The sequence below is a fragment of the Triticum aestivum genome, chromosome 4A (assembly GCF_018294505.1).
Source record: "Triticum aestivum cultivar Chinese Spring chromosome 4A, IWGSC CS RefSeq v2.1, whole genome shotgun sequence".
In the NCBI taxonomy this organism is placed as follows: Eukaryota; Viridiplantae; Streptophyta; class Magnoliopsida; order Poales; family Poaceae; genus Triticum; species Triticum aestivum.
In genome coordinates, this window is record NC_057803.1 from 649655857 (window position 1) to 649727945 (window position 72089).

The following is a 72089-nucleotide window of genomic DNA, read 5'->3' on the forward strand; positions in this document are numbered from 1 at the left end:
CGGATTTTCTCGTCGATGTAGGATTCAGCAGGAGTAGTTGATAGTCAACCACGATTGATCTTACCGGCTGCTTTTCCCGTGTACGTGTGTAATGTCTCTGTACATATCTAGATCGACAACCACGGTATATCATACCGTCGTGCCTTTTTGGCTGATTTAACTATTCACTTTATGAATAACATCGATTTGATTGCGCAAATTCCATCGGTGTTGTAATGTTGTATAGGATCTACACGTACGTTTCATGTGATCGATTGATGTCGTTTTTCCTGATGATGTTGATTTCCAGCACATTGAGACGAAATACTACGCTCGGCTCTGTTTTTGTTTCTGCATCCGGATCAAGGTTTGGCCACCGCCACCGGAAGCAACCTCATTAGGAAGTAGGACTACCTGTCATAACATACCTTTCATTGTACAGTCGGTCTCGTCTATAACTAGCCCTGTCAATTTTTTCGGATGATTCTTTGGACCGCTCTTCATCTGGTCACCTAGTCATGAAGACTAGTACATCAACCAAAGAGGCGTGCACGTACGTATGCACACATGCATAATTTTTTGAGCTTGTGCATGATATTACTAGCATAGCCCTACACACTTATGAACACTCTTTGATCCATGTATGTATGCACGAAGACGCGAAAAATATTTATACACATGCCCGGTCCTGAGATTTTGAGGGCCCGGGGCGAAACTAGGACATGGGCGCCAGCATTCCTAGACACAACCAAAAAATCACCCCATTAGGAGAGGTGTCATCTCAACGACTCGCCTCTTGGCGCGGCCGAAGGGGCCATGATGCACAAGAAATCAAGCGTTGATTAAATACAAGTCAACATGGGTGATTGCAGAGGAGATCAAGCCAAATTGCATTTACCATCAAGCGAGCGAAATTGCGCTAACACGCTCTAGCGGATGTTGGACTGTTTGATGTACAAAAATGATAGCGTGCAAAAAATTGTATCACAAAAAGAAAAAAAATTGGCCGGATGACAACTAAACTCAACCTATACAAAAATACCAAAACCAAAGTAAGATGTTAGAACCCTAAACATTGGTTACGAAACAATTAGCTGTAACTCATAACATGGAATCATCTCTTTTTTTACGGGGTAAAGGGATTGTATTGATTAAATAATAGTCACATTACAATCCCGTAGGATGAGGTCTAATATTTCATCAGGCCCTGATCCTAACCAAACTACTGTTCGTTTCTCTAGACGACCAAAACGAGCAAGCAGATCGCTCGCTTGGTTCATTTCCCGGGAGATTTTGTTGACTACAAAACGTCTCCCTTGGTTCATGAGATGCTTCACGTGCTCAACTAGATGGCCTAGCTGTGAGCTATCTCAAGATGGATTATTAATCATCTTAGCGACCTTCATGGAATCTGTTTCAACAAGCACATCCTGCTGACTCCACTCCAGTGCAAGGGACATGCCTTCCATACAGGCACTTAGTTCCGCCTCAAGTGCTGATCCGCAACGACTAAGGAGACGGCAGGAAGAGAAAACAATTCGTCCATAGTCGTCACGGAGAATCATACCTGCCCCTGCCACCCCTGTACTCTCATTGTATGACCCATCAATATTCAGCTTCAGCATGCCAGCAGGTGGTCTCTCCCAACTATTGGTTGTAGCATGTGTTATATGTGAAACTACAGCCGGGGCTGGTCCATTCTGTACACCTTTTCCTCTGATAATTTGCTCAGTAGACTAGTTCTTGACCTGCGATAAACTTGCCAGGTAACTGCATAAGAACCGCCGGGATCCTTCCACAGATGGAAAAGGTGCTGGAATTTTTGTCTATTTGCGCCTAGCCCAATAGCAGTTTCAGAAATTCCTAATAAATCCTAGAGGCCCACGCAGCCCATTCGTGCAAGGCAAAAGGTGGAACTAAAGTTTAGTCCCACATTGCTAGTTTAGAGGGGGTTGGACCTCTTTATAAGGGAGGCTCCTTCCCCACTTGTATGAGCATGAGAACAAGAGGGACATCCACGCACGCTCCTCCTCCACCGCCCGCCTCGTCACGCCACGCCACGCCACGCCGCGGGTTGCGGGAATGAGCCAAGCCGATGTCTAAATTTTTGCCACGCACTACGGGTATACGAAAGGTCACTCGGGAGCTGAAAAGTTTTTGCTGTAGTGGACATTGAATACGAACGCTGCACCCTTCGGCTGCTGTCTGTTCGTTTCAGCTCCCGGCGCTGCCCTCTCGCCTCCTTCTCTTGCGCCTATAAAAGGGAGGTCGCTCCTCTCAGCGAGACACACCAGAACTTCTTCTTCCTCTCGCCACCGATTCCTGAGCACTGCGCTGCTGCTACGATCTTCCCCATCCCGGCTTGCGGCGTGCACCGCAGGTCGGGACAGTAGGCCTCCGAAACCGCACCTTTTGAGTCATGTACGGGAGAAGGGTGATAAGGTTTTTGGGGAGCGCTCTGCGCGACTACTGACTTCTACGTCACGGACGCCCCGGACTCCGACGACTACTTCCCCGACGTCGACAACCTCCTCGACGACATGGAGGACACCGACCCCAAGTCCAGTGCCTCTGCTCCTGCTGCTGTCATGTACGTGTTTCTCCCTTTTCTATTGGAGGTTCTGCTACAGTTTCTTGTTCTATTGTTTGCCCTAGACATGTTAGGCTCTACTTCAGATATGCATCTTGTTCTACTGTTTGCTCTAGAGATGATCGGTTCTAGCTCATATATGCAGATATTATTTATCTTCTCTTTGTCAAATCGCATGGCTTGTTTTATCACTGCTATACTAGTCATGCTTTATCTAGTATTTCTGTTAATAAAATCATTCGATAAATTGCTCATATTTCCAACAATCCAAAAACCTTATTATAGGCAATTTACCCCAAGTGGTTTTGCTACTTCCATGAGACCTCCTATGTTTGAGGGTATCCACTATAACAGGTGGCGCGTGAGAGCAGTCTTATGGTTTCAAACCATGAGTTGCTATGACGCCACTCTTGGCAAACCTGAAGGAGAGCAAGATGCCCAACAGGCACAAGCTTTTCAAAAAATGGATACTCTATTTAAGGCTGCTCTCTTGAGTGTTCTTGGTGAGAACATAGTTGATGCTTATGCATCGATTGACAATGGAAAAGATACATGGGACGCACTCGAGGCCAAGTTTGGGGTCTCGGATGCCGGCACTGAGCTGTACATCATGGAGCAATTATATGATTACAGGATGACTGAAGAGCGCTCTATGGTTGAGCAGGCTCATGAGATACAATCATTTGCTAGAGAACTTGAGCACTTCAATTGCATGCTGCCGGACAAGTTTGTTGCCGGGGGTATCATCACTAAGCTTCCTCCTTCATGGAGGAACTTTGCTACCTTACTGAAGCATAAGAGACAGGAGTTTTCTGTTCCGGATCTCATTGGTACTCTTGATGTGGAAGAAGAGGTGAGAGCAAAGGACACACGTGCTCGAGGTATTGAGGGAGGATCTAGTGCCAATCTGGTACAGAAGAAAAACTTCCAGTACCACAAGTTCAAGAACAAGGGCAAGCTTGATGGTAAAGCAAAGTTTGATGGGAAGAACAAGGCTGTGCAGCACACGAACTTCAAGAAGAAGAATGACAAGAAGAAAGGTGTTTGTCATGTGTGTGGAGATCCTGATCATTGGGCTCCTAGTTGCCCCAATCGCTATGACAAGCGTCATCCTGGGAAAGGCGGCAATACCGCTAATGTTGTCATTGGAGACACTGACATGAAGGATGATAGGTATGGTATATTTCCCACTATTCTTTCAGTATGTCATTCTCCTGATTGGTTGATTGACACGGGTGCTAATGTGCATGTATGCGGTGATATTTCCATGTTTTCGTCTTATCAGACCGCAGGGACTTCAACCGTGCTGATGGGCAACGGTTCAAGTGCTTCTGTTCGTGGTGTTGGCACGGTCGATCTGAAGTTTACTTTGGGGAAGATCGTGCGGCTGAAGAACGTGCATTATGTCCCCTCCGTCAATAAAAATCTTGTTAGCGGATCTCTTCTGTGTAGAAATGGCTATAAGCTTGTCTTTGAGTCGAATAAATTTGTAATATTCAAGTATGGAACCTTTATTGGTAAAGGCTATGAGTCAAGAGGCCTGTTTCGTTTATCCTTATCAGACGTTTGCAATAAAGTTGTTAATCATATTTGCAACAATAGTGAATCAAATGTGTGGCATTCACGTCTTTGTCATGTTAACTTTGGTTGCATGTTGCGACTAGCGAAGTTGAACTTAATCCCTAGTTTCACCACTGTCAAGGGATCTAAGTGTCAAATGTGTGTGCAAGCTAAGCAACCTCGTAAGTCTCACGTGACTGCGGAAAAGAGAAATCTTGCACCACTAGAACTTATACATTCAGATCTATGTGAAATGAATGGTGTTTTGACAAAAGGTGGAAAGAAATATTTCATGACGTTGATTGACGACTCCACTAGATACTGCCATGTGTATCTTTTGAAATCTAAGGATGAGGCTTTGAACTTTTTCAAGATCTATAAAGCTGAAGTGGAAAATCAACTTGATCGAAAAATCAAGAGGCTTAGGTCCGACCGTGGTGGAGAGTATTTTTCAAATGAATTTGATGCTTTTTGTGCGGAACATGGTATAATCCATGAGAGGACGTCTCCCTACTCACCTCAGTCAAATGGGGTGGCCGAAAGAAAGAACTGTACTCTAACTGATTTGGTTAACGCCATGTTAGACACATCGGGTCTCTCCAAGGCATGGTGGGGGAGGCAATATTGACAGCATGTCATGTCCTAAATCGAGTCCCCACAAAGAACAAAGAGATAACTCCATTCGAGGAATGGGAGAAGAAAAGGTTAAAACTCTCTTATCTGTGAACATGGAGTTGTTTGGCGAAAGTCAATGTTCCAATCCCAAAGAAGCGGAAGCTTGGACCAAAGACTGTGGATTGTGTTTTCCTGGGATATGCTTTTCATAGCATTGGCTATAGATTCTTGGTTGTAAAATCTGAGGTACCTGACATGCATGTCGGTACGATCATGGAGTCGAATGATGCGACTTTCTTTGAAGATATCTTTCCCATAAAGGATATGGCTACCTCATCTAATCAGGAGATGCCTAGTTCATCGAATCAGGAACCAATTACAATTATCGAACCTGCCATTTCGATGGAACACTTTGAAAGTCCTATGGAGGAGAACAATGAGGTTCCTACTAGGAGCAAGAGACAGAGGACAGCAAAGTCCTTTGGTGATGATTTTCTTGTGTATCTCATAGATGATACTCCCAGTTCTATTTCGGAGGCATGTGCATCGGAAGATGCTGACTACTGGAAGGAAGCGGTTCGTAGAGAGATGAATTCCATCTTGGCGAATGAAACTTGGGAGATAACTGATCGTCCTTATGGGTGCAAACCTATAGGATGCAAATGGGTATTCAAGAAGAAGCTTAGGCCTAATGGTACTATTGAAAAGTACAAGGCTCGGCTCGTGGCTAAGGGTTATACCCAAAAGGAAGGTGAAGACTTCTTTGATACTTACTCACCTGTGGCTCGACTGACCACTATTCGAGTTCTACTTTCTCTAGCTGCCTCACATGGTCTTCTCGTTCATCAAATGGATGTTAAGACTGCTTTCCTAAATGGAGAGTTGGATGAGGAAATTTATATGGAACAACTAGATGGGTTTGTAATAGATGGTCAGGAAGAAAAAGTGTGCAAGTTGCTGAAGTCTTTGTATGGACTCAAGCAAGCACCCAAACAGTGGCATGAGAAGTTCGAAAGAACTTTAACAGCTGCAGGCTTTGTTGTGAACGAAGCTGACAAATGTGTGTACTATCGCCATGGTGGGGGCGAGGGAGTTATGCTTTGCTTGTATGTTGATGACATACTAATTTTTGGAACAAATCTCAATGTTATTAAGGAGGTCAAGGATTTTCTATCTCGCTGTTTTGAGATGAAGGATTTAGGAGTGGCTGATGTCATTCTGAACATCAAGTTGTTGAGATATGATGATGGTGGGATTACATTGCTTCAATCTCACTATGTGGAAAAGATCTTGAGTCGCTTTGGCTATAGTGACTGCAAGCCCTCTCCAATACCATATGATGCTAGGGTGCTGCTTCGAAAGAATCAAAGAACTGCTAGAGATCAATTGAATATTCTCAGATTATTGGCTCGCTTATGTACTTAGCCAGTGCTACAAGACCTGACATCTCTTTTGCTGTTAGCAAACTGAGTCGGTTTGTCTCAAAACCAGGAGATGTGCATTGGAAAGCTCTAGAGAGAGTTTTGCATGATTTGAAAGGCACTGCGAATTATGGAATTCACTACACCGGGCACCCAAAGGTGCTTGAAGGGTATAGTGACTCAAACTGGATCTCAGATGCTGATGAGATAAAGGCCACACGGATATGTATTCACTCATGGAGGTGACGCTGTTTCTTGGAAGTCTTGCAAGCAGACTATCTTAACGAGGTCAACAATGGAAGCAGAACTCACAGCATTAGATACAGCTACGGTCGAAGTAGATTGGCTTCACCGTCTCTTGAATGACTTGCCGGTAGTTGAGAAACCTATACCGGGTATCCTTATGAACTGTGACAATCAAACTGTGATCACTAAAGTGAGCAGCTCAAAGGATAACATGAAGTCATCAAGACATGTTTAGAGAAGGTTAAAGTCTGTCAGGAAAATGAAAAACTCCGGAGTTATTGCATTGGATTATATCCAAACGTCTAAAAATCTGGCAGATCCTTTTACTAAGGGTCTATCGCGTAATGTGATAGATAATGCATCGAGGGAGATGGGTATGAGACCCAAAATATGAGTTGTTCACAGTGGTAACCTATTCTTTATGATCGGAGATCCCGTGAATTAGATGTGGAAGACAAACTGTTGGTCAACTGGGAGGAGAGTATCCTTACTGTTAGAATACCACTCCATGAAGATGCAATACTCTCCTAATCTGCATGGCAGGTTGATGTATATCTTAATGTGTTCTTAGTGGCTCTTTGAAGCAGAGATGTTGTCCTGCAGAACATCTTTTGAAGAATGCACCTATATGAGTCTGATTGTTAAACGTCGCAATCTATGAGAGTAGGGTTCTCTCTACTAAACTCATGAAAGGTCTCGGAGTATGACGCATAAGCTCCACCCGCGGGGGAAGACCCATGGTAGCCACGTATCGGTCAAGGCTTTATGTGAAGCTAGATTCGCATAAAACTTGCAGTTCAAGGCCCAGTCCACTGTTCAAGTTGCTTACTAGTGTAGCATAGGGTTCTAGGTGGAAGTTCAACTTAACAGTCTCCACTGCAGTACCGGTATATAAAACAGTGTTTTGGAACCAAAGGCAAATTTTGTGTGCCTCTGGGATCTGGTGGGGGATTGCTGGAATTTTTGTCTATTTGGGCCTAGCCCAATAGCAGTTTCAGAAATTCCTAATAAATCCTAGAGGCCCACGCAGCCCATTCATGCAAGGCAAGAGGTGGAACTAAAGTTTAGTCCCACATTGCTAGTTTGGAGGGGGTTGGACCTCTTTATAAGGGAGGCTCCTTCCCCACTTGTATGAGCATGAGAACAAGAGGGACATCCACGCGCGCTCCTCCTCCGCCGCCTGCCTCGCCACGCCACGCCACGCCTCGTCACGACGCGCCGTGGGTTGCGGGAATGAGCCGAGCCGATGTCTAAAAGGGAGGTCGCTCCTCTCAGCGAGACGCACCAGAACTTCTTCTTCCTCTCACCACCGGTTCCTGAGCACTTACTGACTTCTACGTCACGGACGCCCCGGACTCCGACAACTACTTCCCCGACGTTGACAACCTCCTCGACGACATGGAGGACACCGACCCCAAGTCCAGTGCCTCTGCTCCTGCTGCTGTCACGTACGTGTTTCTCCCTTTTCTATTGGAGGTTCTGCTACAGTTTCTTGTTCTAGTGTTTGCCCTAGACATGTTAGGCTCTACTTCAGATATGCATCTTGTTCTACTGTCTGCTCTAGAGATGATCGGTTCTAGCTCATATATGCAGATATTATTTACCTTCTCTTTGTCAAATCGCTTGGCTTGTTTTATCACTGCTATACTAGTCATGCTTTATCTAGTATTTCTGTTAATAAAATCATTCGATAAATTGCTCATATTTCCAACAAAAGGCTTGTCATGAGTAAGCTCATTATGTCCATGCCATACTCTCCAGAGAATCATCAGGATACGAGCACAGACTTGGTCAGTGCGTGGGAATAAGAGCTCCGGGATCCATTCAGTTTGTAGACACTCCATAATCGCATGTGAGGGAAGGTCCCAAACGTCATGCATGGCGTTCCATAAAGCCCGAGCCGGCGGGCAGCGATAAAGAGCGTGCTTTACATCCTCTTGTTCCTGCCCACATATCATGCACACTCCGGTGACTGGGATATGATGATTTTTCTTGTTTTCCTCTATTGCTACTGAATTAGTAATTGCACGCCATGCAAAAGTACGGACTTTGGGAGGAACTGGCAAACTCCACAGCTTCTTCCAAATCTCACGATCACCATTCGGCCTAGTACTTGTGGCCGGCACATTACGAGCATGCTTTGTCAAGCTGAGACCAAGCTTATAAGCACTATTAACAGAGAAGATACCCTTTTTTCCGGCTGCCAAGCAAGAAAGTCCGTTTCACGTCATGGTGAGGTACGGATGGATAAAATGGCCCTAGCATCGATCGGTAGAAAATTAGCCCGCACAGCAGCTACATCCCATGTACCTCGTTCGTCAAGCAAGCTGGAAACTTTGATGAGTCTGGACCGGCCTCGAGCGCTAAACGGCTTGAGCAAAGACGAGCGTGGTATCCAATTGTCATGCCAAATGCAGACCGATTCACCATTACCAATGCGCCATATCATGCCTTCCTTGAGAATTTCCAGCCCATAAGATATAGCAGACCAAGTTGACGAGGGTTGCCCTGTAAACACGGTGTCTAGTAAATTGCCTTGTGGGTAGTATCGGGTCTTCAGTACGCGTGCACATAGACTATCCGGTGTTTGCAACAACCGCCAAGCTTGACGAGCCAGTAGTGCCTGATGAAAAATCCACATATCTCGGAATCCCATTCCACCTTGCCCTTTTGATCTGATCATCTTATCCCAACTGAGCCAATGTGTTTTGCGCTTCCCATTTTCCGCTCCCCACCAAAAGTCTCGGATCAGCTTGGATAGGTCATCACAAACAGAGAATGGAAGTTTAAAAACTCCCATAACATATGTCGGTACGTAGTGTTTGCACGATCGACTTGATAAGGATTTCTCTCCCACTTCGTGCTTGATTATTGTCACCCCAAAGCAAAATACATTGTGTGAGTTTGGCCTGAAGACTCTGGAATTTACCATGACTCATGCGACCTTCCGAAGTTGGTAGACCCAAGTATTTTGCTTCAAACACTTGTTGCTCCACATGAAGGATTCTGCGTGTTGCTTCTTGATCTGATAGCGGACAAAGCTTGCTAAATTGGATTGAGCACTTTGCTGGATTAATGAGTTGACCAGTACTTGCAGCATAAGTATCAATGACATGTTTAACTCTCAAAGCTTGCTCCGCATTTGCCTTAACATGGAATCATCTTTTCCATACTAAAAGACTTAGTACCTGATAGTTATCGGAAAACAAAGAATTAGTACCTGATCCAAAGCGACGGAAACAACAGAACCAACCCATCCATGCTTCGTTTTCACCACGTCGCAGACCAGGCTGGAAGACCGCCGTTAGCCGCGCATGTGACTCCTACCTCTCTGCCATCGCGCTTTTAGGGTTGAACTAAATGCGCCGCCGCTGCAAGCGATGAACGCATGTGTGGATCAATCGATCGCTATGCCAATTCCTGCTAAAAAAAATCGCTCCCTAACATAGCCAGCCCACCACCACTTAGTATCACACAGACGCTAGAGAAATGAAGGCCCAAGGCCCAGCTAAAGCCTAAAGGTAATAACATGTCGTCGAGAGTGGCTTTTTAGGACCCCGGTGTCTAGACTCCCTCTTATCACCACCGTCGGTGCACAACAGAAGATCCGGGATTTGTGCTACGGACTGCGTTGCTGTTTTATTCAGCAGGTCTGCTTTGAAAAGTAACAGCGGGAGCTAGGCCTCATAGTGCACTGTACATTGTTGGAAGATTCCACCGCATCTGTCAGGCTGCCCGGTCTTGTCTCCACCGCACCAGTCTCTCCTCTTGCTTGCTGTTACTGTGCCACACGTTCCCCCATGAATCTTGAGCGAGGAAGCGCCAAGAGCTAGTTGCTCTTTGAGGCCTTGTACAATGCGATGCTTATAAAAATAAACCGGATTTTTTTGAAGTATCAATGCTTGTTTCTATAAGAGAGATGCCTAACTAGGCGTCTACCCTGTACAAATAAGCACCGGTACTTAGAAAAAACCTAGTTTATTTCTATAAGCACCTCTCCTAAGCACCTTGCATTGTACAAGGCCTAATGGAGAGAAGTCAGTATATTTAGGCCCTCCTTGATTCGTGGAAAAAATTCAAAACGCGGGAATAGGGAAAATAAAGGATTGGAGTGGCATGCCCACTTGAATCTCATATGATTAGCATAGAATGTTTGATGCCACAGGAAAATAAAGGAAGCGAAAAAAGAGATTGGAGTGGATGCTAGATTTCCAATGAAATGTAGTGCAGACGATTCCGTAGGAAAAGATTCCTATAGGATTCAATCCTACAACTCAAACGACCAATGTAGGAAATGATTTGTACAAGTTATTTTTTAGATTTGTGCGTGAGAGACGAATCGTGTGGCTCATGAACTAGCTAGTATGGCTAGGGTTGAACCTCTAGGTATGTGGACAGAGAACCCCCCCCCCCCCCCTCTTCCATTCGTAGTTTGATTGTGGACGGTGCATCTATATTTGAGTTGAAAATAAAGAAAGCCACTATGTTAAAAAATATTTTTAATCATCTTCTCTATATTTTTATTACCATGCATATTTTTTACTTAGCTTCATATACGAAATCGCGTTGAACACCACCCTAAGGTGAGGGCCTCTATTTTCACCAATCTATGATGCATAGAAAATTCTTCACCAAATTTTAAGTGGGGGGGGGGGGGGCATTGGCCCCCTCCCCTCGAGACTGCATAAAGCTTCTCCACAGATCCCGTGCTTCTCTGCCGCTTCTCTGGCTACATGTGAGGAAGGTGATGCCATCTGCCGCCCTATACAATCTGATTAACACCGGCAACACTGCCAGCAGCTCCAACTGAGCAGCTTGGGCAAGTTACTGCTTCAGCTGGCTGCTGCACTTGAGCGTCCAGTACACTGATAGTGTCCCTTAGATATTGCTCCACCTGACCTCTTAGATTCTTAATGTCGTCGTCTTTCTCACGATTTTTCTTCTTGCGCTTCAGAGCAAGTCAATGGGCAGATTATGTGTAAAATGAAAAGTATAGGCAGATCTGTTGGGTTTCGTAGTAATTTCAAAAAATTTCCTACGCGCACACAGGATCATGTGATGCATAGCAACGAGAGAAGAGTGTTGTCTACGTACCCAACGCAGACCGACTGCGGAAGCGATGACACGACGTAGAGGAAGTAGTCGTACGTCTTCACGATCCAACCGATCAAGCACCGAAACTACGGCACCTCCGAGTTCGAGCACACGTTCAGCTCGATGACGATCCCCGGACTCCGATCCAGCAAAGTGTCGGGGAAGAGTTTCGTCAGCACGACGGCGTGGTGACGATCTTGATGAACTACAGCAGCAGGGCTTCGCCTAAACTCCGCTACAGTATTATCGAGGAATATGGTGGCAGGGGGCACCGCACACGGCTAAGGAATCGATCACGAGGATCAACTTGTGTCAACTTGTGTGTTTAGAGGTGCCCCTGCCTCCGTATATAAAGGAGCCAAGGGGGGAGGGTGCGCCGGCCAAGAGGGAGAGGCGCAGGAGGAGTCCTACTCCTACCGGGAGTAGGACTCCCCCCCCCCCCAATCCTATTCCAACTAGGATTCCCAAGGGGGAAAGAGGGAGAGGGGTGGCCGGCCACCTCTCCTAGTCCTAATAGGACTAGGGGAAGGGGGGAGGCGCGCAGCCCCCTTGGGCTGCCCCTTTCTCCTTTCCACTAAGGCCCATGATGGCCCATATGGCTCCCGGGGGGTTCCGGTAACCTCCCGGTAACCCGGTAAAATCCCGATTTCACCCGGAACACTTCCGATGTCCAAACATAGACTTCCAATATATCAATCTTTATGTCTCGACCATTTCGAGACTCCTCGTCATGTCCGTGATCATATCCGGGACTCCGAACAACCTTCGGTACATCAAAATGCATAAACTCATAATATAACTGTCATCGTAACCTTAAGCGTGCGGACCCTACGGGTTCGAGAACAATGTAGACATGACCGAGACACGTCTCTGGTCAATAACCAATAGCGGGACCTGGATGCCCATATTGGCTCCTACATATTCTACGAAGATCTTTATCGGTCAGACCGCATAACAACATACGTTGTTCCCTTTGTCATCGGTATGTTACTTGCCCGAGATTCGATCGTCGGTATCCAATACCTAGTTCAATCTCGTTACCGGCAAGTCTCTTTACTCGTTCCGTAATACATCATCTCACAACTAACATATTAGTTGCAGTGCTTGCAAGGCTTATGTGATGTGCATTACCGAGAGGGCCCAGAGATACCTCTCCGACAATCGGAGTGACAAATCCTAATCTCGAAATACGCCAACCCAACATCTACCTTTGGAGACACCTGTAATGCTCCTTTATAATCACCCAGTTACGTTGTGACGTTTGGTAGCACCCAAAGTGTTCCTCCGGTAAACGGGAGTTGCATAATCTCATAGTCATAGGAACATGTATAAGTCATGAAGAAAGCAATAGCAACATACTAAACGATCAGGTGCTAAGCTAATGGAATGGGTCATGTCAATCAGATCATTCTACTAATGATGTGACCTCGTTAATCAAATAACAACTCATTGTTCATGGTTAGGAAACATAACCATCTTTGATTAACGAGCTAGTCAAGTAGAGGCATACTAGTGACACTTGTTTGTCTATGTATTCACACATGTATTATGTTTCCGGTAAATACAATTCTAGCATGAATAATAAACATTTATCATGATTATAAGGAAATAAATAATAACTTTATTATTGCCTCTAGGGCATATTTCCTTCAGTCTCCCACTTGCACTAGAGTCAATAATCTAGATTACACTGTAATGATTCTAACACCCATGGAGCCTTGGTGCTGATCATGTTTTGCTCGTGGAAGAGGCTTAGTCAACGGGTCTGCAACATTCAGATCCGTATGTATCTTGCAAATCTCTATGTCTCCCACCTGGACTAGATCCCGGATGGAGTTGAAGCGTCTCTTGATGTGTTTGGTCCTTTTGTGAAATCTGGATTCCTTTGCTAAGGCAATTGCACCAGTATTGTCACAAAAGATTTTCATTGGACCCGATGCACTAGGTATGACACCTAGATCGGATATGAACTCCTTCATCCAGACTCCTTCATTTGCTGCTTCCGAAGCAGCTATGTATTCCGCTTCACATGTAGATCCCGCTACAACGCTTTGTTTAGAACTGCACCAACTGACAGCTCCACCGTTTAATGTAAACACGTATCCGGTTTGCGATTTAGAATCGTCCGGATCAGTGTCAAAGCTTGCATCAACGTAACCTTTTACGGTGAGCTCTTTGTCACCTCCATATACGAGAAACATATCCTTAGTCCTTTTCAGGTATTTCAGGATGTTCTTGACCGCTGTCCAGTGATCCACTCCTGGATTACTTTGGTACCTCCCTGCTAAACTTATAGCAAGGCACACATCAGGTCTGGTACACAGCATTGCATACATGATAGAGCCTATGGCAGATGCATAGGGAACATCTTTCATATTCTCTCTATCTTCTGCAGTGGTCGGGCATTGAGTCTTACTCAATTTCACACCTTGTAACACAGGCAAGAACCCTTTCTTCGCTTGATCCATTTTGAATTTCTTCAAAATTTTGTCAAGGTATGTGCTTTGTGAAAGTCCAATTAAGCGTCTTGATCTATCTCTATAGATCTTAATGCCTAATATGTAAGCAGCTTCACCGAGGTCTTTCATTGAAAAACTTTTATTCAAGTATCCCTTTATGCTATCCAGAAATTCTATATCATTTCCAATCAGTAATATGTCATCCACATATAATATCAGAAATGCTACAGAGCTCCCACTCACTTTCTTGTAAATACAGGCTTCTCCGAAAGTCTGTATAAAACCAAATGCTTTGATCACACTATCAAAACGTTTATTCCAACTCCGAGAGGCTTGCACCAGTCCATAAATGGATCGCTGGAGCTTGCACACTTTGTTAGCTCCCTTTGGATCGACAAAACCTTCTGGTTGCATCATATACAACTCTTCTTCCAGAAATCCATTCAGGAATGCAGTTTTGACATCCATCTGCCAAATTTCATAATCATAAAATGCGGCAATCGCTAACATGATTCGGACGGACTTAAGCATCGCTACGGGTGAGAAGGTCTCATCGTAGTCAATCCCTTGAACTTGTCGAAAACCTTTTGCGACAAGTCGAGCTTTGTAGACAGTAACATTACCATCAGCGTCAGTCTTCTTCTTAAAGATCCATTTATTCTCAATTGCTTGCCGATCATTGGGCAAGTCAACCAAAGTCCATACTTTGTTCTCATACATGGATCCCATCTCAGATTTCATGGCTTCAAGCCACTTTGCGGAATCTGGGCTCACCATCGCTTCTTCATAGTTCGTAGGTTCATCATGATCTAGTAGCATGACTTCCAGAACAGAATTTCCGTACCACTCTGGCGCGGATCTTACTCTGGTTGATCTACGTGGTTCAGTAGTATCTTGATCTGAAGTTTCATGATCATTATCATTGGCTTCCTCACTAACCGGTGTAGGTGTCACTGAAACAGTTTTCTGTGATGAACTACTCTCCAGTAAGGGAGCAGGTACAGTTACCTCGTCAAGTTCTACTTTCCTCCCACTCACTTCTTTCGAGAGAAACTCCTTCTCTAGAAATGATCCATTCTTAGCAACGAATGTTTTGCCTTCGGATCTGTGATAGAAGGTGTACCCAACAGTTTCCTTTGGGTATCCTATGAATACACATTTCTCCGATTTGGGTTCGAGCTTATCAGGTTGAAGCTTTTTCACATAAGCATCGCAGCCCCAAACTTTAAGAAACGACAACTTTGGTTTCTTGCCAAACCATAGTTCATAAGGCGTCGTCTCAACGGATTTTGATGGTGCCCTATTTAACGTGAATGCGGCCGTCTCTAAAGCATAACCCCAAAATGATAGCGGTAAATCTGTAAGAGACATCATAGATCGCACCATATCTAGTAAAGTACGATTACGACGTTCGGACACACCATTGCGCTGTGGTGTTCCGGGTGGCGTGAGTTGTGAAACTATTCCACAGTTTTTCAAATGTACACCAAACTCGTAACTCAAATATTCTCCTCCACGATCAGATCGTAGAAACTTTATTTTCTTGTTACGATGATTTTCAACTTCACTCTGAAATTCTTTGAACTTTTCAAATGTTTCAGACTTATGCTTCATTAAGTAGATATATCCATATCTGCTCAAATCATCTGTGAAGGTGAGAAAATAACGATATCCGCCACGAGCCTCAATATTCATCGGACCACATACATCGGTATGTATGATTTCCAACAAATCTGTTGCTCTCTCCATAGTACCGGAGAACGGTGTTTTAGTCATCTTGCCCATGAGGCACGGTTCGCAAGTACCAAGTGATTCATAATCAAGTGGTTCCAAAAGTCCATTAGTATGGAGTTTCTTCATGCGTTTTACACCGATATGACCTAAACGACAGTGCCACAAATAAGTTGCACTTTCATTATCAACTCTGCATCTTTTGGTTTCAACATTATGAATATGTGTATTACTACTATCGAGATTTAGTAAGAATAGACCACTCTTCAAGGGTGCATGACCATAAAAGATATTACTCATATAAATAGAACAACCATTATTCTCTGATTTAAATGAATAACCGTCTCGCATTAAACAAGATCCAGATATAATGTTCATGCTCAACGCTGGCACCAAATAACAATTATTTAGGTCTAATATTAATCCCGAAGGTAGATGTAGAGGTAGCGTGCCGACCGCGATCACATCGACTTTGGAACCGTTTCCCACGCGCATCGTCACCTCGTCCTTAGCCAATCTTCGCTTAATCCGTAGCCCCTGTTTCGAGTTGCAAATATTAGCAACAGAACCAGTATCAAATACCCAGGTGCTACTGCGAGCATTGGTAAGGTACACATCAATAACATGTATATCACATATACCTTTGTTCACCTTGCCATCCTTCTTATCCGCCAAATACTTGGGGCAGTTCCGCTTCCAGTGACCAGTCTGCTTGCAGTAGAAGCACTCAGTTTCAGGCTTAGGTCTAGACTTGGGTTTCTTCTCTTGAGCAGCAACTGGCTTGCTGTTCTTCTTGAAGTTCCCTTTCTTCTTTCCTTTGCCCTTTTTCTTGAAACTAGTGGTTTTGTTAACCATCAACACTTGATGCTCCTTTTTGATTTCTACCTCCGCAGCTTTCAGCATTGCGAAGAGCTCGGGAATAGTCTTGTTCATCCCTTGCATATTATAGTTCATCACGAAGCTCTTGTAGCTTGGTGGCAGTGATTGGAGAATTCTGTCAATGACGCAATCATCCGGAAGATTAACTCCCAATTGAATCAAGTGATTATTATACCCAGACATTTTGAGTATATGCTCACTGACAGAACTGTTCTCCTCCATCTTGCAGCTATAGAACTTATTGGAGACTTCATATCTCTCAATCCGGGCATTTGCTTGAAATATTAACTTCAACTCCTGGAACATCTCATATGCTCCATGACGTTCAAAACGTCGTTGAAGTCCCGATTCTAAGCCGTAAAGCATGGCACACTGAACTATCGAGTAGTCATCAGCTTTGCTCTGCCAGACGTTCATAACATCTGGTGTTGCTCCAGCAGCAGGCCTGGCACCCAGCGGTGCTTCCAGGACGTAATTCTTCTGTGCAGCAATGAGGATAATCCTCAAGTTACGGACCCAGTCCGTGTAATTGCTACCATCATCTTTCAACTTTGCTTTCTCAAGGAACGCATTAAAATTCAACGGAACAACAGCACGAGCCATCTATCTACAATCAACATAAACAAGCAAGATACTTTAGGGACTAAGTTCATGATAAATTTTAAGTTCAATTAATCATATTACTAAAGAACTCCCACTTAGATAGACATCCCTCTAATCCTCTAAGTGATCACGTGATCCAAATCAACTAAACCATGTCCGATCATCACGTGAGATGGAGTAGTTTCATCGGTGAACATCATTATGTTGATCATATCTACTATATGATTCACGCTCGACCTTTCGGTCTCCGTGTTCCGAGGCCATATCTGCATATGCTAGGCTCGTCAAGTTTAACCTGAGTATTCTGCGTGCGCAACTGTTTTGCACCCGTTGTATTTGAACGTAGAGCCTATCACACCCGATCATCACGTGGTGTCTCAGCACGAAGAACTTTCGCAACGGTGCATACTCAGGGAGAACACTTCTTGATAATTTAGTGAGAGATCATCTTATAATGCTACCGTCAATCAAAGCAAGATAAGATGCATAAAAAGATAAACATCACATGCAATCAATATAAGTGATATGATATGGTCATCATCATCTTGTGCTTGTGATCTCCATCTCCGAAGCACCGTCATGATCACCATCGTCACCGGCGCGACACCTTGATCTCCATCGTAGCATCGTTGTCGTCTCGCCAATCTTATGCTTCCACGACTATCACTACCGTTTAGTAATAAAGTAAAGCATTACATCGCGATTGCATTGCATACAATAAAGCGACAACCATATGGCTCCTGCCAGTTGCCGATAACTTGGTTACAAAACATGATCATCTCATACAATAAAATTCAGCATCATGCCTTGACCATATCACATCACAACATGCCCTGCAAAAACAAGTTAGACGTCTTCTACTTTGTTGTTGCATGTTTTACGTGGCTGCTACGGGCTTAAGTAAGAACCAATCTCACCTACGCATCAAAACCACAACGATAGTTTGTCAAATAGACTCCGTTTTAACCTTCGCAAGGACCGGGCGTAGCCATACTTGGTTCAACTAAAGTTGGAGAGGCAGTCGCCCGCAAGCCATCTCTGTGCAAAGCACGTCGAGGGAACCGGTCTCGCGTAAGCGTACGCGTAAGGTTGGTCCGGGTCGTCTCGTCCAACAATACCGCCGAACCAAAGTATGACATGCTGGTAGGCAGTATGACTTGTATCGTCCACAACTTACTTGTGTTCTACTCGTGCATATAACATCAACATCAATAACCTAGGCTCGGATGCCACTGTTGGGTTTCGTAGTAATTTCAAAAAATTTCCTACGCGCACACAGGATCATGTGATGCATAGCAACGAGAGGAGAGTGTTGTCTACGTACCCAACGCAGACCGACTGCGGAAGCGATGACACGACGTAGAGGAAGTAGTCGTACGTCTTCACGATCCAACCGATCAAGCACCGAAACTACGGCACCTCCGAGTTCGAGCACACGTTCAGCTCGATGACGATCCCCGGACTCCGATCCAGCAAAGTGTCGGGGAAGAGTTTCGTCAGCACGACGGCGTGGTGACGATCTTGATGAACTACAGCAGCAGGGCTTCGCCTAAACTCCGCTACAGTATTATCGAGGAATATGGTGGCAGGGGGCACCGCACACGGCTAAGGAATCGATCACGTGGATCAACTTGTGTCAACTTGTGTGTTTAGAGGTGCCCCTGCCTCCGTATATAAAGGAGCCAAGGGGGGAGGGTGCGCCGGCCAAGAGGGAGAGGCGCAGGAGGAGTCCTACTCCTACCGGGAGTAGGACTCCCCCCCCAATCCTATTCCAACTAGGATTCCCAAGGGGGAAAGAGGGAGAGGGGTGGCCGGCCACCTCTCCTAGTCCTAATAGGACTAGGGGAAGGGGGGAGGCGCGCAGCCCCCTTGGGCTGCCCCTTTCTCCTTTCCACTAAGGCCCATGATGGCCCATATGGCTCCCGGGGGGTTCCGGTAACCTCCCGGTAACCCGGTAAAATCCCGATTTCACCCGGAACACTTCCGATGTCCAAACATAGACTTCCAATATATCAATCTTTATGTCTCGACCATTTCGAGACTCCTCGTCATGTCCGTGATCACATCCGGGACTCCGAACAACCTTCGGTACATCAAAATGCATAAACTCATAATATAACTGTCATCGTAACCTTAAGCGTGCGGACCCTACGGGTTCGAGAACAATGTAGACATGACCGAGACACGTCTCTGGTCAATAACCAATAGCGGGACCTGGATGCCCATATTGGCTCCTACATATTCTACGAAGATCTTTATCGGTCAGACCGCATAACAACATACGTTGTTCCCTTTGTCATCGGTATGTTACTTGCCCGAGATTCGATCGTCGGTATCCAATACCTAGTTCAATCTCGTTACCGGCAAGTCTCTTTACTCGTTCCGTAATACATCATCTCACAACTAACATATTAGTTGCAGTGCTTGCAAGGCTTATGTGATGTGCATTACCGAGAGGGCCCAGAGATACCTCTCCGACAATCGGAGTGACAAATCCTAATCTCGAAATACGCCAACCCAACATCTACCTTTGGAGACACCTGTAATGCTCCTTTATAATCACCCAGTTACGTTGTGACGTTTGGTAGCACCCAAAGTGTTCCTCCGGCAAACGGGAGTTGCATAATCTCATAGTCATAGGAACATGTATAAGTCATGAAGAAAGCAATAGCAACATACTAAACGATCAGGTGCTAAGCTAATGGAATGGGTCACGTCAATCAGATCATTCTACTAATGATGTGACCTCGTTAATCAAATAACAACTCATTGTTCATGGTTAGGAAACATAACCATCTTTGATTAACGAGCTAGTCAAGTAGAGGCATACTAGTGACACTATGTTTGTCTATGTATTCACACATGTATTATGTTTCCGGTAAATACAATTCTAGCATGAATAATAAACATTTATCATGATTATAAGGAAATAAATAATAACTTTATTATTGCCTCTAGGGCATATTTCCTTCAAGATCAAGTAAGCATTAGTCAATGGGCATCAAATTGAAAGCATGGAGTAGTAAAGCTGAGCCCAATTGTGAAGTCGCGGATTGGCTATTACAGATAGGTAAAGAAAGCACACGCACGCGTGCGTGCACGCACACACACACACACACACACACACACACACGAATGAAGCAATTGTCAAATAACATATACTAATTTGGAAAAATGATTTAGATGAAGGGAATACAAAGTAAGAATTAGGTAATAATATCAAAATCTCAATACATCACCCTTTCATAATTTTTTCCTGACATATTTAAATTAAGTTGGTAGAAACTGCATGTCAAAATGAAATGAATACAATAAAGCTTGGCACAATTTGTGATAAAGAACTAAATTAACCGTAAAAGTCATTTCTCCTCCTCCTCCTCCTCCTCTTCTCTTCTCTCCTCCTCCTTCTCTTCTTTCTCTTATTGTTCTCCAGTCACACATGTGCCCGTTTCTCCTTCTCTTATCCTTCCCATGTTTCGGGCTTCTTTGGATCACAGGATTAGAAAACAAAGGAATTCAAAAAACACAGGAATTTGACGGGATTGTAGGTGCAAAACAGAGGATTACAAAATAGAGGAAAACTACAAGAATGGACATTTGGATGGAACACAGGAAAAACACAGGAAAAGTGCCTCGATCCTACGCGAATCAGTGTAAAAAAGAGGTTATAGTGGATGTTGAAATTCCTATAGGATTGAGGTGTAGGAATGCATCCATAGGAATTTTGGAGGTGTGGTTCCTTTGATCCAAAGGGCTTCTTTAGGAAAAAATCCAATGGATTGGAATCCTCCAATATTCCTATGAAAATCCTTCAATCCAAAGAGGCCCTTCTTTTGCAGGTCACCGGGGAGCAGACACCGCCAGGGTGTGCCACGCCATGGGGAGGGGCCACCACCGTTGAGAGCAGCCCCCACACAAGTGTCACCAAGCAGGAGAGGACGAGTCCATGGGCACACAATGCAACGGACAGGTGCCGGCCATGCCTTGTTGAGGCCTCCGCTGTTAGGAGAGGACGCCGTCGTGGGCAAAGTGACAGGGAAGCATGTCACTGGCGCTAGGAGAGGCATCCATGTGGGCAACGTGACGGAGAAGCCGCCGGTAGAGTTGCGCTACGCAAAGCCGCCACCAAAGGTGCCACCTATTTTTTTCTTTTCTTAAATTGTTAGCAATGGTGAGCGTGAAAATGTGATCCCCACTAGTATAACGATTATCAGTGGCAGGCCTACACGCACATCACTGGTAGCTGATTCTGCATTGTTGGATGCACCTTCACTAGTAGCAATCACGATTGTTTTGAACGGACAAAATGTTAGCAATAAAACTCTAGTGGAGTTCCTCCGAATCGCTACCAGGAACATTTATATTTTATTATAATATCTATAGTTTATTATAAAATTTTGAATTTTGAATTTGACATACGAATCGCCAATCTTAAACGGTTGTTTTCTCTCAAACATAGGTCAAGAAGGCCTAATTGTTTTTCCCAGTTCACTAACACAAATATTTACGATTATTTGCATTTTGGAAACTTTGAAAAATATGAATCATCAATCTTAAAAGTTGTTTTGTCCAAACAATTGGTTAAAACGCTAATAAAACCCCCCAATTCATCGCTAGGAAAATTTAAGGGTTTTACTAGATTTATTACTTTTGGATATTTTGAATTATAAACTAAAGAAATGATAAACCGATCCTGAAAAGTTATTTTCTCCTATCCACTAGTCAAAAGGATCTAAGACTTTCCCCAATGGGAACAATTGTGATATTTTTTAGAAACTTTAAATTTTATGTTGAAAACATGTATAAGTAACTCAAACAATTGTTTCTCCCAAACCATTGGTCGAAATTAGCTAAAACTTTTCTATTTCATTACTGACATTTGTGGTTTGCAAGATTTTTATATTTTTCTAAAAACATGGAACTTTGAGCTAATTTCTTGGAATAAGCGACCTAACAACATTTTTCTGCACATGGATTATTCATGTGAAAAGTTTCCAAGATGTTGTGCCCACCTAGAGAAAGCCACAAGTACCAGCCCAGTATGTTAATGTGTTTCGAAGACTATGAAGTTGATATAAACACTTTATTAGAAATAGTTATGTAAGTAAAAAAAATCTTCAAAATTTGTAGTTTTGCCAAAAATCAGAACAATTTTTTGGAAATTTAATTTAAACTTGTGGAGAAAATCATGAATAATAAATACATAGGAATGCGTTGAGAATGTAGTGACGTGCAGTGCAACACATCACACTTAATTAAAATTAGTGTGTGCTCCCTGATATTTAGCTCAAGTTTGAGCTGCATATATACCGGGGCAGCACACAAATTTTACGTTCAATCCAAACAGGCCTAAATATGCGCAAACCTCTTTTTACCGGTGGAGGGAGGTACCAGTCAAGCATCCATCACTAGTCTAGTTTGAGATTCGTGCAGTTTGATGGCCCACACCATTATTGTGTCTCAACGTATTTCAAATTTGCTTGTTTGTATTCACCATTACGTCACATCATGCATAGGTCCCACCCATGCATGCATGCATGAGACATCCACTCCCTGCTGCAAATGCATCAAAGCGACCCATCTATCTCATCTCCCATCCTATATATTCATGGCTTTTATTTTCTCTTTGACATTTCCAATCGTTTATATCTTTTAAATAGTAATTCCGTTTTTGAAATATTTTATATATTTGAACTCGTGACACTAAGATCTTTAGAACAAGATCAATATTCGATAGATTTTAAACACATTTAAATTTTACATCTAATTACACACATATACCGAGCGAAATCTGTTATCCAAAATGAGTGAAAATATGTGAAACATGTTCTTTCAAACATGTGAATTTGATTGTTTCAACGCGTGAATTGAATATTTCAAACATATGAAATGGTATTTTTTTTACTTATGAAACATATTTCAAATTTATTTGAATTTCAGGGAAATCATTTTTTGGAACATATTTCAAATTAGTGAAATCCTTTTTCTAAAATAAGTGGAACTGAGTGTGAAAATATGTTATTCCAGTGTGTGAAAAGATGTCAAATTGGTTATTTACAAAATGTTTCCATTTTTGTTTTGATACTAATATTTGTGATCAATGAAATATGTTTCCATTTTGCCAGAAATACACAGTGAAATTAGTTTTAGATATATTTTTTTGTAATGAGTGAAATCTGTTTTTGAAACGAGTGAAATATAGGAGTATTTCAATTGAGGGAGTGTAATGTGTTTTCTTAGATTACTGAAATGTATATTTATTTAGTGAGTGTAATACATTTTCTATAAATGTGTGAAATGAGTGATCTATTTTCAGTGTTTGAAATTGATATTTGTGATGAGTGAAATATGTTTCAATATATTTTCATAAATTCACAGTGAAATTAGTTTTGCAAAATGAGTGTAATGTCTTTTCTGAATTGAATGTTTTTTTTTCTAACCGGTAGTTTTTAGAAATAAGTGAATACAGCTCTTTTACGGTGATTGTAGAGTTGCAATTTGTAATTTCCTGTAACTCCAACTCTGAATTTTTCTGGCCATTGGATCTCAAAAAATCATTTAAAGAATTAGTATTTTTTATAATAGTAACCGAATCTCTGGTCCGTTTCCGTTCCTCACGGCACGTTCAGAGGCCATCCCCACGATCCAATTCTCCTCGCATAGCCGCCGCCGCACATCCCGCTCGTAGATGGCTAGGCGGTGCGCCGTTCGGATCATGCCCGCGCGACGGACCTGATCCAAGCGAGAAGCAGCAATCCGGTATCTTGGTGTCGCTCCTGCCGTCAATGTTTCGGCCGGCCGGCAGTACTGCAGGTCGTACATCGTGGCGCGCCGAAGCCTCGGCTGCCCCACCGCCCCCAACCCGCCGCCAGGGACAGAGGATCTCTCTCCACCGTACGTCGGATACCCTGAGTCAGCGCCACCGACGACCTTCCCTCCCACTACAGGTAACTGCATACGTGTTGTACTAGCTCTTCTGATCCTCAAGTTTGCACGACGGTTGTCCCATGGTGTGATTGCCAATCAACAACGCCCAACCAGATGTTAGTTCAGAGGAATACATTTGCCGATATGCTCTAGTACTATAACTCTGTTTTTTTGCATGTTCAGTTTTCTGAACATATTATGTTCATGCTTACTGTGGTGATTAGCATACTCATGTATTGGGTTGTGCTCACAATTAAGCTCTCCCCTGCGACATGATGAAGATGAATGGTTTATGCCCTGGGGGATGTTTGATAAAATGTAATCCTCTTTAGTTCAGATATATTGATTTCAGCACCTGATTAGGGCGATTTACCAGTTGTACGAATTGTTGGCATGCATGATTAGAGTAGCTGTGAGAGTCCAAATCTGAAATCTAGCTTGCTTTATTACTGAAAATATTAATTAAGTATACTGAGAGCAAGCTTATGACTTCTCTAGATCATGGAAACATCTACTTAGCATAATCACCTAGTCCTTGGGGTGCTTTCGTTGGTGGTGTGGTGTGGAAGTTATTATCGGCGTGCACTGTGTGGCTTGTGAGGCCTTTTCGGCCATGTATCGAACCTATTTGCTTTTGTTCCCAATCTATAACCTCTGGAATTTGCCTAATTTTATTTGTGTTTGGTAGGTTGAAGAGTTATTGTTTCAGTTCGTCCGTGACCCTTATGGGGTTGTGGGGGATGTTGCACTCAGAGAACTTGTTCTTGCAGTAGTAGGATGGGTAGGTAAACTAGATCAGATATTGGAAGTGGTACTGTCACATATCCTGGCATCTGCTCAGGTATGCCTGGTTTTGAATTTGGGACCTTATACTTTATGAATTGTAATATGTATTCTGATATAACTGTTATATTTAAGCGTTGTCATTTGCCCCATACTGTCGCTTCTCTGCTCTCAGCTCTTTGCTCGAGATGATGTGATCTGATCGATTAGTTTAGAATATGTAACCAATTGGCTAAGTCGCTAAGTCATTGCGAACACTTGCCATCCTCTCATATCGAAAGACGAACAACGACTTCCGGGGTAAAACGGAGGGCTAAAACCTGAGCCTCCTTTTCCATCCCAGGGGGTAGCGATTTCAAGAGTACTTGGTTTAAAACTTTCAATTTATTCAAGTAGTTTTACTTGATGAAAAATGCATGCAAAATGCATGATTACAAACGACAATAAACGGCAGTTCTAATTATGTTTTCGCATGTCCACAATTCAAGTTAATCAACCTTGGTGAAACTTGAACATGTAGCTTCCAACCAGCTTAAGGAAAAGGTGTGCTGCCAATTTCCCGAGCCTTATTCTCATCCACAATTTTCACTCGAATCACTTGATTCATATTCGTAATTTAGTGCCCATGTATTTTAATTTCTGTTATCACTGAAATTGTGTGTTTTCGCCCTCTGAAAAAATTGACTGGCCCATATCCATGATATATCTTGGTACATGATGATGTTATCCAAAACACGACAGAAGATATTTGCATTAGTAAATTTATAGTTCTAGCTGATGGATTGTCCAAAGGAGAAAATTTTAGTTTAAATAATAACACTTATGTGGATGTTTCTTATTGGCTAGTTTGGACATGGTGGAGAGCTACATCTGATTTTTCCTACTTGTATTTCTATTCCATTATACTTTTCAGGAGCACGTGAGGCTCGCATGTCATTGTACTAAGAACTATATTTCACATAACTATACTAACTTGACGCAATTTCAGCCTGCAGCATGGCACATGAGTCTTCGACATCATTGAGGATTTCTGCATCGGCAAATTGGAAGACTGATGTGGAATAGGAGAGGATGTAAAAGCTCCCAAGTGTGAACCCATGTGCTCGTCTGCAATTCCTTTAGTCTTTGTTCGGTTTGAGGTGGATTTGAAGGGGATTGGCAAGGGTTGAGGTGGATTAAATCCCCTCCAATCCTCTCCAATCCCCTTGGGAGGACGATTAACCAAACAAGGCCTAAAGATGATGAGAACGAACAAAACCATTTCATAATTGTGATGAGGACTGCTCCAGTGCCCAGCTTTGTGGTTCTGATCACATGTTTGACCTCCTGGTTACTCTGCTACATGGTCTCCACCACCCATCGTCTACATATCGCCTCGCCGGATCGCCAGACAGCATCGTCGTCTACGTCTGTCTCACCTGACAGGCACTGTCCTCAACCTCTGCATCACAGTTAATTGTGTACTAGTAATTCCTTTGGAGAACTCCTTACAATTATTCTAACTCCGCCATGTATCCATGACCTTGTTAGATTCTGAATATGTAATTTTCCAGACATTCGGGTAGCATTAAAGTGCTCCGTATGCGCCAGCACTCTCAAAACTCACTTCCTTTTCTGTTTTTTTGCTCCCTGAGACACAACTCTGACTTCCTTATTCGTGTCTTAGAGCATTTGCAACCGGACACAATACCCGCCCCACACGTCTGGGTGGGCTGCCAGGTCACTGCTTGGTCGCAAAAACCACATCCAACTACGCCGCTTAAAACCGGCTCAAATGCCCGGACTGATCGGCAGTCTCCATATCCAACCTAGACGCGCCAGCGCACCATCACCACGTCGAACCGGCCTGCTCTGGCCCACCCTGCTCCCACTGCCGTTACCACAAAAACCCTACCCGCTCGGACGAACCATAGTCACTCTCAGTCCTCTCGCCCTCTCCGCTCCCCTCATGTCTTCTCCACTTCCTCTCCTAATCTCTCCGCCTCCTTCGCCATGGCCAGGTCTAGCCATGACTCCGGCAGCGAGACCGTTCCGATGGACTTGGACGACCTCGTGAAGGAGGACGCCGGTTCTGGAAGCGACGTGTCCGATGACGAGAAGCTCCTGCTCTGCAATGCCATCTAGTGTTTGTGGTTGGACACCGACGGGAGCTCGAGCTCCGTCTCGTTCGCCGCCAGCTCCTCCGGGTCGCACCGATGCAATGCATGTCGTGTTCGCATGTCCCGCTCTGTGCCGCTCCAGATCTTGGAGCAACGCGGCCATCTCTCCTTCCCCTTCGTTGCCAGCACCACCCGGGCAGCACCGGGTGCTCGTGCTCTTGGCTCCCGTGGGGATGCACATGCCATATTCGGAGGCGAAGGCAGCCCGGCGTGCGCGGCAACGGGCCGCGGCCATGGTGGAGCCCAACTCTTCTGGCCAATGTGCACGCTCGGTCCTTGTCGACCCGGAGAAGGCACTCCTCTGCGAGGTCATGCGGCATTTCCTGACCACGGAGGAGTCCAATGCTAGGCACCTTCAATGCAAAAACTGAAAGGCACTCTGGCTCGGGCTCGAAGCTTCCTAGCGCCCCGCAAGGGAGAAGGGGGCCGCCAAATGAGCTAAATTTTTACCATAATGTCTAGTACAAAATTAAGGAATTTTGGCTATGATATTTCTTTTACTTGCATTATAAAAATAAAAACCAAACCATGGAAGATATTGCAATGAGAAGGTGGTAGATATAAGTGAGAAAAACACATGCCCGTAGAATTCCTTATGTTGAAAATGTTGAAATGCTGAAAATTAGTACAAGCCACTATTTAGTGTGTGGGCATCAAACGAACCATCATCTTAAAATTGAACAAAACTTTGAAGGTGAAAGCATATTCTTGTAAAAATAGTCTCACAATTATGTCTTGAATGAAGTGTTTTTTGGTTGGAGATAAACTATAAACACTGTTTGAGCAACAGATCAGCTCTCAAGCTTAATAAACATGAACAAAAAGTAAAAGGCTACTAAAGAAGATCGTCATTGCTGCCAAAAGTCAATGCCTTCCTGGGATTGTTAAATGCTCGTTTCTTCGTTCTTGGCGATGACCCATCTTCGTCCGAACCCCCCTCGCCCCTATCCCTGAACTCACATGAATTTCTGTTTTGTTCGTACATACCCTGTCCAAAATCGTAGAATGGTAGTTAGATCAACATAAGAATGATATAGCCATTTGTTTTTATAATATGTAGTAACTTGGCATTATAACCAACATGTTCATTCATGGCATCGCCACTATCATCCGAGAATGGATATTTTTCACAATGTACAAGTCAAATTTCTTGATAATGTTATTGTGCCTGCTCATCCTGCTGCGGTTATAAAATGGTTTTGGTTTGTATGTCGATGACATAATGATAAAATAAGTAAATAAAATAACATATCTTCGTGTCTGTACTAGCACGGTCCTGTATCATTCAATTACCAGTATTCAAAAGAATGTGACCGAACTAAATGTAAGAGTGCTTGCTGGTAGGTGAACTACAGAATCCAATTACTAACTCCCATACTGCTACATCCAACTACTAGCTGAGAAGAAAAGGTTGATTACACTTCAGTTTTGTAATCTATGATTTTGTTGCTTCCAAATAATAATGTAATATTTGAAAGATTTAATCTTTTCTTATGAAGCGAGAGGCACCAGAAATTTGAAGACATAACAATAAAATAATCCTAGTAGATCAGCTTACTGCTACTGCTACTGCTTCTGCTTCTACAATTCAAGCTATCCAGATAGTTCAAGCTAGCTTGTTGTGGAATTTACTTGGGCATGACACTACAATGCAGAGAGTTCAGGTTGGCTGCAATCCACGATAGGCAAACAGGCTACATGATTACAACCTACATGATGTCCTTGTCTTTTAACCACTTATTTTCTTGGAGTCTCAACCATTTCCTTTTGATTTAGATTATTTTTCTTCGGATAATTCTAGTGGTAATTTCTTTTACATTTTGAGTACATGAACAGAAGAAGATATTACTTCTTATACTGGATTATTTTTGCCATGGAAGCACATCAGTATCATGATTCATGCCATTCTGGTATAAGATGAACTAAAGCTTATTCATCAACTCAACAAATGAAAATACTGCATCCTACTTCTACAGATTATGTGTTCTGTTATCCTAATGAAACAAGACCTCATTGATGTGTTTCTACTCGAACATGTAGACCATCCAGAGAATATGCTAATTGGAGAACAAAGGGGAGAACTTGGAGCTTTTATGCTAACTAGATGACTCGTTGCGCCAATGGCGCAAAGGCCGAGAGGGAGCCAAGTATTGTGAGAATATTTAGACACCCAAGTCAAAAACCAAATGTAGCCAACACTCCCGCATCCTCTGCTTGGAAGCCGCCTTTTCTCACTGGATCTAACATAGATACGTGATTCTTCAAGAGCAAATTTCAGAGATAATATAAAGTATGGAAAGCTTTAAGTTGTACTATTGAGACCATACCACCATATCTTCATTTAGTTTCTTTGGAAATCGAAAGGTCTAGTTTCTTTGGAAATCGAAAGGTCTAAGAGGATGGTACATGTGAGAAGCTGTGAATCCACAACAAAAAACTAAACTAACTTCCAAACAAACATTTCAAGTCTCGAAGCCACAAAGAAGCAGCCCAGATCTCTCGTTGTAGTGCAGGTACATGTCCTTAATCTTGCATCCACAGCCCATAATTATTCAACACCTAAATCCACGAAATCCAACCGAAGGAAATCATGGCAGAAACATGTGTCGTGGCTTACGTCTCCAAGAAGGACTTCTTGGCATTCTTGTGTAGGTTGGACACAGCAATCCTCACTGCGAGCCCATAATTTCAGTCTTCTTTAATCTCTAACTGAACCAAATAACAAAATAGAGGAAAACACAAATCAAATCTCACATAAAACTGTCCCAAGTCAGATACAGGGGAAACCAAGGTGAGATGATCATGTTTCTTATAGGAAACAATAACCATAGGTAAACACATACATTATTGTCCTGTCAGAATGTACTTAGTTGTACTTCAAGTGGTACTGGGACATGAAACTAAGTCGTTAAATTTTTTGAAACATAATAGATGATAAAACCAGTGTAGGCCATGAACAAAAATACAAAGAAGAACACAATCAAGCATAACCCACCTCGACCGAAGCAACGGTTGATCACCAGCAGGAACTTGAACCTCGTGATGCTAGACCATATATCTATGGTTACCCTTTTTATTTCTCCTTCCTAACCTGAAGTAGTTATCTGGACAAAATTGTTGGGGAACATAGCAGAAATTCAAAATTTTCCTACGCGTATCACCAAGATCTATCTATGGAGAGACCAGCTACGAGTAGAAGGGAGGAGAGTTTGCATCTACATACCCTTGTAGATCGCTAAGCGGAAGCGTTCAAGTGAACGGGGTTGATGGAGTCGTACTCGTCGTGATTCAGATCACCGATGATCAAGTGCCGAACGGACGGCACCTCCGCGTTCAACACACGTACAGCCCGGTGACGTCTCCCACGCCTTGATCCAGCAAGGAGAGAGGGAGAGGTTGAGGAAGACTCCATCCAGCAGCAGCACAACGGCGTGGTGGTGATGGAGGAGCGTGGCAATCCTGCAGGGCTTCGCCAAGCACCTACGGGAGAGGAGGAGGTGTCACGGGAGGGAGGGAGGCGCCAAGGGCTCAGGTGTGGATGCCCTCCCTCCCCTCCACTATATATAGGGGCAAGGGAGAGGGGGGAGGCGCAGCCTTGCCCCTTACTCCAAGAAAGGGGTGCGGCTAAGGAGGGGGGAGGAGTCCATCCTCCCCAAGGCACCTCGGAGGTGCCTTCCCCCTCGAGGACTCTTCCCTCTAGGGTTCCCTAGGCGCATGGGCTTCTTGGGGCTGGTGCCCTTGGCCCATGTAGGCCAAGGCGCACCCCCTACAGCCCATGTGGCCCCCCTGGGCAGGTGGCCCCACCCGGTGGGCCCCCGGGACCCTTCCGGTGGTCCCGGTACAATACCGATGACCCCGAAACTTGTCCCGATGGCCAAAACAGGACTTCCTATATATAAATCTTTACCTCCGGACCATTCCGGAACTCCTCGTGACGTCCGGGATCTCATCCGGGACTCCGAACAACATTCGGTAACCACATACAAGCTTCCTTTATAACCCTAGCGTCATCGAACCTTAAGTGTGTAGACCCTACGGGTTCGGGAGACATGCAGACATGACCGAGACGTTCTCTGGTCAATAACCAACAGCGGGATCTGGATACCCATGTTGGCTCCCACATGTTCCACGATGATCTCATCGGATGAACCACGATGTCAAGGACTTAATCAATCCCGTATTCAATTCCCTTTGTCTATCGGTATGTTACTTGCCCGAGATTCGATCGTCGGTATCCAATACCTTGTTCAATCTCGTTACCGGCAAGTCACTTTACTCGTTCCGTAACACATCATCCCGTGATCAACTCCTTGGTCACATTGCGCATATGATGATGTCCTACCGAGTGGGCCCAGAGATACCTCTCCGTTTACACGGAGTGACAAATCCCAGTCTCGATTCGCGCCAACCCAACAGACACTTTCGGAGATACCTGTAATGCACCTTTATAGCCACCCAGTTACGTTGTGACGTTTGGTACACCCAAAGCATTCCTACGGTATCCGGGAGTTGCACAATCTCATGGTCAAAGGAAGAGATACTTGACATTGGCAAAGCTCTAGCAAACGAACTACACGATCTTTGTGCTATGCTTAGGATTGGGTCTTGTCCATCACATCATTCTCCTAATGATGTGATCCCGTTATCAACGACATCCAATGTCCATGGCCAGGAAACCATGACTATCTGTTGATCACAACGAGCTAGTCAACTAGAGGCTCACTAGGGACATATTGTGGTCTATGTATTCACACGTGTATTACGATTTCCGGATAATACAGTTATAGCATGAATAAAAGACTATTATCATGAACAAAGAAATATAATAATAACTTATTTATTATTGCCTCTAGGGCATATTTCCAACAGTCTCCCACTTGCACTAGAGTCAATAATCTAGTTCACATCGCCATGTGATTAACACTCACAGGTCACATCGCCATGTGACTAATACCCAAGAGTTTACTAGAGTCAGTAGTCTAGTTCACATCACTATGTGATTAACACTCAATGAGTTTTATGTTTGATCATGTTGCTTGTGAGAGAGGTTTTAGTCAACGGGTCTGAACCTTTCAGATCCGTGTGTGCTTTACAAATCTCTATGTCATCTCCTAGATGCAGCTACCACGCTCTATTTGGAGCTATTCCAAACAACTGTTCTACTTGGAGCTATTCTAAATTATTGCTCCATTATATGTATCCGGTCTCTCTACTCAGAGCTATCCGGATAGGTGTCAAGCTTGCATCGACGTAACCCTTTACGACGAACTCTTTTACCACCTCCATAATCGAGAAAATTCCTTAGTCCACTAGTTACTAAGGATAACTTTGACCGCTGTCTTGTGAGCCACTCTTGGATCACTCTTGTACCCCTTGACTGACTCATGGCAAGGCACACTTCAGGTGCGGTACACAGCATAGCATACCGAAGAGCCTACGTCTTAAGCATAGGGGACGACCTTCGTCCTTTCTCTCTATTCTGCCGTGGTCGAGCTTTAAGTCTTAACTTCGTACCTTATAACTCAGGCAAGAACTCCTTCTTTGACTGGTCCATCTTGAACACCTTCAAGATCATGTCAAGGTATGTGCTCATTTGAAAGTACCATTAAGCGTTTTGATCTATCCTTATAGATCTTGATGCTCAATGCTCAAGTAGCTTAATCCAGGTTTTCTATTGAAAAACACATTTCAAATAACCCTATATGCTTTCCAGAAATTCTACATCATTTCTGATCAACAATATGTCAACAACATATACTCATCAGAAATTCTATAGTGCTCCCACTCACTTCTTTGGAAATACAAGTTTCTTATAAACTTTGTATAAATCCAAAATCTTTGATCATCTCATCAAAGCGTACATTCCAACTCCGAGATGCTTACTCCAGTCCTTAAAAGGATCGCTGGAGCTAGCATACCTTTTAGCATCCTTAGGATCGACAAAACTTTTCTGATTGTATTGCATACAACCTTTCCTTACAAAAACTGGTAAGGAAACTTGTCTTGACATCCATCTGCCAGATTTCATAAATGCAGCTAATGCTAACATGATTCCGACGGACTTTAAGCATCGCTACGAGTGAGAAAATCTCATCGTAGTCAACTCCTTGAACTTGTCGGAAAACACTTCGCCACAAGTCGAGCTTCATAGATGGTGACATTACCATCCACGTCCGTCTTCTTCTTAAAAGATCCATTTATCTCAATGGATTGCCGATCATCGGGCAAGTCCATCAAAGTTCATGCTTTGTTCTGATATATGGATACTATCTCGGATTTCATGGCTTCTAACCATTTGTCGGAATTCGGGCCCACCCTCGCTTCTCCATAGCTCGTAGGTTCATTGTTGTCCAGCAACATGACTTTCAAGACAGGATTACCGTACCACTCTGAAGTAGTACGTGTCCTTGTCGTCCTACGAGGTTTGGTAGTGACTTGATCCGAAGTTTCATGATCAATATCATAAGCTTCCACTTCAATTGGTGTAGGTGCCACAGGAACAACTTCATGTGCCCTGCCACACGCTAGTTGAAGAGACGGTTCAATAACCTCATCAAGTCTCCACCATCCTCCCACTCAACTCTTTCGAGAGAAACCTTTCCTCGAGAAAGGACCCGATTCAAGAAACAATCCATATTGCTTTCGGATCTGAATTAGGAGGTATACCCAACTGTTTTGGGTTTCCTATGAAGATGCATTTTATCCGCTTTGGGTTTGAGCTTATCAACCTGAAACTTTTTCATATAAGCGTCGCAGCCCCAAACTTTTAAGAAACGACAACTTAGGTTTCTCTAAACCATAATTCATACGGTGTCATCTCATCGGAATTACGTGGTGCCCTATTTAAAGTGAATGTGGTTGTCTCTAATGCCTAACCCATGAACAATAGTGGTAATTCCATAAGAGACATCATGGTACGCACCATATCCAATAGGGTGCAACTATGATGTTCGGACACACCATCACACTATGGTGTTCCAGGCGGTATTAATTGCGAAACAATTTCCACAATGTCTTAATTGTGTGCCAAAACTCGTGACTCAGATATTCATCTCTATGATCGTATCATAGACATTTTTTTCTCTTGTCACAATGATCTTCTACTTCACTCTGAAATTACTTGAACCATTCAATAATTCAGACTTGTGTTTCATCAAGTAAATATTCTCAACATCTACTCGAATCATCTGTGAAGTAAGAACATAACGATATTCACTGCATGCCTCAGCACTTATTGGACTGCACACATCAAAATGTGTTACTTCCAACAAGTTGCTATCTTGTTCCATCTTATTGAAACCGAGGCTTTTCAGTCATCTTGCCTATGTGGTATGATTTGCATATCTCAAGTGATTCAAAATCAAGTGAGTCCGAACGGTCCATTTGCATGGAGTTTCTTCATGCACATACACCAATAGACATGGTTCGCATGTCTCAAACTTTTCAAAAATGAGTGAGTCCAAAGATCCATCAACATGGAGCTTCTTCATGAGTTTTATACCATTATGACTTACATGGCAGTGCCACAAGTAAGTGGTACTATCATTACTATCTTATATCTTTTGGCATGAAAATGTGTATCACTACGATCGAGATTCAATAAACCATTCATTTTTAGGTGTAAGACCATTGAAGGTATTATTCAATAAACAGAGTAACCATTATTCTCCTTAAATGAATAACCGTATTGCGATAGACATAATCCAATCATGTCTATGCTCAACGAAAACACCAATCTCGGTGGTAGAGGGAGCGTGCGATGCTTGATCATATCAACCTTGGAAACACTTCCAACATATATCGTCAGCTCACCTTTAGCTAGTCTCCGTTTATTCCGTAGCTTTTATTTCGAGTTACTAACACTTAGCAACCGAACCGGTATCTAATACCCTGGTGCTACTAGGAGTACTAGTAAAGTACACATTAACATAATGTATATCCAATATACTTCTATCGACCTTGCCAGCCTTCTCATCTACCAAGTATCTAGGGTAATCTTGCTCCAGTGGTTGTTCCCCTTATTATAGAAGCACTTAGTCTCGGGTTTGGGTTCAACCTTGGGTTTCTTCATTGGTGCAGTAGCTGATTTGCCGTTTGATGAAGTATCCCTTCTTTCCCTTGCCCTTCTTGAAACTAGTGGTTTCATTAACCATCAACAATTGATGCTCCTTCTTGATTTCTACTTTCGCGATGTCAAACAACGCGAATACCTCAAGGATCATCATCTCTATCCTTGATATGTTATAGTTCATCACGAAGCTCTAGCATCTTGGTGGCAATGACTTTGGGGAAACATCACTATCTCATCTGGAAGATCAACTCCCACTCGATTCAAGTGATTGTTGTACTCAGACAATCTGAGCACAAGCTCAACGATTGAGCTTTTCTCCCTTAGTTTGCAGGCTAAGAAAATCATCGGAGGTCTTATACCTCTTGACATGGGCACGAGCCTGAAATCCCAATTTCAGCCCTCAAAAACATCTCATATGTTTCGCGATGTTTCAAAACATCTTTGGTGCCTCAATTCTAAACCGTTTAGCTGAACTATCACGTAGTTATCAAGACGTGTATGTCCGATGTTCACAACATCCACAATCGACGTTTGGGGTTCAGCACACTGAGCAGTGCATTAAGGACATAAGCGTTCTACTGTCCGCATAATCGCTACTGTCAACTTTCAACTATATTTTCTCTAGGAACATATCTAAACAGTGGAACTAAAGCGCGAGCTTACGACATAATTTGCAAAAGGTCTTTTGACTATGTTCAGGATAATTAAGTTCATCTTATGAACTCCCACTCAGATAGACATCCCTCTGGTCATCTAAGTGATTACATGATCCGAGTCAACTAGGCCGTGTCCGATCATCACGTGAGACGGACTAGTCACCATCGGTGAACATCTTCATGTTGATCGTATCTACTATACGACTCATGCTCGACCTTTCGGTCTCCGTGTTCCGAGGCCATGTCTGCACATGCTAGGCTCGTCAAGTTAACCCTAAGTGTTTTCGCTGTGTAAAACTGTCTTACACCCGTTGTATGTGAACGTAAGAATCCATCACACCCGATCATCACGTGGTGCTTAGAAGCGACGAACTGTAGCAACGGTGCACAGTTAGGGGAGAACACTTCTTGAAATTTTGTAAGGGATCATCTTATTTACTACCGTCGTCCTAAGTAAACAAGATGCATAAACATGATAAACATCACATGCAATCAAATAGTGACATGATATGGCCAATATCATTTTGCTCCTTTTGATCTTCATCTTCGGGGCTCCATGATCATCATCGTCACCGGCATGACACCATGATCTCCATCATCATGATCTCCATCATCGTGTCTTCATGAAGTTGTCACGCCAACGACTACTTCTACTTCTATGACTAACGCGTTTAGCAATAAAGTAAAGTAGTTTACATGGCGTTCTTCAATGACACGCAGGTCATACAATAAATAAAGACAACTCCTATGGCTCCTGCCGGTTGTCATACTCATCGACATGCAAGTCGTGAATCCTATTACAAGAACATGATCAATCTCATACATCACATATATCATTCATCACATCCTTTTGGCCATATCACATCACATAGCATACCCTGCAAAAACAAGTTAGACGTCCTCTAATTGTTGTTTGCATGTTTTACGTGGCTGCTATGGGTTTCTAGCAAGAACGTTTCTTACCTACGCAAAACCACAACGTGATATGCCAATTGCTATTTACCCTTCATAAGGACCCTTTTCATCGAATCCGTTCCGACTAAAGTGGGAGAGACTGGCACCCGCTAGCCACCTTATGCACCAAGTGCATGTCAATCGGTGGAACCTGTCTCACGTAAGAGTACGTGTAAGGTCGGTCCGGGCCGCTTCATCCCACAATACCGTCGAAACAAGATTGGACTAGTAACGGTAAGCATATTGAACAACATCAACGCCCACAACTACTTTGTGTTCTACTCGTGCAAAGAATCTACGCAATAGACCTAGCTCATGATGCCACTGTTGGGTTCCGTAGCAGAAATTCAAAAATTTTCCTACGTAACACCAAGATCTATCTATGGAGAGACCAGCAACGAGTAGAAAGGGAGGAGAGTTTGCATCTACATACCCTTGTAGATCGCTAAGCGGAAGCGTTCAAGTGAACGGGGTTGATGGAGTCGTACTCGTCGTGATTCAGATCACCGATGATCAAGTGCCGAACGGACGGCACCTCCGCGTTCAACACACGTACAGCCCGGTGACGTCTCCCACGCCTTGATCCAGCAAGGAGAGAGGGAGAGGTTGAGGAAGACTCCATCCAGCAGCAGCACAACGGCGTGGTGGTGATGGAGGAGCGTGGAAATCCTGCAGGGCTTCGCCAAGCACCTACGGGAGAGGAGGAGGTGTCACGGGAGGGAGGGAGGCGCCAAGGGCTCAGGTGTGGATGCCCTCCCTCCCCTCCACTATATATAGGGGCAAGGGAGAGGGGGGAGGCGCAGCCTTGCCCCTTACTCCAAGAAAGGGGTGCGGCTAAGGAGGGGGGGGAGTCCATCCTCCCCAAGGCACCTCGGAGGTGCCTTCCCCCTCGAGGACTCTTCCCTCTAGGGTTCCCTAGGCGCATGGGCTTCTTGGGGCTGGTGCCCTTGGCCCATGTAGGCCAAGGCGCACCCCCTACAGCCCATGTGGCCCCCCGGGGCAGGTGGCCCCACCCGGTGGGCCCCCGGGACCCTTCCGGTGGTCCCGGTACAATACCGATGACCCCGAAACTTGTCCCGATGGCCAAAACAGGACTTCCTATATATAAATCTTTACCTCCGGACCATTCCGGAACTCCTCGTGACGTCCGGGATCTCATCCGGGACTCCGAACAACATTCGGTAACCACATACAAGCTTCCTTTATAACCCTAGCGTCATCGAACCTTAAGTGTGTAGACCCTACGGGTTCGTTAGACATGCAGACATGACCGAGACGTTCTCTGGTCAATAACCAACAGCGGGATCTGGATACCCATGTTGGCTCCCACATGTTCCACGATGATCTCATCGGATGAACCACGATGTCAAGGACTTAATCAATCCCGTATTCAATTCCCTTTGTCTATCGGTATGTTACTTGCCCGAGATTCGATCGTCGGTATCCAATACCTTGTTCAATCTCGTTACCGGCAAGTCACTTTACTCGTTCCGTAACACATCATCCCGTGATCAACTCCTTGGTCACATTGCGCATATGATGATGTCCTACCGAGTGGGCCCAGAGATACCTCTCCGTTTACACGGAGTGACAAATCCCAGTCTCGATTCGCGCCAACCCAACAGACACTTTCGGAGATACCTGTAATGCACCTTTATAGCCACCCAGTTACGTTGTGACGTTTGGTACACCCAAAGCATTCCTACGGTATCCGGGAGTTGCACAATCTCATGGTCAAAGGAAGAGATACTTGACATTGGCAAAGCTCTAGCAAACGAACTACACGATCTTTGTGCTATGCTTAGGATTGGGTCTTGTCCATCACATCATTCTCCTAATGATGTGATCCCGTTATCAACGACATCCAATGTCCATAGCCAGGAAACCATGACTATCTGTTGATCACAACGAGCTAGTCAACTAGAGGCTCACTAGGGACATATTGTGGTCTATGTATTCACACGTGTATTACGATTTCCGGATAATACAGTTATAGCATGAATAAAAGACTATTATCATGAACAAAGAAATATAATAATAACTTATTTATTATTGCCTCTAGGGCATATTTCCAACAAAAATAGGAAGGCACACTTCAACAAATCAGTTCTTAGTAATTATAGAATGCCCTGTATTAAAGGAGTAAAATCAAGCATGTATGTGCTCTAACTTTCATAACTGCATGTAAACTTAGGAACTAACTTTATATACCAAAGTGTACAATTCTCAAGTTTAGCTACAGAGACGAAAACAGGGACAGGGGGCGTGCACCTGACACCTGACGGAGTTTGCTTCGGCCTCCCTCTCAATGGCCAACCCAGAACATAATCATCAACCATGCGCGCCTCCCCCATGTACTTCACAAGCATCTATAAAGATGGAATTGACATAAGCCATAAATCACAAGTTCTTGGCACCAACGGCAATAGGGTGCTCGCTCAGGGTGCCCCTACTGGTCTGGTTCCGGACACGGCTCAGGATGAAGATGTCCAGCCAGTAGGACGGCTGTCAAGGCTCATCAGAGCCGGGTCTTGAACACGAAGGGCCGGTTGACCCAGCCCTGCCAGGTCTTGAACGCCTACAGCAGCAAAGGTGAATAATCCTCTCAGTTACTAAAAATATGTGTTGAGGATTTGGGCAATAGTGTCATTCCTGCAGCAGAAAAGAAATCCCTAGCATACCTGCCACTACTTTTCAGGAGGGTACCACTCAATCCATATGTCCATCCCTACAATAGATTCAGGAGGGTACCACTCAATTCATTTGACCATCTCCTTTTTGCATTAATAGAAGAGGAGCTAGCATACCTGCAGATGGTTTGGTGATGGTGAGGTCGCCAGCAAGTAGACCTAGCTGCAGAGGACACCGCCTCCCCCACGCTGTACTGCGTCAAACCTAGAAGTGCACATATTAAAGCAAGATTTATCTACCACATTAAGAAAGCACATACATACAAGCAGCAATAATTGAGTTGGGCCCAAACGAACATTGACAAAGCAAATAAGAAGGCATGCGACTGCGTCCCAAAAATAGAGGAAACGGCACAAGCATGGATATGAATACATAAATAAATATACACATGGCGACCCAACCTGGAGTCACAAAACCTCTTTTCCTCCAGTCATGCCAGTGCCTCGAGAATTATTTGTCTTTGTACACATGCTAGCGGTTCCCACGATATTTTGTGGCGGCAAATATAAACATTCGACACTTGTTTAAAAGAAGAGAATGTCATAAAAGAAGAGAATGTCATGTACATGAATGGAAGTCATGATGGCCTTGATAGCAAATGAAACGTACACAGCAAATCATCCTCCCTTGAAGCCAATACAAAAACGACGGTCTCACTCATTTGACCTGAATAATGAACACAACATATTTATGCACGAAGAAATAGTATTTGCTACAAATAGATGAATCAAAGTAAATAAGAATACTTTGTCATGTAAGAAAAAAAACTCTAGATAAACACAACTGAAATGTATGCACGGAAGCATAAGATTTCCTCGGCACAACACACCCAAAAAAAGTTGGTGCATGAGAAGCTACTTCCTATATGAACACAAAAGAAACCAATCATCATGCATTCTGAATCTAATTCCAATGCATACAAAATGCACACCTGATCATCAGTCAAGTTCTTTAGGTAAATCAATTACTTTGAATGAGCGTACACATTTGAGTTATCTTAGCTGCTCAAGGCCTGAACCAAACAATGATTACCACTATTAATCCATACATACAACAATAATCATAGCTCAAGTGCTTAGCTGCTTACCACCCATATACATGGTTAGAAAACTGCAATGCTTACAATTTTAAGGACCCCTCACCCATATATAAGGAAATGAACCTTCAGAATGTGATATTACTTGTTTCTTTTCTCAGTAAAACAACTCATGGCTTTTCTCCTGAGGAGGAAGGGGGAGGCGGCGGCGGCTAGGAGGGAGGTCGAGAAGGAGGGACGGTCGCGTGCTGTCGTGGCCATGGGTGGGGAAGCTAGGTTTTTACTCACTCGCTCGCTGCACTATTCATAGCCTACGTGGATGGCTTGGTTCTGCCTAGCACACCTTTTAAATTATTACAAAGACGACATTGCCTAGCAAGATTCAGAATCCAAACAAAATAATTTTGAAATTCACCATCAAATGTAAAATTTCTTATGGTTACCAAAATGAAAACATCATGTAATGCATCTTCTGTAAAGCAAAGAAACCACACATATATTTTTTCCTTGAAACTGGATGATTATTAGCACCAGCCCAAAACAACATTCTACTATCAAAATCCCCAATTAGCAAAAGAAAGATTCGCACCACATTTTTACTACCTGTACAAACATGCCTTGCCAAAGTTGAAACATAAGTAAAGCAAAAGTATTTTTCTCATACTCACACACACCTTTCAACTGCGGACAAGAAGGGTGATGCCTCAAAGAACTTCCAAAGATCCTAAAACCTCCAATTTTCTGGACCAAATGAAGAAACATTAACTGATAAAAATCCTATTCCAAAAATTCCTAGCTAATTATCAGATCATGAATAGACTGTAACATCCTGGGTGCCAACAATCACCGAGGAAAAATCACCTGAACTGACCATACATAGTCTGTGAAGCAAGAGTGAGCGTGTGATAGCTGGAGCTCCTTGGCAGCGGTGGTGGTTGCTGCTCTTGTACCACACAGACAGCTCAAACACCCAGGCGTAGCCGAGGGAGCGCCGCTGCTCTAGCACGAGCACACGTTAAAAGGATAAACTCAAATCCCTAACAAGAACTTTCTTTTAGCACAAACTCAGAGGGGGGCTGAATTGGAACAAACTGAAAGTGGCTGGAAGAGGTAAATCACCCTGGACCGGCGCTAAGATCGCCAGAATTAGAATACTTCACTGATTTGTAAGAGGAGCCGTGATCCTTTTTCTTTGATATCCAGTTGCTTCTTTCCAACATCAGATTCATGTTTATTAGTTAGTGATCGACACATTACAGGTTGGATTTCCCTTCCTAAGCTAAGAATTTCATACCTCTTCCCTGCAATAACACATCAAATCAATATTTAGGTGAAGCTATTACTTACAGTTTCACAATTTGATTTTTTTCCTATTTATGTTATCTAATGTTGCGTTTGGAGAAGTTAAAAGTCAAGATGATATCTAGAATGGTGCAGACCTGATAGTAAGCTAATAGTTCAATCTCAAAATTTCAAGCAAAGTAACATCACTCAAACGGAAAACGGGTAATATAAATAGAGCTTGGTCAGTGCACCCATGTAGTCCGCTAACTGCGTTGGTCATTTTTTTACTAATTGCAGAAACCCACCTAATGTGGATTGTTCGGATAGTCCATATCAGCACTTCAGCAGCACTGCTTTCATTCATCAAGAGAAGCTAGTACAAAGCCATTATGCCTCCATGAAGTTTGCACCTGGCATCCTGGTAGCAACCAAGACTGGAAGTGACACCGACTTTGACCGAGAAGCATTCAAGATTATAAAAGGAGTTGGGATATACATTTTTATTGAAGTTCTTGGCTGCTGAGATGTGTATCTTTCAGGAGGGTACCACTCAATCCATATGTCCATCCCTACAATACTGCAGCAGAAAGACAAAATTTAAAACTATATCACATTGGCTACTCTCCAGATTTGAGCCTCTCCTTTTGTGCATTCGCATCATAGAAGAGAAGAGGAGGAGCTAGCATACCTGCAGATGGGCTGGTGACGGTGAAGTAGCCCGCAAGTACACGCAACTCTGACACGGGAAGCCAGCTCCTCTGCGCTGTTGTGATATGGGAAACAATAAACTAATAAGTCTCAATGGACGACTACTATTTTTGAGCAGGTTTGCAGAGCAAAAGACGAACTTGGTTTGACATGTGCTTTTCTTGAACAGTTCTACGTGGGGAATGAAGATACTCGAGTGGTTTGCGATGCTGATGGCAGCGCTTGGACTACACAGGGAAAATTAAGAAGGATTTAAAGGCAAGCATAAAGAACCCATATATAATACAAACTAAGAGGCATGGTTACCGTTGGCATCTTCGGTATCACGCTTCAACCAACTCAATGTCATTTTTACTGAACAACAAATTAAAGAATATGCTCTCCTCAATTAGATGCGTGGAAAGGAAGGGAAAGACTCACCTTTTTTGGAACAGAAGAGAGACATGTGCCACAGATATAGCCTATGCATCTTGGCCCTCTGAAGATCTTGCTCATGTCTCTGCACATCCATTTTCATGAGAAATTTCTTAAGCATTCCGCTAGAACCCCGGCATGGAAGGACACCGCCCGCAACAAGTTCACACATCTACTTTAATTTCTGCTAGTGAAAAATAAAATAAATAAGAGACCCACATTCAGTTGCACAACTAATCCAAAAGTTGGCAAAGAGAGGAAACAAGTAGTGATGATCTGTAGGAGGGTAATTTCAACGGTTCAGTTATGCCAGTCGCCCTCTAATTATTTAGTGGACCACTCTCATCTTCTCACGTATAATCAGTAATAGTACAACCCACATGCCCTATGTGCCGTTAACCTGCTCAACAACCCAGGCGCACGAACCGACATGCAAGGACAAGCAGAACGACACCTACTGATAGATAGGACAACGTGTTGCAAATTTGAAAGGCAAAAAGAACAATGTGGGAAGGCAGGGTAGAAACATATATACCTGAACTAAATAGATCCATCTCAGGCCAAGCCAGTAGCACGAATGCAACCAACACTCGTATCTCTCCTGCAGCAGGAACAAAACTTTAGAGACGAAGCAAATGCGAAATAACGACTCAAAGTAAGGGCTAAATATCACTGATGGCATCAACCAAGATATCATAAGGAGCTAATCTATTGTCCTCCTTGCAATTCTTCAGAGAGTAAAGATTAGAATTTTACATTCAAAGCACATTAAATGGTTTCCTGCAAAAATAACGCCCACTAAATGTGCAAAATGCCATCTATATCAAAGACGAGAATTTGTTAACAGTGGAAATCAAATTCAGACCATATTCCTCCTGCGCCAAGGATAAGTTTTTATCTTTTTAACTCCAGCAAGACTGTACTTATGCTCAAGTGAATACTGATTACGAGAAACTTAAGATGAGATAATGCACAACTTCAGCAAGACTGTACTTGTGCTCAACTGAACACTGATTATGAGAAACTTAAGATGAGATAATCCACACTAAAGACCTTATGTTGCCTGGTATGACCACAAATTAAAAAATATCAAGTTCTGCAACAAAAAACAAGACTGGAGAACCAAAGCATAATGAGAACACCTTGTACCTGCATTTCATCAAATTGATAGTGTGCACTGAATCCATATACTTCAGGTCATGGATGCCTCCCTCCATCAAATTGCCTTCATGCGAGGCTTGTCCTCCCTCAAATCTATGTCCAAACCACTACAATACACAACAACAGAGATAAATTTATATGAGATAGGGAGGAAGGTGAGTGGGAGTTGCTGGACCGAGGAACACATCAGCATACATGTTCCTGCCAGTGGCCTACCAAGGAAAGCCAAGACAAACCTGAGTTGGAACAGGTTGCAGGTTGGAGTCGGTACGGTGGAGACTCCCCATGCGCCCCGGAGGAGAAGCCCACGTGCAGGGGAAGCAACGGGAGCAAAGGCGAGATCCGGAGAAAGAAGAGGTGGACGGAGGGTAGGTGGGGCGGAGGAGAAGGGGCACGGCGCGGGTGAAACCAGGACGGGGGTGAGACACGAAGACGAGGTGGTGGAGGCGCGGGGCTCGACTCCCTCTCCTCTTCCCTTCCCGTCGCCTGACCCGCTCGCTCTCCCTCTTCTCTTCCCTTCCCTTCTGAAAACGGGAGGGGGGAGGTTGCGGGCGGAGGCTGGCTGGAGGAGACGGGCGCGAGTGGCGGAGGCTGGCTGGAGGAGACGGGCGCGAGTGGCGGAGGCTGGCTGGAGGAGACGGGCGCGAGTGGCGGCGGCTGGCCGGGTGGAGGAGGTGCGGCGATGGCTGGCCGGGTGGAGAAGACGACGGCGGCGGGGCAGGGAGGTGGGCGTGGTCTAGCTAGGGTTTGGAGGGATAGAGAGGAGAGGGGCGCGGCGCGAGTGCGGGATGGACAGAAGGCTAGGTTACCTCCACCGAAGCGGCTGCCTTTTATACGCCCGTATGTGAAATGATGAAAATGCCCCTGGCGGGGCACGAAATTTACAGGCGGTGGCACGAGTACTGTTCATGGCGAATTAGAGGCGACGTGGCCACCTTCATCCTGCCTAGCGGTTCTCCATGGTTTATAGGTTAAATTGGAAGAGGGGGTTTACCTTATTGTAGATTGTTACAAATTCTTCTCTGACGCTGCAATCATCCTAGTCCTCTTGGATCTTGATCTTGGGGATTCATGTCCGCCTCTTCTGGCAGACCTTGCCGGCGATGGAGGAATGGTAAGATAGGGGGATGGATTGGTGATGGGAAGATCTGCTGGGGGGCATGGCCGAGGTAAACAATGGCAGTGGGGTGAGCACGGTGGAAGCAGGCGGCGGCACTGAGGCAGACATGGGGGAGGTGGACAGCGGCGCCATTGCAGACATGGGGGAGGTGGACAGAGGCCCTGGGCCAGTCATGGCGCACATGGACGGCGGCGCTAGGCCAGCCATGGCGGAGGTGGACGGCGGCGACGTGGCCATGGCTGAGCCATGCGGCGGCGATCCATAATCCCCGCGGCGGCGTGGCTGGCTAGGCAGATACATGGGTTCGATGTGGGCACCGCGGGCTATCGTGTCATGGATTTACCCTGAAAAAAACAAACTGGTCCCACTAAAATATTGTAATGGTCTCACCGTTACATATAATTTTCCGTAATTTTAGTTTTATAACTCCTCGTAACTCCTATTTTCACACCGTCAGATCAGAGTGGATGGATGGCTCATAAAATCGCCAATCACTATAACAGTGAAACCGGTTTCCTGAAGTAAAAGTTTTTTTTCCTAAATTGAGAACCAATTTTTGAAATGAGTGAAATCTGTTTTCCATACATATGGCACATTTTTTGGTGTGAAATACGGGTAACTTGTTATTTTAATTTTTTGAAACTAATTATTTCAAACTTGTGAAGCTTATTATTTCAAATCTTTTTTGAATGTCCAAAATCTGTTTTATGAAATGAGTGAAATTGTTTTTAGTTGATAGTTTATAGAATTGAGTGAACTTGTTTTTTTAATAATTGAAATCAGTTCTTTTGCAAAGGGTGGAATCTAGTTCAAAATGAGTGAAAGCCGTCTTTTTCACCGAGTGAAATCAACTTCGAAATGAAATATGAAACTATAAAATTTAAACTATTCAGAATATATCCGAGATCGGTCTTATTTTAAAGATCTTATCGCCATGAACTCAAATATATAGAAATAATTGAAAACGGAATTTTGGTTCAGAAGATATCAATGTTCAAAAGATTTGCTATGGAAATTTATAGGTGCATTTTAGTGGAGAGAGAGTTAACGTACTGAGCATAACCATGCATCCATATTCTGACAAAAACTGAAGTGCATGCAGAGGGGACCACACACCATTTTGTATTTCTTTGTGTATTCTAGTGCAAAAATGATTAGCTAGTTTATACTCTAAAACCAACACCAATTTCAATGTTGCCGACATGTGGTGGATCTTTCACCGGTACCTACCTGTTCCGGTAAAAAAAACTTAGTCGCCTAAATATGTCAAACCGCAGCTCGAAGATAAATAAATAGGTAAATCAGTATTCAAATAGTAATTTGGTGAAATGGTGACACCCAAATGAATCAGTCAACAATCAAACAACAACAGATAAATAAATAGGTCCATCAGCCTGCGTATCACCGTGGAGACACCAGGAGCCATGACGTGGTGTTCACGAAGAGCTCTTCGTCACTCGTCAGCGCGCCCTGGGTCGCCGGGACTCCCGCACGGCCGCCGCCTTGGCCTTGGTGTCGGCGAGCTCGGCCTTCACCTTGCGGAGCTCCGCCCGCAGCTCGTCAGCGTCCCTCAGCCTCTCCTCGAGCTCCAGAGCGTAGCCAAGCGAGAACGCCACCTCGTTCGCCGTCTACAGGACTCGGTCGAGACCGGCATCGGCATGCATGTGTGTCAGTCGAGATCAACAAACAAATCATGCTCGAATCGAACGCACAGCTAATGGATGGATGATTCTTAAGTAAATTCACCTGGAGCAGGGACACGTAGCTCGACGCCACGACGTCGGCCGGCCTGGACGCCGCGTGCTCGCGCTGCCGCTCCGGCGTGACGATGCACTGCAGCAGCTGCCTCGCCGCCTTCCAGCCGCTCCTGTCCCCTTCTTCGCCGCCGTGGCATTGCTTCCCGTGTGTGCTCGTGGTCGTAGTGGTGGTCCGTGCTTTCCGGAGATGTGGGTAGAAGCCCGGCGGGAAAGAGAGATATCCCGACGCCGAGCTCTCGCCGTTTGCATGGTGCTCCGGCAGCTTCCGCTTCTTTTCTTTTCGGGAAGACGACGGCGCACTGGGCGACGGCGCAACGCAGTCCGGCTCGCTCTTCACCGTGGACTCCTCCGCTGGAGCGTGCGCCGCTCTTTTCAGAAGTTCACCTTGAGGAGTCGGCGGCGGCGGTGATAGTGCCCCGATGATCTTGGCCGCGGCCAAGTTGCTGTCGCGGAGATACGCCGTGAGATCGATCGGGCAACCGCCTCGAGCGCGCAGCAGGCTCGCCGCCACGGCCTTCTCCGGGCCGGTGAGCGACGGGTCAGAGGTGGCGGACCTGAATGGCCTACCCCACTGCACAGGGCACTGCCACGGCGACGCAGCCGGTGACGACATGAAGAAGAACTCCTCCTTCCACCCCGCATTCTTGGCCTTCGTCGGACGGAAGAGCAAACCGGCGCCGGTGGCGTCTTTGCCGCGGAGAGAGTAGAGCTTATGGGGGAACGCGACCAGCGAGAAGAAGTGCCGGAATACGGGCAGCGACGGCGGCGTGCCGGCGAAGTGGGAGAGCACGACGAAGCCCGCCAGGGCGCGCCAGCCGTTGGGGGCGAGCTGGGCCGGGGCGATCCCGAAGTGGTCGAGCACCACGCCGAAGAAGGGGTGGAGGGGCAGGCGCATCCCGGCCTCCAGCGCATCAATGTACACGCAGACGGACCCTGGCGGCGGCGGCGCGCGCGCCGACCGGTCGCCGGCGAGGAGAGGGGTGAAGCCGTCGGGGATGGAGTACTTCCTGCAGATGGCTCTCAGGGCTTCGACACTGCGCACCCGCGACCGCGAGGCGTCCCGCCAGGGCGAGACGTAGTCGTCGTCGTCGCCTCCCTCGTGGGCTATGTTGCGGAGAGCTCGGACGCGGGTGGGCTTGGTTAGGAGGTGGTTCTCCGGCGACCAGGATGAGGAGGTCGGGGAGGAGGATGCCATGGGAGCTAGCTGAGGTTGTACCTAACGATCGAGACGGCAACAAAGTTGTGTATGTGGAAATGAAGATATGTTTTCCAAAGGAGTAATTATATATATATTTTTCACTTTACCCACTAAACTAATTTTATATGTACAGAATTGATTTTATATCATACTCAATTAAATTTTGCCACACAAGCTCACCAACTTAGAGCATAAAAAATGTTGGTTAAGTCGAATGAGCATGCCTACCGGCGAGGTACTGTACCTCGTGTCCATGGACGACATCACTGTGCTCTTCCACCATGGTTACAGCTGGTGACGACGTCCAGCTTTCGACCGCTCCTTTCTCCATCATTGTTGGCTTGAGGGCGTTGGCCATCCACCCTCGCTCCTTTCTCAACTTCTTGAGTCGATCAAAGCATGGCTATATGGACAACAACAGAACATCTATCTACAGTCGTCGGCTTTCGTCGTCCGTTTTCGCTGCCACTTCCTCACCTGCTTCGTCCCAGGTGTGCTAGGAGTGTCATGGCCTATTATATGTGTCGACACCTAACATGCTCCACATGCTCATTTTTAAAGTTTACTTTGTCGATGGTTGTGCCACTATTGCTCTTTTAAATGTAAACATCCACGACACATGTTGTGTTTGGATTGCTCAACCTTTTCCAAGGTGCTAACATTCATTGTTAGCGGCTACTTACAACGGCAAACAACAAATGGATGTGTGATCACAATGATGCAAAAGCCAGGGGTTCAATCCACTTTTCGGAAGAAACAAAAAAACAACGATGACATCAACTAGGAGTACAACCTCTACACATTCTCGTTCACCAAGACTAACCCGTCTAGAGAGCAACTACAAAGTGTTTTATCGAAATGTGGTGGCTCTGAACTGATGGGATCTCTTCTACCATGGAATGACAATGTTGTCATATGTCGTGGCGCACAAGCTCATGCAGTACCTCTCAAAAGATATGGACTTGTAAAAACACTAAATCGAATGATCAAAAACTGATGCTAGGCCAAGATATGCTCCGCTAAAGCCAGTGTGGGTGCACGTCATCGGGGTTCCAACACCGCTTTGAGATTTTATTTGTTTGTGGGTAGTGGGATCCACAGTTGGCACAACTCGGGGTGATGATATGCTCTGTATGCGCCGTCGTGGCACTGTTTTGCATCCAAGTAAAAAATTTTAGTTCAAAGATGTTCAAAAGGGAAGACAAAGTTGGTGTTCCGTCCCTGCAGACGTGTATGTCAAGCTAAATGGAAATGATTTCAAGTTCGTGCTCGAGGAGGACAACTTTAAATTTGATGACAATTTTATTCCCAGCATTTGGGAACATCATGATGGGCGCATGAGCATTGGCTACACTCTGTGGCGCTTAAGGTGCGAGACCACGGGAGCTACTATGGGACGTCCGTTGCGTCAAAGAGTCGACGTTACGCACAGGGGTGGCACACCTGGCCCGGCCCATTCGGCTTTCGCAAGATTAAAAAGCGCGAGAAAAGGAACTCGCTAGCGCTAAGTTTCAAACCCGTGACTTATAGTAGTGCCGCGTTGTGCGAGCTGCTGTGACCAACTAGCTATCATGCTCGACTGCCAGCCATTTTCAAAATATCTTGTGAAATGAGAACATTTTCAAAATTGTGAACATAATTTTAACCACGGACATTTCATGAAAATACGATAATTATTTGGGATTCACAGCCATTTTCCCGCAAGAACGGAAAGAAATTGCAAACAAGAACATCTTTCCAAATTACATACAATTTTGTAAAAAACACAAACATTTTACGGAAAATAGCAAAAAATTGAAAATGAGAACATTGATCAAAATAATGAACAATTATCAAATCTCAAACATTTATTGCAATTCCCTGAACGAAATTTAAATATAAGAACATTTTTTGAATTTGTGAATGGAATTGAGAAGCTAGAAAATTATTTGAAATTCGAAACATTTTCTAATTTTTTTATAAAAAATAAAAATGCGGGCATTTTTTAAATCCCGGAACTTGTTTTGAGTTTTGGAATGAATTTCCAAAACATGAACAGTTTTTAAATTCGTGAACAAAACTAGAAATTGGGCCATTTTCTGAAGTGTCAGAACATTTTTCAATTTACAGACAAATTTTGAAAACATGATTATTTTTATAATGTGTGAACAAAATTTTAAAACTTGGAACATTTTTAGCAATTACAAAAAATGTTGTAATTTGTGAACAAAAATATTATGCAATTTTTTAAAACAATTTCTGATTATTATTTTTTTGAAAAAATAAAACTGCAAAAGAAAAGAAAAGGAGAAAATAAAAAATACAAAAGAAAAGACAAAAGACAAATGAAAAATGAAAAAAGAAAAAAGAGAGAAAAGAAAAAAATGAATAAGAAATTAAAAAACATGTTTAGGAACCTTCTAGATTCCCAAAAATAAGAAAAACTGGCTGGAACCTTCCAGAAGGTTCACAAAACTGGAACGCACGCCTCACTTCTAAACGGGCCGGCATGTCCTTCTCGACCACTTCCGTCACGTCTGTGTTGTGTGCCGACATTTTCACGCAGAATGCGTCAAAATAGGAAACTGCGAGACCACCTCCCCAACTCCTTATGTGCCCGGGAGGGTAACGGCACTCACGCGCACCCCTCGTGAGTTGGCCCACAGTGGTGTCGAGCACTCGATCAGAACAACTCTGCTTTTCCTGGTACTCTTCTCACGGCTTGAGCAGTCGTGAAAAAATAGGAAGCAAAAAAAATTCTTCGTAAATTCGTGGGTTCAGAAAAAAGTTCAGGGATTCAAAAAAAATCATGAGTTTGATTAAAATATATTTGTATTTTTTGAAGAAAATTCGACAAATATGAAATAATATTCATTAAATTCGAAAAGAATTCATGAAATTTGGGGAAAATAGTAAACAAAACAAAAATGATCCAGGTTAAGGCGCTGGGAGGAGCTCTCCCGGACGACCGAGAATATTGCCTGGCACAAAAGTTTTTTTTAAGCAATTACCTCGCGAAAAGCAATTATTTGGCTATGGGCCAAGGTTGCGCCAAAATTGAGAGCCGCGAAAAGGGAAGGCCGCCGCGTGCGTACAAAAAGTGTACCAAAACAAGAAAAAGTCCTGTTACGCACAGGCATATCGAGTCGGTTATGTATGGAACCACCTATATAGCGTTGTAGGCGCCAGGGAACGACGGAGCGCGCACCGGGAGCGCCTATTCGGCGCTGAAGGCGCCGCAGCTGGCGCCTGCGGCAGCCCCTGCTGGGCCGGCCCACAAACGCGCACGCAGAGAAAAGTGTATTTTTACGCGAAAAGACATCAAAAAAAGAAGCTCCCTGAGAATCGAACTCACGCCACACGCTTGTCTCCGAGGTTGGCCAACCGGTACACCTAGTTGCTGCTAGTGATTCGTTTCAGCGTGTGTTGATTTAAGAAACAATGTAGCAGCGCTACTTATTGTACACCCCCTCGCTTAGATTTTGACTTATTTGAAAACGTTAATGTATGGAAAAATGTGAACAAATTTGGAAAGTTGACGAACACGCACAAAAAAGTTGGCCAATGTAAAAAAGGTTCATATATTCAAAAAAGTCCACGAATTCAAAAATAAAAGTTCATGAAATGGAAAAAAGTGCACTAATTTTGGAGAAACCGTTCACAACAATGAAAAACAACCATGAGTTTGAAAAAAGTTCACGGATTTGAACAAAGTTCATCGAATTTGAAAAAAAGTTCATTGAATTTGGAAAAAGTTCATCAAATTTCAAAAAAATTCATCAACTTTTCAAAAAAGTTCATCAGATTTGAAAAATTAGTTCATCAAATTTAAAAAAAGTATATCAACTTTTCAAAAAAGTTCACCGGATTTGCAAAATAGTTCAGCAAACTTGATTTTTTTTATCAAATTTGTAAAAAAGTTCATCGAATTTTAAATAATAACATCGGATCTGAAAAAGTTCATCAAATTTCAGAAAAAGTTTGTCAATTTAGGAAAAAGGTTCACAAAATTTAAAAAAGTGAGCATTAAAGAAAACAAAAATAATTAACAGAAAAGGTTAAGAAAAAAGAAAAAAACGAATGGAACTAAAGAAGAAGTGAAAAAGAGTACAATAGTACAGCAACGGCAGCGTAGCCTGCTGGTTTGAACGAAGGGTTCGCCTTGGATATGTTGTGTGTTCGAATCCCCGTTTCGGATGTTTTTTGCGATTCTAAAATAATAGATGGGCCGGCCCAGCGCGCCCGCGGTGCAGGCGCCCGTTTGCAGAATGCACGTTAACGGGCGCCTGCAGCGCCAAATAGGAAACGCCGCGCGCACCCCGCCCCCCCACCCCCCTCTCTCCCTGCGCACCCTCATGGGCCAGCCAATGTGTGGGGTGGGAAAGTGGGAAGCATCTTTTTTTTTTTATCTTTTTTCAACTGTTTACAATTTTAAAACTAATTTGGGATTTCTAAAATGTAGCAAATTGTGAAACTGTCGTGAATTCGAAAATTGTTCATGATTTCAAAAAATGTTCGGGAAATGATAAATGCTCACGGAATTAAAGAAATGTTCACCCAATTCAAAAACAATTTTTGGATTTAGAAAATGTTCGTGATTTCAAATGAATGAACATTTTTTTAATTTGATGAACATATTTTCAAAATTCATGAACAAATTTGGAATCTGATGAACATTTCTTTATTTAATGAACAAAATTTCTATTCAAGAATTATTTTTCTGAAAAGATGATGAACAAATTTTGAATTTAATGACCATTATTTCTTAAATGCTGAACAATAATTTGATTCCATGAACAAATTTGGAAATTGATGAACATTTTTTTAGAAACAATGAACACAAAATAGAGTCTGATAAACATTTTTTAAATCCCTGAACTTTAGAATTTTGGAATGAATTTTCAAAACTTGAAAAGTTTTCAAATTCATGAACAAAATTAGAAATTGGGACCATTTTCTGAAGTGTTGGAACATTTTTTAATGTACAAACAAATTTTGAAAACATGAACATTTTTATAATGTGTGAACAAAATTTTAAAAATTGGAACATTTTTGGCAATTCCCAAAAAAATGTTGGAATTTGTGAACAAAAGTATTATGCAATTTTTTTTAAAACAATTTCTGATTTTTTTGAAAAAAATAAAATTGTAAAAGAAAAGAAAAGGAGAAAAAAAGACAAATGAAAAAAAGAGAAAAGGAAAAAAATGAAAAATGAATAAGAAACTGAAAACCTGTTTAGGAATCTTTTAGAAGGTTCCCAAAACCAAGAAAAACTGGCTGGAACCTTCCAGAAGGTTCACAAAAGTGGAACGCACGCCTCACTGTTAAAGGGACAACCTGTCCTTCTCGATCGCTTCCGTTGCGTGTGTGCTGTGTGCCGACGTTTTAACGCTGAATGCGTCAAATAGGAAACCGCGAGACCACCTCCCCAGCCCCTGAAGTCCTGGGGAGGGTAACGGCACTCACGCGCACCCCTCGTGGGTTGGCTCACAGTGGTGCCGAGCACTCGATCGGAACATCTCTGGTTTTCTTGGTACTTTGCTCACGGTTGAGCAGTCGTGAAAAATTAGGAAGTGAAAAATATCCTCACAAATTCATGGATTCAGAAAAAAGTTCAGGGATTCAAAAAAAAATCACGAGTTTGATTATAATAATTTTGTATTTTTTGAAGAAAATTCAACAAATACGAAGTTATATTCATTAAATCCGATTTTTTCATGAAATTTGGGGGAAAAGTAAACAAAACAAAAGATGATTCGGGTTAAGGCTCTAAGAGGAGCTCGGCCGGACGGCCGAGTATATTACCTCGCGCAAAAGTTTTTTTTAAGAAATTACCTCGCGAAAAGCCATTATTTGGCTATGGGCCAAGGCTGCGCCAAAATCGAGAGCCGCAAAAAGGGATGGCCGCCGTGCGCGTACAAAAATGTACCAAAACAAGAAAAAGTCATGTTACGCACAGGCATATTGAGTCTGTTTACGGACAGGACCACCTATTTAGCGTTGTACACCCAGGGAACGAAAGAGCGCCCCCCCCCCCCCCCCCCCGCTCTCCATGCGCGCCCATGTGTGGGGTGGGAAAGCGGGAACCATGTTTTTTGTACTTTTGTCTTTTTTCAGCTGTTTCCATTGTAAAACTAATTCAGGATTTCTAAAAAGTAGCAAATTGTCAAATTGTCGTGAATTCGAAAATTGTTCATGATTTGAAAAAATGTTCGGGAAATTATTTCAAGAAATGTTCACCCAATTCAAAAACATTTCTTGGATTCAAAAAATGTTCGTGATTTCAAATGAATGAACATTTTTTGAATTTGATGAACATATTTTCAAAATTGATGAAAACAATTCGAATTTGATGAACATTTCTTTATTTGATGAACAAAATTTCTATTCAAGTTTTTTTTAAATGATGAACAAATTTTGAATTTAATGACCATTTTGTTAAAAAAACTGATGAACAATAATTTGATTCAATGAACAATTTTTCAAATTGATGAACATTTTTTAAAACAATGAACCAAAAATTAGAATCCGATAAACATTTTTTAAATCCCGGAACAAGTCGACAACGCACGGCCAAAGCATAGGCGGCTTGAAAAGTTGGAGGACATGCATCAGAGGATGGATGAGCAGCTAGAGCTATTGCAGGCGTAGATCAAAAGGGTGGAGGGCCTAGCTGCTCCAGAGTTCATGAGCCTGCGGTCATGGCGCGAAGAAAATAATATTGGTGTGGCATCTGTCGTGGCCATGTCGCAGACAGCATGGTGTAGGTCGGTCTGGCACGAGCAATGGTTCATGGTCGAAAGTCTTTCCTCCATGGATGTTAAAACAAAGCGTGGATCATACAAGTATTGACGATGATAAAAAGATGAACTCAAGTGAAGAAAAGAAGAAGTGTGTACTAAACTGCAAGGATGAAGACGTAGACGAAGAAGTTGAGATTAAGTGGGAAGATGGCTAACAGTATCAGTGGCAGCACCTTTTTTTAAATTTAAGTCTATTAGTTGAACATTATTAAACAACAGTAGCACTACTAGTAAAAGACCATACTATTAGCAGCCACTATGGCAAATGGTTAGGGCATCTCAAACACTGACCCCCTAAATCAGCCACTATGGAAAATGGTTAGGGTGAAAATATGCCATACACTAATCACACGTGGTGGCCCAGGAGGCCCCATGCGCAATGTGATGCACATCACAAATGATAGGATTTAAAATCTCATGTCCAATGAGTCCTCACATCATGACAGTGGTGAATCTAGAAAGAAAATGAAGGGTGTGCTAAAACTTAATAGTGATTACTTTGCTTAAAAAGGAATAAAACTGGCACATAAAAAATCACATTATACCCATGAGGGAAATTTTCGCTACAATACCTCTCTTTTTTGAATTACATCAACATTTGATCATCATTTTTTGCGAGGAAAAAATTGATCTTCATTAATGCTCTTGAATATTCCCGTAGTAAAAATTATGCATGCTCATAGTCTTCCCCTTTTAATTTTTAAATCTGCAAGCAAGTTGTTCAAATAACTGTTGATGAACTAGTTGTTCTTTATCGATAAGATGAACTAGCTATTAGTGTTACTGTTTTGGAAAAACAAAATTAAGAAGTAGACCAATATCTTGCCGCTTGGCCCTCCAAGGCCGCGACTTCCTCCTCTGGTGCGGGCCGGCCGGCGTGCCCCACTTATTGAGGGCTGTAGTCATGCGAGGCTAACATTCCTGTCCAGTTACGGGCACTCAAGCCTGCCATCGGCTGTAGTTTGCAAATACCAGCACCTGTTGTTATGGCCTTGCCCATGGCAGATCCATATCTACATGATACAATAGCAATGTCCTACCATTTTCCATGTACAGGCTTACAACATTCTTATTGCTTGGCTGGTAGTGTTCTTGTTCATGTGCGGATAGTGGTCAACATATGACAGAAACAAGGGTGGTCTACTGCAATTTCTGTTTAAGTTGTTGCTGCCTGGATGGCTATGTCTTGAGAAATAATCAAGTAAAAATAAATCTAGATATATCAATTTCTGTGACAAGTAATTTGTGACGGAGGGAGTATATACTGAACATATCCTTATCCTATACGGATTTTAGGAATGGAAAGAAATTCTAAAGAGTTTTTAGTCTAAACATATCCAAAGCCGGTTGATAAGTTTCCAAAAAAACAATTGATCAAGAGTGTGATTCCTGCCTATTTTGTATCCCCTATAATGTATCAGGACATGCTTTAGCACCAACGGTTCAATATTTAGATGGAATACTAGTAGACACCAGGATAAGGCGTCAATAAATCCTTACCTTTTTCATTCCTCAATATAGATTGACACAAGAAACATACCAGTATATATATGCCCACATATGCATCCAAAGATTCATCAAGCAAACAAGCAAACACTCCCAGCCTACCATTGCACCTATCCCACAACTTTGTCAACTATTCTCTTTGAAATGGAGAATGTTGTAGTGTTGATTGTTGGCGCTGGGCCAGCCGGCCTTGCAACAGCAGCATGCCTTAGTCAATTCTCAATTCCCTATGTCATTGTCGAGCGTGAAAGCTGCAGCGCGTCACTTTGGCGCAACCGCGCCTACGATCGGCTCAAGCTGCATCTTGCAAAGGAGTTTTGTGAGTTGCCACACATGTCATACCCAGTAGATGCGCCAACATACATACCAAAAACCTTGTTTGTGAAATACTTGGATGACTATGTTGAGCGTTTCAATATTCAACCCAAGTATCTCACTAGTGTTGAGTCATCCACATATGACAATGACGAAAAATGTTGGTCCATTGTGGCACATGACATGGCAAAGAGCACAATAGTCAGGTTCACAGCAAAGTTTCTTGTGGTGGCCAGTGGTGAGAATAGTGCAGAGAATATTCCAATGATCCCCGGACTACAAAGTTTTTCGGGTGATGTCGTGCACTCATCAAGCTACAAGTCAGGCAAGAACTACTCTGGCATGAATGTATTGGTCGTTGGATCTGGCAACTCTGGAATGGAAATTGCTTATGACCTTGCGACCCATGGTGCCAATACCTCAATTGTTATACGAAGCCCGGTATGTACACGCACTATATATTATTTTTGACCTGGAAACACTAGGGAATCCCCCCACACCCACCCTATGGGCACTATATATTTTGAGTGGGCAGAGGGAAATTTCTTATTATAGTCACCACTAGAAGGGATGCAAATTTTCAGAGTTATTACTACTAGAAAGTATTTCATAGTATAGAGCGATATACAATTTTATAACGTGCAGAAACAACTAAACAATTAGAAGAACTACAAGACCAAAAAATTAACTCTTGAAAGAAGATGATTCTATGAAATTTTATTTTATCATGCAGACTTCAAAAGAGATGTGACATGTTTTATGGTTGCAGATTCATGTAATGACAAAGGAATTAATTCGGTTGGGGATGACACTTGCTCACCGTCTTCCACTGAATCTAGTGGATAACGTCATTGTGATGGCTGCGAATTTAATATTTGGAGACCTATCGAGGCATGGCATCCGAAGGCCAAAAATGGGTCCAATGACCCTCAAGTCAAAAACCGGCCGATCTGCTGTTATTGATGTTGGCACTGTTGGGTTAATCAAAAAAGGTATCATCAAAGTAAGTATATCCATGACATGACATAAATTTCATAACAGATGTTGTCTTCATATGCCAAGTTATCAATATTCTATTTATCCCCTACAGGTACAGGGGAGCATTAGTAAGATCATGGGCGATATAGTTGAATTTCAGTGCAGTAAAAATATATCATTTGATGTGATTGTGTTAGCAACTGGATACAAAAGCACAACAAATATATGGCTCACGGTAACAACATCGATGTTTGAATATGTCTGAGTTTGTTTTGTTAGTGCAACAATTGTTAAATCTGCTAACAAGCTCTATGTTATTTTTTATCCCAGAATGGTGAGAGCATGTTAAATGACAATGGACTGCCTATCAAAGAATATCCGAATCATTGGAAAGGTGAAAATGGGCTCTACTGTGCTGGGTTAGCAAGGAGAGGATTGGCTGGTATTGCAGCAGATGCCAAGAATATCGCCAATGACATCAAGTCAGTGATAGCCACTATGTCCGGCTAAATTATCTAATCAGTGAATCTGTCTTCGACAACGCGATGCCTTCCATCGCTGGGCTCCTCGACAAGATCATGGATGAGATCCGATGCTGGGCTACGGCAGGGGCACAAGGCATGCGGGTTGTTCTGCCTCGATCCTGGGATATCCACTGAGTTGTATGATGTACTGTCAAACTAACCTCCTAGGAGGACTGTAACTTTTCCCCATCTTTTCAATGCAATGAAACACAAAGGCCTTTTGTGTTTTCTCTATTTCTTTTTATCTTTTACATGTAGTTTACCGGGGCTAGTATTCTAGACGGTTGATTCTTTGAGAAATCTATCCACTGCCACATGTCTAACTATCTTCATCTATCTTTGATACAACTAGATTTTTGTTTATTTCAAGGTTCATATGTGCCAGGGAGTAAGCACTACTTTTATAATATAATCAAGGGCTTTATACTCACTTGGTGCAATGAGCTTTGTAATTTTTGTTGAACAGTTATTTTATTTACTTGAATTTACACATGCAAAAGTCATCCGCTTGAACATGATGTTTAACAACAAGGGGCTAAGTGCAATTAATGCAATCCCAAATCATCAACAACAAATGGTGCAAAAGATAATCAAGCCAAAGTTGTTTAGTTTTTCATGTGAAACACACACGAGTAATTGCAGTAGCTTCCAAGTTTTTATTTATTAATTGTCAAATGAATATCAAATTGGCGATTTCTAGAAATATGATGGTAATTGAAATGAATGATAACAAGTTCTCCAAACATTTGCTTGATATGTACATGATTAATCTTCAAGCCAGGCAGGATAGACGTTTTTTTTCATGCTATATTAATTAGTGAAAACTAATTTCCAGTTTAATCTACCACTGAGCACAAACGTAATTACCTTCTCAGAACCACCTTCAGCAATTCGTGTTGCGCTGGGTTTGTACGGTGCTGGATCCGCGGCGCCTCGTCTCCTACACCTCCAGCGAGTCGGCTGCGGCAAGGTCAACACGGTGCGTCCCTCTCCCTCTCTCTGCGTGTGGAACCTGTCAGTACATGTTCGTGGGCAGATGTTCTTGAACTTGTCAGTAGCTACTCCAATCCAATGGTGTATAGGAGTATTAGTTACTGCAATGGTGTATTTCCAATGATCATGTTCGTGGAGTAGAAAAATGCCTTATGCTTGATGGGAGTAGTTCAGTTACTGCAATAATGTATTCTTGACAAACCTGCAAGAACCTCCTGCTACTGCAAATGTCCCAGGCTGTCACTTGCATGCTCAGTTACCGCAATGGAGTCACTTGCATGTTCAGTCACTGCATCGGATGAATCATGTGGGAACATCAATGCAATCTAGGGTGTCCATATTTATTCTGAAATTTTGCTCAACTCTTTTTGGTGGAACTGTAGGACATTTTTATTCTGAAATTGAGAGCATAACGCTGTCATTTTTATTTTGTGACTGAATGGCAGCAAGTAACTGAATATTTCTGTTGTATGCTCAAATGACTGAATATTTCTACTCCATGTGGGTATGCTGAATATTTCTAGATGGAGTTGTTGGAAATATTGTGTAATACGTGACAGCCTTGTAGTACTTGTGCCTCACGTATAGGATTAGGAGTAGTTGAGATTGGTTTCGTTTATCTCCTCTCTCTCTCTATCTCCCCATGTAATCCTCTCTACGGTTCAACCATCGTATCTCTATAAACCTACGAGAGCCCAACTCTCGATCTATCAATAAATACATGCGGGCACCCATATATGGGTGTTGAGACACTTCACCAAATATAACATGGTATTCAGAGCCATCTTCTTCCTCCACATCTAGCTCTCCACCATATCAAACCTAGCCGCCATCAAAAATTTCTCCAGATCAGAATCCAGCCGCAACCATATCTTCCTCCTCTAGCTCGGCCTCTTTCTCCAGCTTGAACAACACAATCTCTGAACCCCTCAGCCGCACCAACTACATCCTATGGCGTGCCCAGGCTCGTACTCAGATTATGGGAGCCGGCCTCTATGGGTATCTTGACCAAACAATTCCCCAACCTACCAAAACAATTTCATCCAAAAACTCTGAAGGAAAGGAACAGATCGTTCCGAATCCTGCCTACACTCCTTGGTTGATCCAAGACCAGCAGATTGTAGCCTATCTGCTGAGAAATCTCTCCAAAGAAATCCTAGTACAGGTTGCCTCGATGGAAACATCGCATGCGATCTGGACATCCCTTGCAAACATGTTCACAGCCCACTCTGCATCCCGCGTGAATAACATCCGAATCTCCCTGTCCAATGCCCACAAAGGTTCTCAATCTGCTGCTGCTTATTTTAGTTATATGAGATCTCTTTCGGATGAACCTGCAGCCGCAGGAAGACCCATCAGGGAACCGGAGCTATTGTCCTTCATCATCGTGGGGCTGGACATGGATTACCAGCCCATCATCTTGGCCCTGGATGTCCGCGTCGAGCCCGTCTACGTTGATGAGTTGTTCGCGATGGTGGCGAACTTTGATCAGCGGGTCGAGCTTTTCCATGGCTCCGGTGCAGGTGGCTTCAAATCCTCGGCCAACATGGCTGCGAGGAACCGCGGCGGCGGCAGCAAAGGCAACTATCGTGGCTCGCCCAAACCCACCAATGGTGGTAGTGGTGGGTATCACGGTGGTGGTGGCGGCAACAACGGCAGCGGCGGCTCCAACTACAACAAAGGCGGCAATGGTGGTGGTCCTGTCTACCACAACAATGGTGACCGCGGTCACCACTACAACAACAATGATGGGCGCCCCTTCTACAACAACAACCAGGGGCGCCAAGGTGGCTACGGCGGTGGCTATGGCGGCGGCAACAACTTCCAAGGTTATGATGAGTATGAGGGCAAATGTCAAATCTGTAAAAAGACTAACCATATAGCAAAAGATTGTCGTTGGCGCTATGAAGAAAACTCACAGAAAAAGAAAGTTGCGGCCGCCGCAGATATGTCCTATGGCGTGGACACAAACTGGTATGTCGATACCGGTGCCACTGAGCACATCACCCCCCACATGGAAAGGTTGACCATGCAAGAGAAGTACCACGACCATGATCAAATCAACACCGCAACAAACGGTCAAGGTATGATGATAAGCCACGTTGGTCAATCTACTATTAGAACACCTCATAGCGATATTCATCTCAATAATGTCCTACTTGTTCCACATGCATCAAAAAGTCTTGCTTCTGTTTATAGAATCACTCTTGATAATGGGTTCTTCATAGAATTTCATCCATTTTTCTTTTTGATCAAGGATCAGGCAACACGGAAGGTTCTTTATCGCGGTAGATGCGTGGATGGTCTCTACCCGTTGATTCCTACACTTTGCAAGTTCAATAAACAAGTCTTTGGAGCCATTAGAGTCTCTTCAGAAAGGTGGCATAATCGCTTAGGCCACCCGTCTTTTTCCATTGTTTATCAAATTCTTAGCAAGAATAAACTTCCTTTTGTTGGTAGCGAAACTGTGAAACTATTTGTGATTCATGCCAGCATGCAAAAAGTCATCAACTACCATATTCTATTTCTACTAGTGTGTCTGTTAAACTGTTGCAATTGATCTTTTCTGATGTGTGGGGTCCAGCACCCTCTTCCGTTGGTAGACACATTTATTATGTGAGTTTCATCGATGACTACAGTAAATACACGTGGATTTATCTCCTTAAAAAGCGTTCCGATGTTTTTCAAGTTTTCCATAACTTTCAAGCTCTTGTCGAGAGAAAATTTGATTGTAAAATTATTGCCATGCAATCAGACTGGGGTGGTGAGTACGAGAAACTCAACTCGTTCTTCCAAAAGATAGGCATCTCTCACCACGTCTCTTGTCCACATGCTCACCAGCAAAACGGTAGTGCAGAACGCAAGCATCGCCATATTGTTGAAGTAGGCCTTGCACTACTTGCTGCTGCCTCGATGCCACTAAAGTTTTGGGACAAAGCTTTCTTAACTACTGTTCATCTCATTAATATCCTGTCTAGTCGTGTCATCAATAATGAAACACCCACATAACATCTTCTTCATCTCAAACCAGACTACACTTCTCTCCGTGTTTTTGGTTGTGCGTGTTGGCCAAACCTTCGTCCATACAACAATCGCAAACTTATGTTTCGCTCCAAGCAATGTGTTTTTATTGGCTATAGCGCTCAACATAAAGGAGTTAAGTGTCTCGATGTAGCTACTGGCCGAGTCTACATCTCCAGAGATGTTGTTTTTGATGAGACTCAATTCCCTTTTGAAAAACTTCACCCCAATGCCGGTGCCCTCCTTCGTCAAGAAATCCTTCTCTTGCCATCATCTCTTTCTGGCCTTGAAAATGAGGGTGCTAATAGTAGTTCTGATCTATTTGTGACTAATCATCATACTCTGCCTAAGTCTACTGCTGCAGGAACAATTATTCCCGGTGAAAACAGAGCACAAAATAATGAACCAGGTGGTCATTTTATGTGCCCCCTTCAGGAGACAGCACACCCCGAGGAGGATTTGCCTCGGGATCGCTATCGCTGCAGACGGCAGCGCATCCAGCTTCGGGATCCGCCCCTGACGCTGAGCCCTGCGGGCCCGCCTCTAGCGCCCCTAGCGTTGTCCCACCTGGAACCGACGACACCAGCCGTGACAGCGACACCTCTTCACCGCGCCAATCCTCGGGTGCCGGGTGGCGCGCCTCCACTCCTGATGCCGGGTCGCCCGCCCCGCCCGGGCCCGCCACTAGAGCCTCACCTGCCTCGCACGGGGCCGACGCTGCCCCTGCACGTGCCCCTGGTTGGGTCGCTCCGCCTGCCTCTGCCTCGAGAACGGGCCCGGCCGGGGGTGCGGCTGAACCTGGCGCTGCAGCTTCGACTGCTGTTGCTGGATCTTCTATGTCGGACTCTTCTGTGGTTGCTCCTGCAGAACCGCATACACGCCTCCAAAGGGGAGTTTCCACCCAAATTAATTACAAAAACTTCTCCAAATATGGATTATCTTGCATGGTAGGTGAACCCAAAAATTTAATGGATGCACTTGGTGATGATAGGTGGAAAACCGCCATGAATGATGAATTTGTGGCTTTATAGAGGAACAAAACTTGGCACTTGGTTCCTCCTCAACAAGGCAGAAACCTCATCGATTGCAAATGGGTATATCGCATCAAAAAGAAGTCAGATGGCACCATAGATCACTACAAGGCCAAACTTGTGGCAAAAGGTTTCAAGCAAAGGTATGGGCTTGATTATGAGGACACTTTTAGTCCTATTGTTAAAGCTGCCACCATACGTCTTGTGCTGTCCATTGCTATTTCTAGGGGGTGGAGCCTTAGACAGCTAGATGTGCAGAATGCGTTTCTGCATGGCGTTCTGGAAGAAGATGTGTACATGAAACAACCTCCTGGGTTTGAGGACAAAAACAAGTCGTTCCATATATGCAAACTTGACAAAGCATTGTATGGTTTGAAGCAAGCCCCCAGAGCGTGGTACTCAAGACTCAGTATGAAGCTTCAGGCACTTGGGTTTGCTCCTTCAAAATCTGACACCTCACTATTTATCTTTACTAATCCACAACTGTCCATGTTTGTTCTCATATATGTTGATGACATAATTGTTACTAGCTCATCCAATGATGCGGTAACGAAGTTGCTTAAGAATTTGGGTTCTGAGTTTGCTCTCAAAGATTTGGGAGACTTGCATTTCTTCTTGGGTATTGTGGTGCAGAAGAATGGTGATAGTCTTCATCTATCTCAGGCTAAATATGCAACTGAATTGTTGAATAGAATTGGCATGCAAAACTGTAAACCATCACCAACACCATTATCTAGTTCGGAACACTTATCTTTGACAACTGGAGAACTTCTGGATAGGGAGGATGTCACTAGTTACAGAAGCATTGTTGGTGGTCTTTAGTACTTGACTCTCACACGACCTGATATTTCTTTCGCAGTTAACAAAGTTTGTCAATTCCTTCATGCACCAACTACCACTCATTGGACAACAACTAAGAGAATTTTGAGGTATGTGAAGAATACAATGACTGTTGGTCTCACATTTCGAAAGTCGTCGTCTACTCTTATAAGTGCATTTTCCGATGCCGATTGGGCTGGTTGCTTGGGTGATAGGAGATCTACTGGTGGGTTTGCCATCTTCTATGGACCTAATTTGATCTCTTGGTGTGCAAAGAAACAAGCAACTGTGTCTAGATCAAGTATTGAGGCAGAGTATAAAGCATTAGCTAATGCTACATCATAGGTCATCTAGATTCAGTATATGTTGAAGGAACTTGGTATTTCAGAAGTTCATCCCCCATGTCTGTGGTGTGATAACCTTGGTGCAACTTATTTGTCTGCTAATCCAGTTTTCCATGCCAGGACCAAGCATATTGAGATAGACTTCCACTTTGTCAGAGAACGAGTTGCAAATAAACAGTTAGAAGTCAGATTTATTCCCTCAAAGGATCAGCTTGCAGATGGATTCACAAAAGCATTACCCACAAAAGGTTTTGAAGAATTTCGACGTAATCTCAACTTAGTGTTGTTGTGATTAAGGGGGAGTGTTGGAAATATTGTGTAATACGTGACAGCCTTGTAGTACTTGTGCCTCACGTATAGGATTAGGAGTAGTTGAGATTGGTTTTGTTTATCTCCTCTCTCTCTCTCTATCTCCCCATGTAATCCTCTCTACGGTATCTCTGTAAACCTACGAGAGCCCAACTCTCGATCTATCAATAAATACATGCGGGCACCCATATATGGGTGTTGAGACGCTTCACCAAATCTAACAGGAGTAACTGGGTATGTTGAGACCTGATTATGGTTTTCTCTAGATGATAGCCAAAAGACTTTTAACCAGGAGTACTCCAGCAGCTTCAAGCTCTGTTCCTGCTCTCAAGCTTCTAGATGATGGAGTAACCAGCGGTGTATGTTTCAAGCATGGAGTATGGTAAGCATGTGTTTCAAGCATGGAGCTATCATGTACTCCCATGCAAAGTAGTTTCAGGATTTTTGACAATGTTGTTTATATAGATCCAGAGCACATTTGTTTCTACTGAATGATTAGTTGTGTATGTAGATCTTCATTGATAACTGACAGCTCGGGACCTTCATTGATAACTGAATAGTTGTGCTGCTCATGACATGCTTGAGGAAGTTCTCTACAATTTCCTACAGAGTAGTAGTGGAGTAGATGACATTGTTTTGTACAGTGTGTTGAAATATATTGCCCATCTCCCTCCATCAGTTCGTACTTTTGGATGAGTTGGTTGGAGCATGAATTCAATATGGTATCAGAGCCAAGAGGTCTTGAGTTCAAGACCCTGCCAACGCAGTATTAAATAAAACGATTCTGCGGCCTACATCGATCCCACGTCTAAGGACTAAAATAGCCTAGACGTGAGGGGGAGTGTTGAAATATATTGCCCACCTCCCTCCATCAGTTCGGACTTTTGGATGAGTTGGCTGAAGCATGAATTCAATACAGAGTAGTTTGCTACAGGTACTCCCAATACGTTGCTACTCTCGTTGCTACAGAGTAGCGGAGTACTCAAATTTTCTGTACATTTCAGAACAGCATGGGTATATTGTAATGTATGTGAGGCGTGAAAATCTATTGACACTAGAGTGCTAAAAATGTATTGAGACTAGAGTACAATCTTGATTTGTATGGCACTGAAAATGTAGTGACACTAGAGTACATATATGAACTCCGGACGAGGATTTGTAGCACATAGGTGCTCCATCCACTGATATCCACACCTTACGTTATTCTCAACAGATCTTGGCATTAAATGTTGAAATCATTAATCAGTGATAGATACGCTCAGAATACAGCAGCGTAATACCAGCTGCGTGGGTCCATCTTTAATTGATAGATGTACTTTTCTGACATAGAAGAACAGGAAGCCTGCTGTGAACCATGGAAGTGATTTTTGAGAACCAGGTTCCATGGTGATAAATTCTTGTCATTGAATGAGCAAGTGACCCTGGCGTTATAGATCTTGAGAAGCATGGAATAGTCTGTGACGCGAGAGGATTATTTCTGAGTTAGCTCACATATCACACATCACAAAAAAAAGTTGGCTCATATATCACACAGTTGTAATAACATAAATCTTTGCACACTTCAGGGAAAGAAAACTGATAAATCACGCGTTTAAAAGAACTGAAACTAACGTATCACACAGATCGCATATCATTAATAATATTAACCACAGTTGGCTGATAATTAGTTAAACAAAGATAACATTGCCACCTGACTAACACTGACTATGAAAGCTGTTAGGCACACCTCATGAACATGCTAATGGATAAGATCATGATCATTCCTCGTTGATTAATTAACTAATAATTAAAGGCTGCTTCAGCAGTGGACGACAGTCCATCAGTAGTTTTTGAGACAGAGATGGAGAATCCCTCCTAGGCTCAGGATGCTGATGAAGAGGATCCGTCTAATTGTGGCGAGGCTGATCCTAAAACTGACAATACATTGCGAAAGGTAGTACATAACAGCTAACTAAAGACAACATAGGTTCAGTGAACAAGTGAAACGTAGAAAAGAAGCTTACATCAGCGATCATACTTCCTGGGTAGTTAATTAGCTACTAATTAAACTGGTATTTAACGCTACGAATGGGTACTGACAGCTACTGCTCCCGCCCTTCAGTAGTTCTTCAGACAGGTGGAGAACTGCGGCAAGATTCAGGATGCCGACGACGAGGATCCACTTTAATGTTGCTTGACTGCGATTGGTCTCAATTCCAGGGAGGATGGACAGCCTAGGCCTCTTTGCACGAAGAACCTCGAGGTGCACGGCTTCCCATTTCCAGAAAGCGCACTTCCCAGTCTAGATTGGGGATTAAATAGAAATGAAGCTTGCGTTAGATAAAACAAAAAACATGAAGAAGGATTGAACGAGATGGGATGCAGCATGAGAGGAGGAAAACGAGATTTACTCATCCATTGATGCTCGCACTTGTAGAAGTGCTTCCCGGGGTTCCTCTTGGTCACGGAGACCACCACTGGACGACGCCATTGTTGCACTAGCGACGCACCTGATAAGAGGTCGCGGTGCCTGCTCCTGTAGCATTGGGGTCAAGGATTGGGAGGAAGAAGAAGAGGCACACATGGCGCTGGATGTACGAGGGAGAGTTTTGGATCGCCATGTTTAGATCGGGGTGGAGAAGAAAAGTGGGGAATGGAATGAGGTCGGGGAAGAGGAACAGTGACTAGGCTCTTAAAAATATCAGCCCACCGCCTACCGCGTCGCAGTAAATGTGTACAGTTGAGAGCCGCGTGTGGGACCAGCTCGTACGAAAGAGCATGCATATACGAGATGTTTCTGAAGCAGCACTTCACCGATACAGAACTTAATACGACGCATTTAACACGAACGATCCGAATCTATATGCAGTGCAACGGTACTGATGTAGGTGGGTGGAGCACAAGTGTAGCACCCAACACACACAAGAAGGAATAAGGGACAACAGAGAAGAACCAGGAAACAAGCTACGACAATAGGTGACACCAAGAACTTAGCACCCATCATCACTAGGCTAACCGACAAGAGCAGGAGCTAGCTTTGATGGATCAGTCGAAAGGAGATTCGTTGCCGAGAAGACGAAGAGAAGAAGTCACCCGCTGCCCTGGATCACTCACACCTTGAAGAGCTAGGAAGTCACAATCGCCATCGAAGGGTATCCCATTGCCTAGCCACGTCGCGACAGAGAGAGCCATTGACCGTGCCGAAGGTCAATGCTCCACCGAGATAGCCCCTGCACCTCCTCTAGGCCACACCATGGCCACCATCACAAATAGAGGGAGCCAGAGCACTATGCAAAGCAACAAAACCTCACGCGCCGTCGAAGCGCACCGAACACCGAGACATCACCGTCGCCAAGAGCCCCCATGAGAGGTCAACCAACAACACCAGGATGACCAAGGCACCAGTTGCCGCCACAGACCACTTCCACCGCCACTACCGAGCATTCCAACCACCCAACTACCTCTGCTACACAGACATCGAGCAACCAACATCGAATTTCGTGGCTCCAAAAAACAACGCCCCCAAGGGGGGGAACGACATCGAGATGCCATCGTTGTCCGAACTAATAAAGGATCTAAGGCTTTCGCCCGGAGCCCACGAATGAGCAGGTGGCAGCAGCTCCCCAATGACCCTTCAAGAAGGGAAACGACGCCCAAAAGCGTCGCCGTCATCGTTGCCGACAAGGTCGGCACAAGGCTTTCGCCTGAAGCATCCCCAACCTAGTCGTCTCCGCAGATGCCAGCGCTTGATTCCAGCAACACAAGACCACCCCATCCCCATGCTAGTCACGGCGAGCGTCCCCGCCAGGTCCAGCAAGAAGCTCCGAAGACACGACCGCTCACCTCGAGCATCCGCACAAAAAGGAGTTAGAGCAACCTGGGCTGCCATCAGCACCAAACCTCCCACCACAGGCCACACGCCTCCACCACCGCCACATCATGCCCCGCCGGCAGCATCCACCACCGACCCCCCGGCCGCACGCAAGCCCCCGCCGCGAGAGAAGCGCCCCGTGCCGAGCCATCCGAGCGAGAGGAGGAGAGCCGTCCCCGCCGCCGTCGCCGCCGCGCGGGATTTTCCCGGCAACACCCTCCGGCGGCGGCGGGAGGAGGAAGAGGAGGAGAGGGGGACTGCTGCGGTGGCGGCTAGGGTTCCTCCCGGGTGGCCTGCATACATTGAGCAAGCTGGTGTGCCCACCTATAGAAAGCCACGAGTAGCAGTCCAGTATGTTAATGTGTCTCGAAGACAGTGAACTTGGTAGAAACACCCTATTTGAATCAATTATATATGCAAGTAATTTTTTTCTTCAAAAATATATATTGTTTTGCCAAAAATGAAAACTTACATTATTTTGGAAATTTAATTTAAAAGAGTGCAGCTAATCATGAATAGAAAGTATTAGTACATAGGAATGGGTTGAGAATATACGATCCGAATCTCAAAGCTACCAGTGATAGCAAATGTGTTGCCCGCAACACAAAATTCAAATTCAATCCAAACAAGCCTAAATATGTCAATCCGCAGCTCAAAGATGAATAAGTAGGTCCATCAGTCTAATATAATTTGATGAAATGGTGTGTGCATATCACCGTGGAGACATGGTGTAGGCATGGGATCCAAGAAGAGCTCTTCGTCAGCGCGCCCTGGGCCCCCGGGACTCCCGCGCCGCCGCCGCCACGGCATTGGCCTTGGTCTCGGCGAGCTCGGCCTTCACCTTGCGCAGCTCCGCCCGCAGCTCGTCGGCGTCCCTCAGCCTCTCCTCGAGCTCCAGAGCGTAACCCAGCGAGAAGGCCACCTCGTTCGCCGTCTACAGGACTCGGTCAAGACCGGCATCGGCATGCATGTGTGTCAGTCTATCAGTCCAGATCAACAAGCAAATCATGCTCGAATCGAATGCATAGCTAGCGCATGGATGATTCGTAAGTAAATTCACCTCACCTGGAGCAGCGACACGTAGCTCGAGGCGACGACGTCGGCCGGCCTGGACGCCGCGTGCTCGCGCTGCCGCTCCGGCGTGACGATGCCCTGCAGCAGTTGCCTCGCCGCCTTCCAGCCGCTCGTGTCCCCGTCGTCGCCGCCGTGGAGTTGCTTCCCGTGTTTGCTCGTAGTCCTAGTTGTGGTCCGTGCCTTCCGGTGATGTGGGGAGAACCCCGGCGGGAAAGAGAGGTACCCCGACGCTGAGCTCTCGCCGGTTGCATGGTGCTCCGGCCGCTTCCGCTTCTTCTCTTTTCCGGACCACGACGGCGCATCGCAGTCCGGCTCGCTCTTCACCGTAGCCTCCCTCGCTGGCGAGCGCGCTGCTCCTTTGAGTAGCTCACCTTGAGGAGTCGGCGGCGGCGGTGATAGTGCCACGATGGTCTTGGCCGCGGCCAAGTTGCTGTCGCGGAGATACGCCGTGAGATCGATCGGGGAACCACCGCGAGCGCGCAGCAGGCTCGCCGCCACGGCCTTCTCCGGGCCGTTGAGCGACGGATCAGACGTGGCGGACCTGAATGGCCTCCCCCACTGAACAGGGCACTGCCACGGCGACGCTGCCGGTGACGACAGGAAGAAGAACTCCTTCCTCCACCGCGCGTCCGTGCCCTTCAACTGGCGGAAGAGCGGGCCGGCGCCGGCAGCGTCTTTGCCGCGGAGGGAGTAGAGCCTGTGCGGGAACGAAGACAGCGTGAAGAAGTGCCGGAACACCGGCAGCGACGGCGGCGCTCCGGCAAAGTGGGAGAGCACTGTTGAATATCTTTTGTATAGGCAGTATATCGCATGTATATGTAGGATCATTTCCTACCTTGCCCCGCCTCCTAGTTACCATGTATAGTCGAGGCCGTGGGCTGCTCATTGTAAATATATACGTGTGTGTATGCATCCAAATCAATTGAGAGTTGCATTGCCAAACAATATGGTATCAGTTTTCCTCACACGATCCTCTTCCTAAATAGCTTCCGCTCCTGCTGCCGCCGCCGCATCACCGCCGCCGCCGCCGCCGCATCTTCTCCCTGCCGCTGCTTCCCCTCCAGCCGCACCACCACCTTCCCTCTCCCACCCGACATCGACATGGCCTCACCCGCCTCCTCCGCATCCGGTTCCGTCATCCCCAACCCCTTCGCCGGCCCCGATCCCGTGCTCATCCGCGATCTTGACATCCACCGCCGTGTCCCCGTGTGCCTTGACTACTCCACCTCCACCTACTATGCCTGGAAGACCTATTTCTCTCTCGTGTTCCGCGAGTATCATCTCCATGATCACGTCGACGGTTCCGTGGATTCCAGCCTCATGCTCGGTGATGTAGAGTGGACGACCATCGATGCTATACTCATCCGGTGGTTCTACCTCACCATCTCCAAGGATCTCTTCCACACGGTGGTCAGCGACGGGGATGACGCCCTCGCCATTCGGACCAAACTCAACGTGGACTTCACCGACACCTTCGCCCCGGTTGTCAAACCGGGCACTATCCGCACTGTCCTCCAGCTGGCGGTCTCCCGCGCATGGCCCGTCCACCAGATGGACATCTCCAACGCATTCCTTCATGGCCATCTCGCCGAGCAGGTCTACTGTCAGCAGCCCATCGGCTTCGTCGACGCCACTCAGCCGGATCATGTGTGCCTGCTCTCGCGCTCACTCTATGGGCTCAAGCAGGCTCCTCGTGCTTGGTACCAGCGGATCGCTGCCTTCCTTCAGCAGCTTGGCTTCGTGGCCACCCGCTCGGATGCCTCTCTGTTCGTCTACCAGCACCCCATTGGGACGGCTTACCTGCTGCTCTACGTCGACGACATCATCCTGACTGCTTCCACGACCGAGCTTCTCCGACAGCTCACGGCTCGTCTCGGCACCGAGTTCGCGATGAAGGACCTCGGTCCTTTACACTACTTCCTCGGGATCGAGGTAGTGCGTCGTGCGGAAGGGTTCTTTCTTCATCAGCAGCAGTACGCCCAGGAGTTACTCGAGCGCGCCGGCATGCTTAACTGTAAGCCCGCACCTATGCCTATCGACACGAAGGCTAAGGTCTCCGCTCTTGAAGGCACCCCGGCGCAGGATGTCGCCTTTTACCGGTCCATTGTTGGGGCCCTGCAGTACTTGACGCTCACTCGTCCCGACCTACTGTACGCGGTTCAGCAGGTGTGCCTCCACATGCACGCTCCCCGTGACTCTCACTGGTCCTTGGTGAAGCGGATTCTCCGTTACATCCGCGGCACTATGGGTCTTGGTCTCACGTTGACGGCGTCCTCCTCCACGGATCTGGTGGCCTACTCCGATGCCGACTGGGCCGGCTGCCCCGACACTCGGCGCTCCACCTCTGGCTACTGCGTCTACCTCGGGCCCTCCTTCATCTCGTGGTCGTCTAAACGACAACCCACGGTGTCCAGGTCGAGTGCCGAGGCTGAATATCGCGCTGTGGC

General features: G+C 44.6%; 4 protein-coding genes across 4 annotated transcripts; 2 read left to right on the forward strand and 2 right to left on the reverse strand.

Annotated features, from left to right (window-relative positions):
* Positions 1-23806: 23806 nt before the first annotated feature.
* On the forward strand, positions 23807-26471 carry LOC123082882 (uncharacterized). Its single transcript, XM_044505100.1, has 3 exons — positions 23807-24124; positions 24793-24945; positions 25876-26471. Exons 1-3 carry the CDS (start codon positions 23963-23965, stop codon positions 25909-25911), a joined length of 351 nt encoding a protein of 116 aa, XP_044361035.1. The 5' UTR covers positions 23807-23962; the 3' UTR covers positions 25912-26471.
* Positions 26472-46443: 19972 nt separating this feature from the next.
* On the reverse strand, positions 46444-48108 carry LOC123082883 (uncharacterized). The gene is made up of 2 exons (XM_044505101.1): positions 46888-48108; positions 46444-46769 (listed from the first exon to the last, which is right to left on the reverse strand). Exons 1-2 carry the CDS (start codon positions 48091-48093, stop codon positions 46602-46604), a joined length of 1374 nt encoding a protein of 457 aa, XP_044361036.1. The 5' UTR covers positions 48094-48108; the 3' UTR covers positions 46444-46601.
* An 8420-nt stretch (positions 48109-56528) lies between these two features.
* Positions 56529-58187, forward strand: LOC123082884 (probable indole-3-pyruvate monooxygenase YUCCA10). Its single transcript, XM_044505102.1, has 4 exons — positions 56529-57140; positions 57469-57702; positions 57790-57912; positions 58008-58187. The coding sequence occupies exons 1-4, from the start codon at positions 56529-56531 to the stop codon at positions 58185-58187; spliced, it is 1149 nt and encodes a 382-aa protein (XP_044361037.1).
* A 10535-nt stretch (positions 58188-68722) lies between these two features.
* LOC123084190 (uncharacterized) lies at positions 68723-70745 on the reverse strand. The gene is made up of 3 exons (XM_044505917.1): positions 70609-70745; positions 69634-70429; positions 68723-69502 (listed from the first exon to the last, which is right to left on the reverse strand). The coding sequence occupies exons 1-3, from the start codon at positions 70743-70745 to the stop codon at positions 69329-69331; spliced, it is 1107 nt and encodes a 368-aa protein (XP_044361852.1). The 3' UTR covers positions 68723-69328.
* Between the last annotated feature and the right edge of the window lie 1344 nt (positions 70746-72089).

What these genes read in the sequence shown, in the direction of transcription:
- LOC123082882 (XM_044505100.1), top strand. Translation starts at nt 23,963, where the DNA reads ATGTTTCGGCCGGCCGGCAGTACTGCAGGTCGTACATCGTGGCGCGCC. An exon ending in GACCTTCCCTCCCACTACAG is followed by an intron (nt 24,125 to 24,792) that starts GTAACTGCATAC and finishes TGTGTTTGGTAG; the next exon opens with GTTGAAGAGTTATTGTTTCA. An exon ending in ATATCCTGGCATCTGCTCAG is followed by an intron (nt 24,946 to 25,875) that starts GTATGCCTGGTT and finishes ACGCAATTTCAG; the next exon opens with CCTGCAGCATGGCACATGAG.
- LOC123082883 (XM_044505101.1), bottom strand. Translation starts at nt 48,093, where the DNA reads ATGGCATCCTCCTCCCCGACCTCCTCATCCTGGTCGCCGGAGAACCAC. An exon ending in GCTACGTGTCCCTGCTCCAG is followed by an intron (nt 46,770 to 46,887) that starts GTGAATTTACTT and finishes CGAGTCCTGTAG; the next exon opens with ACGGCGAACGAGGTGGCGTT.
- LOC123082884 (XM_044505102.1), top strand. Translation starts at nt 56,529, where the DNA reads ATGGAGAATGTTGTAGTGTTGATTGTTGGCGCTGGGCCAGCCGGCCTT. An exon ending in TCAAAAAAGGTATCATCAAA is followed by an intron (nt 57,703 to 57,789) that starts GTAAGTATATCC and finishes TATCCCCTACAG; the next exon opens with GTACAGGGGAGCATTAGTAA. An exon ending in CAACAAATATATGGCTCACG is followed by an intron (nt 57,913 to 58,007) that starts GTAACAACATCG and finishes TTTTTATCCCAG; the next exon opens with AATGGTGAGAGCATGTTAAA.
- LOC123084190 (XM_044505917.1), bottom strand. Translation starts at nt 70,745, where the DNA reads ATGTCGATGTCGGGTGGGAGAGGGAAGGTGGTGGTGCGGCTGGAGGGG. An exon ending in CTATTTAGGAAGAGGATCGT is followed by an intron (nt 70,430 to 70,608) that starts GTGAGGAAAACT and finishes CCTATACAAAAG; the next exon opens with ATATTCAACAGTGCTCTCCC. An exon ending in GCTACGTGTCGCTGCTCCAG is followed by an intron (nt 69,503 to 69,633) that starts GTGAGGTGAATT and finishes CGAGTCCTGTAG; the next exon opens with ACGGCGAACGAGGTGGCCTT.